The following is a 71,509-nucleotide window of genomic DNA, read 5'->3' as shown; positions in this document are numbered from 1 at the left end:
ACACAGCAAAGAAGACTGCTCAGATAGGAAGGGGTGGGGACTGAGGGATGAATTACTGCCACTGCTGTTAATGTGTGTCATTGCCACAGTGTGTCGCTATTGACCACTAGTCAGCTTCCATGTGCCGCTGCTGGCCTATCTGGCCACCTTTCCTACTATACATTCCTCAAAGATGGTACTTGTTTCGTGGCTCTGAGTTCAGACAGAGGTGGGGTTTGTCCATCATAAATTCCTATTTTTCCCTTTCCCCATGATACACTCCTAGAGTTGAGGGGCATTCTCTTTCAAATCCTGAAATTCCTCTTCTTGGGGAAAAGAATTTGGTTCCCTCCTAGAAGAGTTCATTCTGGATGCATAACAGATTTCTGTTATTCCTGCTGTTTTTAATTCTTCATTAAAAAAAATCTTCCAAACCTCATTCCCCCAAAGAAAACTCAGACTCTAGTGGACATTTATGTGGCATTTGGTCACTCAGCATTCATTAACTATTCTTTTGATAACAGAATCATGTTGGGGTTAAATTTAGTTTTTTTTTTTTTTTGGTTCTTTTTTTTCGGAGTTGGGGACCGAACCCAGGGCCTTGCGCTTCCTAGGCAAGCGCTCTAACCACTGAGCTAAATCCCCAACCCCAAATTTAGTTTTTTTAAGAGTAGATTCTACTGTCTACCAAGGCTGGCCTGGAATCATAGGTCCTCCAGACACTACCTCCTTGAGTTCTTGGATTGTGTATGCAAATCCCGATCTCTGTTGGAAGATCATTTTATTCCTTGGTGCTGAGGATGGACCCCAGGGTTTTGTGCATGATAGGCAGGTGCTCTACCACTGATCTACACCCAGACCTTATTTGGGATATAGAAATGACAATGTTTTCCCATTGGATATGATTTGCTGGGACTGTCAGCTGAGGTATTTGCCCTCTAGTCAAAACAAACAAACAACAACAAAACCAAAACCAAAACAACAAAAAAGCAGACCCCAAAGTAGTGCATTCCCAAATTCTGATGACCATGCAAATCCCCTTGAGGTCTTATTACAAGCTAGTTCCAAGTCAGTAGGGCTTGAGAGCCTTTGTTCCTACAAAGCCCCTGGCTGATACTAATGCCGCTGGTTAACAGATCATCCTTTGAATAAAATGGGAGTGAACAATAGCTAGTGTACCTTCATCTAACCACAGCACCCTGAACACCACATTCTGCAGTCTTCCCTTTCATTCTGCATTCTGGGAGAAAAGGGAAGGAGAGATGGTTTCCCTTCAACACACACACACACACACACACACACACACACACACACGCGCGCGCGCGCGCACACGCACAAGCACAAACTCTATGCTGGGCATCGCCCCTCCCTTTTCTCCTAAGCTCTTTATTTCTTTTGGTAGCCAGAAACATAAAATAATTTGTCAGTTTGAATAAAAGACCATGTACTATAATATGGGTGGCTGAGGGGCATAGCTCCATGGTAAAGCACTTGCCTATTGTACCTGAGGGTCAATGTCCAGCATGGTGTGTGTACATGTGTGTTTAGGATTGTGCACCTGTAGGTGCATCTGTATGTGTTTACACCCTTGTGTACAGACATCTGGGTGTCTCTCTGTCCCCAAACAGCAAATAGCCATATCTAGAGGCTCACACTTGTAATTCAACCACTTGGGAGATGGCGGCAGGGTTTCTGGGAATTCAAGGCCTACCTGGTCTAGTAATCAGTTACAGACCAACCTGGACTACAGGGTAAGACCCTGTCTTGGGAAGCAGAAACCATGTCTCAAAACAAAAAAACAAAAACAAAACAAAGTAACAACAATAAAAGAAAGCCTCCTTGATAACTTGACAGCACATGCCTCCCAATAATCAACAGGAGATTATGAACTCAAAGTTTTCCTTGGCTACATAGCAAATGGGCTACATAAGACCCTGCCTTAAAAATGAACAAACAGGGTTGGAGAGATGGCTCAGCGGTTAAGAGCACTGACTGTTCCTCCAGAGGTCCTGAGTTCAATTCCCAGCAACCACATGGTGGCTCACAACCATCTGTAATGGGATCTGGTGCCTTCTTCTTGTGTGTCTGAAGACAGCTACAGTGTACTCATATAAATAAAAATAAATCTTAAAAAAAGAACAAGCAACAGTATTCCCATTATTGTTTAAGTTACTGAAAGGTGGTGTTCAAAATATTTAACATTAAAAATACAGTAGTTTATTAAAGGCTTGAGAGAGAGAGAGAGAGAGAGAGAGAGAGAGAGAGAGAGAGAGAGAGAGAGATTGATTTAAAAGATAATAAGAGTTTTTGTCCCAAACTCTTGTCATAAAGTAGATCTTCCAACTTCAAAGTATCAGGCGGTGGCAGATTGCTACCACTAATATGACTATTTCAGAAAGTTCTTGTTTCAATGAATAGAAATGAAACACACTTATCTCCATAAGGATTAATCTTTGATTAAAACCCTCATCTGAAGTTCTCAGATACCATTATAGATAAGAACCAACAATTAGAAATTCCAGGAACTTTTAAGCTTTGGCTTCTCCGAGGCAAGAGGTATTATTTTTTGGGGTTTCCATCTAGGTCAATTTCGAGAGGAAGGAAGCATATACCTTCCAAAAATGAGCTTTGTACAGCTCCATTGTTCATAGAGTGTCCAACCTTTTATTTACATGGCTTTGTCTCCAAGCCTCGATATATTTCCTGATATCAAATAGTATGAAAAAATATGTTCCCTCAAATGTTAGTTTACAATAGGCTTTTATTCCATATCCTGTCATAACTTAATAGGGCCCAACTATAAATTTAAAAGGTATGGGGGTTGAATTGCTGATATTTTTCATTCTTTAATTTCAAATGTTAATCTGAGAAAGTGTCCCCTCAAAATCACTCTGTCAAGATTGACAGTTTAGCCCAGCCTCAATACCATACTTATAACTATTGCTTTTAATGGAATTCCTTGGATAATCCTCATAGCAACCTTGTGGTATTTGCATGAATGTGCCCTGATTGTCCACTGAGAAAGCTGGGGCTCATAGAAAGGGAGATATTGGTCCCTAGAAATTATTTGGCTGGGAGATGGCAGAGATTTTTCTCCTAGTGTTCATTTATATAATGTATGTTGTCATGGATGTTGTGTGTGGCTGTATGGTTTATGCATAAGGGTGCCCAAACCAGAGGATGTGTATGCTCTAGGCAGAACCTAGGATACACCCAGAAGAAAAGTGCCCTGGTTTTTGAAATAGTGTCTCACTATAATTCTGTCTGCTCTCAAGGTAGTGTGATGGAAGCCCCAGGCAGGTACTACGCTCATGAATTTTTAATAAGGAAAACAACTCTGGGGCTGGAAAGCTGGCTCAGGGGTTAAGGGCACAGACTGCTCTTCCAGAGGTCCTGAGTTCAATTCCCAGAAACCAGATGGGTTACTTGAAGTGGGAAGACCCTATTCCATGGACTGGGGTCCCAGACCAAATGAAAAATGAGAGACAAGCTGAGTACCAGCTTTCATCCATCTTCTTCCTGTGTGTGGTTACCATATGACCAACCACCTCTTCCTCTTGTCACCGTGACTTCCCTTCCATGATAGATTGTACCTTCAAAATGTGAGCTCCCCCCACCAAAAAGCTTTCCTTCTTGAAGTTGCTTTTATCAAGTATTTTGTCATAGCAATAAAAAGTGACTAATATAGAAAACTGTTACCAATATGGAGGAGGGGACGTGGCTGTGAAAAACCTGACTGAACTTATTAAATTGTTGTCAACTTAATAAAACACTACAGTCTGCTAGGAAGAGAGGTTCTCAGTTGAGAAAATTCCTTCATCAGGTTGTCCTGTAGGCAATTTTAAAAATGAATTTTCTTGACTAACCATCAATGTGAGAGGAGGGTCCAGCCCATGGGCAATACCACTCCTTCACTAATGGCTTTGGATGCTAAAATAAATGAACCTGAGCAACCACGAAAGGAATCAAGTACAACAGTGGTCCTCTTTGGCAGCACTTCTCAACCCGTGAGTTGTGACCCGTTTGTGGATCAAAGGACCCCTTCACAGGGGTCTTGCCTAAGGCCACCTGCATATCAGATATTTACGTTATGATTCATAATGATAGAAAAATAAGTTATGAAGTAGCACCAAAAATAATGTTATGGTTAGGGTTCGCCACAACATGAGGAACTGTATCAGGGATCGCAGCATTAGGAAGGTTGAGGACCACTGCTCTATGGCTCTTGCTTCAGGTCCTGCCTTCAGGTTCTCGCCTTGAGTTCCCACCCTATCCTCAAGATGTACTGTGATATGGAATTATAAACCAAATAAATCCTTTCTTTGCAAAGTTGCTTTTGGTCATGGTCTTCATCACAACTATGGAAAAATAAACTTGGACAGTGACTTTATAGTTCTGAGACCTCTGGAACTGATTTGTGAATAAAAGATGAAAGACTTGGGATTTGGGGCTGGAAAAGCCAGGGAGCGCTCTAAGAAGAGTCAATGATGTATGCTTAGGGAAGTTTGAAAACAAGAATGCTGAGAAAAAGACAGTACAGGCCCAGCTCATGATGCTTCAAAAGGGAATAAGAACTCTACCACAGCCAGGCTGGAGATGATTTGAGTTGTATTTGAGCAAAGATTCTGGTTTTCTGCTACAAGCATCCTGAGAAGTGGAGTTAAGCTGAGTTCAAAAGTAATAGTGTAATTTGTCTAGAGGAGAAGATCTGCAGAGGAGTATTGGAGCTGTGACATTGTCACTGCCTAGCCAGTCCTACAGTCAGAGAGACAGGAGGAGCAAAAAGTTAGAAAAATGGGATGCTCGGTGAAGAAAAGAGAACATTTAAAGCTGCAGACAAGATGGGTCCTGAGAAAGTGCCTTGTAACTGCTAAAGAGATTAGCAAATGGTCAGTCCTGAAAATATACATACAAGTAACATTATCTGGACTGAACGGGATAGATAGATAGATAGATAGATAGATAGATAGATAGATAGATAGATAGATAGATAGATATTACATCCATACAAAAATCTATGTATGCAATAACAATTAATGAAAAAAAGGCCATGAATTTGAAGAAGAGTAGGGAGGTATGGGAGAGTTTGGCAGGAGAATGAGAAGAGATAAATGTAATTTACTATAACCTCAAAAAAATTAAATTTAAAACAAAACAAAAAACTGAAGAAAAATGAGAATCTGAGAGAGAGAGAGAGAGAGAGAGAGAGAGAGAGAGAGCTCCATCTTGTGAAATATGAATAGCAAATGCTGTCAAAAAGGTTCCCTGCTAGAAAACAACCACATAGGAAAATATTGCCCACCATCAGCCTAGAGGCTGGTATAACTGTGATTAGATCGCCTTCAAGGAGGCCCTCAGCAGCCATTGTGTAAGGTTCTGAAGGCAAAGCCTTGGTTTCCATGGAGACCACTGAATATTGGAAAATCTGCTGAGAAAACCTGCAGGCACACGTTAGAGCTGGCTCAGGGAGAGGCTGCAGGCTGCAGGGCTGAATTATGCAATGTTCCCAAAGACCTTAAGTAGACCAGATACATCCAGCACTGGCACAAGATGCCCAACACGGAGCTGCAGGACTTAGTGTCTTCTCTGCTGGGTTTTTGTCTTACCATGGTTATATATTCCCTAAATATACCCTAATTTCTTCTTTTTGGAATGGTAATATTTACTCTGTGTCATTATATGTTGAAAATATGTAACTTGGTGTGTGTGAACCTGCGAATGCACGTGTGTGTGTGTGTGTGTGTGTGTGTGTGTGTGTGTCTGTGTGTGTATGCTTGTGCTCAGAGGTCAGCCTTGGTGTCCTTCCTTTGAAGCTACCTGCTTTTCTTGAAACAAGGCTTCATACTGGTCTGAAACTCTCTGTCTTGGTAGTTTTACTGCTGTGAACAGACACCATGACCAAGGCAATTCTTATAAAGGACAACATTTAACTGGGGCTGGGTTACAGGTTCAGAGGTTCAGTCCTTATCATCAAGTTAGGAGTATGGCAGCATCTAGGCGCATCCAGGCAGGCATGGTGCAGGCAGAGCTGAGAGTTCTACATCTTCATCTGAAGGCTGCTAGTGGAAGACTCAATTCCAGGCAGCTAGGGTAGGGTCTTAAAGCCCACATCCACAGTGGCACACGTATTCCAACAAGTCCATACGTCCACATAGTGCCACTCCCTGGACCAAGCATATTCAAGCTATGACTGGCTAACTAGAAAGCCCCAAGGATCTTCCTCTCCAGAGCCAGGAGTGCAAGCATAAACACCTGGGTTTGGGTTTTGGTTGGTTGTTTTTTATTATGGGCTCTTGAGACCAAACTAAGGTCTTCTTGCTTGCAAGACAAAGACTCCACTAAATAATCCACCTCTCTTGTTCATGGAAATCGTTAATGTTGTAGGGCCTTACAGTAAAGAGGCTGCACGAGTCTTAAAAGAAACCCACACTTGCACTTGTGAATAATGCTAAAACTGTTAATGAATGTAGACTTCTGAGGTTAGATTGAATACATTTTGCACAAGAGATGGCCATGAGTATATAGGGAAAAAAAGGATGGGAGGTTGAAGGCTAAAAACAATATGTTTGAGCATCAAAATTGACAAGTGGTTGTGATAATTAATATTGTCAGCTTGGCAGTGTATAGAATCATTTGGAGACAGACCTTCTGATGGGTCTATGAGGAATTTTATAGATCGGGTTAGTTGAGGTAAAAAGACATACCTTAAATGTGGAGAGCATCGGGGTTGGGGATTTAGCTCAGTGGTAGAGCGCTTGCCTAGGAAGCGCAAGGCCCTGGGTTTGGTCCCCAGCTCCGAAAAAAAAAAAAGAACCAAAAAAAATGTGGAGAGCATCATTCCATGGGCTTGTGTCCAGAATGAATTTTAAGAAAGAGAGAGAGAGGGTTGGGGATTTAGCTCGGTGGTAGAGCTCTTGCCTAGCAAGCGCAAGACCCTGGGTTCGGTCCCCAGCTCCGAAAAAAAGAAAAGGAGAGAGAGAGAGAGAGAGAGAGAGAGAGAGAGAGAGAGAGAGAGAGAGAGAGAGAGAGAGGAAATACTCGGGCATGGTCTGCCAGAATCCCCATGGCATATCTAGGAAGGCTGAAAATACTAGCTGTCATGAGAGTAACAGATCCTCTGCAGCTGGACAAATGGCCATTCCCAGGACAGCAACAGCATTATCACAAGGAGACTCTGGGTAGAAGGACTGCTTCCCTTGGCACTGAGTGTCTGGCACTAAGCAACCGATAGAGAGACAAAAGATGCCATTTCAAAAAGACATCTGCCATGATGGTAGCTCAGCAGCCCAAGACCTTCTGTGAACCATGCTCCAGGGAAATTCAGACCACAGTCATAAGGCTGTGGAAAAAAAGTCAGATCCACATAGCATTCAGTGAGCTGCAAACTTGGTGGAAACTAAAGACTACAACAGAACTGTTGCACAGAGTCCAATGAGTTCATGGGACATTGGAAAAACTGCATGGGGTAGTTCCAGCATTTGCCACCAGGACCAAGGTGGAACTTGCAGAGGTGTCACCATCCTGTAAAATTTTGCTTACAGATCACTGCTCACAGCTGAGACAGCATTGATAATCCAATCATTGAAACCAAGGTTCAGAGAGGAAAATTGAACTGCCCATTGTAAAGGAGCTCAGAATAGTAAGACAGGATTCTAGGAACAATGAAAGAAACACAAGAGAACACAAACAAAACCCAGTAATCAGGCCAGACTGTTGTTGTTGTTGTTGTTGTTGTGGTGGTGGTGGTGGTGGTGGTGGTGGTGGTGGTGGTGGTGGTGGTGGTGGTGGTGGTGGTGGTGGGTTTGGTTGGTTGGTTGGTTGGTTTTGTTTTTTTCGAGACAGGGATTCTGTTTCTCTGTGTAGCCTTGGCTGTCCTGGAACTCACTATGTGGACCAGGCTGGTTTTGGACTTAGAGATCCACCTGCTTCTGCTTCCTAAATGCTCGGATTAAAGGTGTGCACTACCACTGCCTAGCAGGCCAGTCAGATTTTATGTCCTATACATCCATGTAGCTCTCCCTAACCTTTACACATATTCTTACCTTATTTAACTCCGTGTCAAATCAACACACCAGCATAGTCCGGCTTTGTTCTTGCCCAATGTTTCTTCTTTTCCCCCTCTTAATAGTTCCCTCTCATCTTTCCTCTCCCAAATGAAGATTGGCCTGGTTTGCAGGATCTTTGTGGTTAGCCTCGTCAGAGATGGTACAGTACTACATTGTCTGATAACATATCTTTAGCTGTCTTTTATCAGTCTACCTTTAGGCAAACCATCCTTATCCCTTCTCCCCTTTTCTGCTGTAATTCTCCCTTCAACATTCCTTTCTACTTTTATCATCTCAATACTAATCACTTGTCATATTGTCTTCTTGTTATATATATTTTTGAATCTTACCCACAATAAGCACTATGTTAGTACACACAGTGCCGCCAGTGACTCTTAGTTTCTAAGATGAATAACACTTAAAGGGTGTCTGTTATATAGTTGACTATTCCTCTTTTTGTAGTGGGTCTATTCCTGAATAGTAACTGTTGTCAGAGACAGTATTCCACTCGTGGATAGGGGGAGAGAAGAGCTAAACAACACCAGCATAAGAAGGAAAATACACCTTAACCCTACTACAACCCAGTCCTCCCTGAATAGCAAAAACACTTCTACTGAACTATGAAATTTGACTTAATAAGAAAAACTAAACAGGGCTGGAGATATGGCTCAATGTTTAGGAACACTTGGCGCTTTTGCAGCAGACCCAGATTCAGTTCCCAGAACCCAAAGGTGTCTCATAACAGTCATAACTCCAGTTCTAAGAGATTGGACAATTTCCTATGCCCTCTGTAGGCAGTATACATATGCATACATTTAGGGAAGCACCCATCCACATAAGGTAAAATTAAATCTTTTTAAAAAATAAATACCAGGGCTGGAGAGATGGCTCAGTGGTTAAGAGAACTGACTGCTCTTCCAAAGGTCCTGAGTTCAAATCCCAGCAACCACATGGTGGCTCACAACCATCTGTAATGAGATCTGATGCCCTCTTCTGGTGTGTCTGAACAGCTACAGTGTACTTATATATAATAAATAATAAATCTTTAAAAAATAAAAAAATAAATACTGATGAAAATGTAAACATAAAATGTTTTCAATACAATCTTAACAGAAAATTTTCAAATATGGGGAAAGAAGTTGAGTTTGGTGGGTGTCTTAGTTAGGGTTTTACTGTTGTGAACAGACACCATGACCGAGGAAACTCTTATAAGGACAACATTGAATTGGGGCTGGCTTACAGGTTCAGAGGTTCAGTCAATTATCATCAAGGAGGGAGCATGGCAGCATCCAGGCAGGCATGGTACAGGCAGAGCTGAGAGTTCTACATCTTCATGTGAAGGCTATGAGTGGAAGACTGGCTTCCAGGCAGCTAGGGTAAGGGTCATAAAGCCCATAAACACTGTGACACACCCACTCCAACAAGGCCATACCTCCAAATAGTACTGAGCCGAGCATATATCAACCATCACAGTGAGTCATATGTATAACTTCAACACTTGGGGAGGGCAGTGTCTAAGGGCAGGAGAATCACTGTGAGGTCAAAGATAGGTTAAGCTACAGAATGTCATTCTAGATTAAAGTGAGTCCCTGCCTTAAACAAACAAATAAACAAATCTAGGTAAAGAGATGTCTGTCCAGAACACACTAAATAGACAAACAAGACTAGAAAAGAAACTCCCATCATCATATTATAATTTAAACACTATCTGTACAAAACAAACACAGTACATTGGTTGAAAGCTGCAAGAGAGAAAGACCAAGTTCTACAGAGACAGACTCGTCTGAACAACAGCTGGTTTCTCAATAGACATGTAAAAGCCAGTAGGACTTGGGATGGTGTGCTTCAAGTTCCGAAGGACCACAATTGCCAATCCCTGTGACTATTCTCAGCAAAACTAACTGATAGAGTTGAAATTGGGGGCGGGGGTCTTTCCATGATAAAAAATAAAAAACAGGCTTAAGAGTTTATGTCCATGGGGTTGAGGATTTAGCTCAATGGTAGAGCGCTTGCCTAGCAAGCACAAAGCCCTGGGTTTGGTTCCCAGCTCCAAAAAAAAAGAAAAGGAAAAAAAAGAGTTTATGTCCATTAAGCCAACTTTCCAGAAGATAGTGGAAACAGTTCTTTAGACTGAGAAGAATGATTAATCCAATAGTCTATAGGGGGGAGGGGGGGCTGGTGAGGCGGCTCAACAAGCGAAGGCACATGCTAAGCCTGATGACGTGAGTTTGATCTTGAGAACCCACAGGGTCAAAGGAGATAACAAGACAACAGACTCCACCCCCTCAATCCTCAGACACACACATCCACAACATGCATACAAAAAGAAATAAGTGAATTTAATTTTTTAAAAATAAAAAAAGAGGAGCTACAGAGATGACTCAGTGGTTAAAAGCACTTGCTACTCTTCCAGAGAACCCAAGTTCCCAGCATTCCCATTGAGTGGTTCATAATCACCAGAGAGCAGAGAGAGTGTGGGGTAGAGATAAGGGAGAGGGAGAGACAGAGAGAGAGAGAGAGAGAGAGAGAGAGAGAGAGAGAGAGAGAGAGAGAGAGAGAGAGAGAACAATAATAAAAAAATATTTTAAAAAATGTGTAGCCCAAGCTGGCCTCAAACTCGTGATCCTCCTGCCTCTGCCTCCTTCAGCAAATCCTACCGGTGTGCGCCACCACAACCGGCAAAAAAAATATTTAAAAATAACTAAAAGAAGCTGGAAGGTGTGTGAAGTGAGGAGCTTTCTGTAGACTGAGACAGACTGAAGTAACAGGGAAGGAATAGTGGGAAACAGGTAAACCACAGAGCACACGCAGCACTTATACAAGAGTGTACTGCTGCGCCAGGCTTCCGCGTCTATTTCATAATCATTGAAGGATGTAGCTCCCTCAGTACTCTAATAACCTCTGCCCCACCAGTTTCTCTTTTTGGGGGCCACCAGCACATGCTCCAGTACCTTCCACAACTAAGACTCTAGCTGGCCACAGTGGTACAGAGCTGTAATCCCAGTGCTTGGGAGATAGAGACAGGAAGATCAGGAGTTCAAAGTCATCCTCCGCTATTTATCATGTTTGAGACCAGCCTGGGCAACATGAGACCCTGCCTCAAGAAAAATAAAATAAAATGAAGAACCTATTCAGAATCGTGCCAAACTCTTCCAACTACAACTTATGTCTTATTGCTTCTTCACCCCCCCCCCATTTCCTCTTCAATTGACTCAGTCTCCTTTTGCATCATTCCACAGAACCTGCCCTTGTCAAAGTCAGAAATGAACTATTATCAAATATGACACGTGCTTTACTCTGCTCACCCTATCAGCAGTGGAGACTGTAACTTAGTATCAGCTGTGTAGCCTAACATGCTTGCTCAGAGCTGAAATCTGTGGGTTTTTAAACTTTGTTTATTTTTATTTTATGCATGTGAGTGTTCTGTCCATTTGTATGTATGTGCACTGAATACATGCCTGGTGCCTGTGGAGACCAGAAGACTGCACAGGTTCCTCGGGAACTGGAGTTACAGACAGTTGTGAAGTGTCATGGAGGTGTTGGGATGTGTACGTGGGTCCTTTGCAAGAGAAGCAAGTGCTGAGCCATCTCTGCAATCCTTGTGTTCGTTTGTTTTGAGACAGGATTCAGATAACCCTTGTCCTGGAATTCACCATGCAAACCAGGCTGGCCTCAAACTCTTGGACATCCACCTGCCTCTGCTTCCCAGGTGCTGAAGCAAACACCAACACACCTTGCCCCATCTTCTTTACTTTAAAAATGTATATTTTCTTTTTATTAACTTTGCATTATTAGCTTTCTTTTTCTTTCCTTTTTTTTCTTCCTTCCTTTCTTTGTGACATGTGGATCAGGTTGACCTCAAACTCACTCACTATACAGCTATGTAGCTGGGAGTGGCCTTAATCCTCTTGCCTCTGCACCCTGACTGCTGAGATCCCATGCATGTATCTCAGACCTCAGTTCGATACTTCATTTTTATTTATTTAGCAGTGTGTGTATCTGTACATGTACACACAGATATATGGCATAGCATGGAGGTGAGAAGGAAATTGGTAGTAAATGTTTTCTCCCTCTGTTGTATGGAACCCCAGGATCAAACTCAGGTAGTTGGGATTGGTGGCAAGTGTCTTTACTCACTGAACTATCTGGTCAGGAATTTACATGTAATTTCCCCTCCCCCAGCTCCACCCAGATAATCCCTCTTTCTTTAGACTACCCATCTCTATGTCCTTTCTTTGTCTCCATTTAGAAAACAAACTGGCAAAAAAAACCAGAATTAGAAAATAAAAATAAAGGAAAAGTGCAAGTGCCTCTTCATCCACATCCTAGCCAGCATCTGCTGTCACCTGAGCTAAATTTTTAAGATTTATTTATTTATTATATACAAGTACACTGTAGCTGTCTTCAGACACACCAGAAGAGGGCATCAGATCCCATTACAGATGGTTGTGAGCCACCATGTGGTTGCTGAGATTTGAACTCAGGACCTCTGGAAGAGCAGTCGGTGCTCTTAACCACTAAGCAGTCTCTCTAACCCTGTCACCTGAGTATTTGATTTTAGCCATTCTGACTGGTGTGAGGTGGAATCTCAGGTTTGTTTTGATTTGCATTTCCCTTATGACTAAAGATGTTGAACATTCTTTAGGTACTTCTCAGCCATTCAGAATTCCTCAGTAGAGAATTATTTTTTTAGCTCCGTACCCCATTTTTTAATAGGTTCTCTGAAGTCTGACTTCTAGAGTTCTTTGTATATTTTGGATATTAGCCCTCTATGGGATGTAGGATTAGTAAAGATTTGTCCTAATGACAGTGTCCTTTGTCTTACAAAGCTTTGCAGTTTATGAGGTACCATTTGTCAATTGTTGATCTTAGAGCATGAGCTGTTTGTGTTCTGTTCAGGAAATTTTCCCCTGTGCCTATGTGTTTGAAGTTCTTTCCCATGTTCTCTTCTATTAGATTTAGCATTTCTGGTTTTATGTGGAAGTCCTTGATCTACTTAGACTTGAGCTTTGTACAAGGAGATAAGAATGGATCTATTTGCATTCTTCTACATGCCTACTGCCAGTTGAAACAGCACCATTTGTTGAAAATGCTTTTTTCCACTGGATGGTTTTGGCTTCTTTGTCAAATATCAGGTGAACATAAGTGTGGGGGTTCATTTCTGGGTCTTCAATTCTATTCTATTGATCTACCTGCCTGTCTTTGTACCAATACCATGGGGTTTTTATCACTATTGCTCTGTAGTACAGCTTGAGGTCAGAGATGGTAATTCCCCCAGGAGTGAGACTGCAAGCTGGCAAAACCACTTTGGAAATCAATCTGGCAGTACCTTGGAAAAATGGAAGTAGTTCTACCTGAGGACCCAGCTATACTACTCCTGAGCATATACCCAAAAGATGCTCCAACATATAACAAGGAAACATGCTCCACTGTGTTCATAGCAGCCTTATTTATAATAGCCAGAAGCTGGAAAGAACCCAGATGCCCTTCAACAGAGGAATGGATACAGAAAATGTGGTACATCTACACAATGGAATATTACTCAGCTATCAAAAACAACGGCTTTATGAAATTCATAGGCAAATGGTTGGACCTGGAAAAGATCATCCTGAGTGAGCTAACCCAATCACAGAAAGACATACATGGTATGCACTCATTGATAAGTGGATATTAGCCCAAAAGCTCGGAATACCCAAGATACAATTCACAAACCACAGGAAACTCAAGAAGGAAGACCAAAGTGTGGATGTTTCAATCCTGCATAGAACAGGGAACAATGTAATCACAGGAGGTAGTAGGAGTGAGGGACCTGGGACAGAGAGAGGAGGGGGAGGGGGGAAAAAGAGTGAGACAGATATTGGAAGGGATAGGAGAGAAGTACAGAGGGTCAGGAAATTGAATAGAAACATGTAGCAGAGTGGGGTGGGGAACTGGGGGCAACCACTAGAAAGTCCCAGACTCCAGGGAAATGAGAATCTCCCAGTAGCCAATGGAGATAACTTTAGCCAAAATACCCAATAAAGGGGAGATAGAAACTGTAGAGACCACTTCCAATAGAAAGGCACAGCCCCCAGTTGCGGAATAGGACAACCCACTCATCTCGAAATTTTTAACCCAGAAATGTTCCCATTCAAAGGGAAGACAGGGACAAAAATGGAGTAGAGACTGAAGGACAGGGACTGTCCCACCTAGAGATTTATCCCATCCGGAGACACCAAATCTAGACATTATTGCTGATGTCAGGAAGCACTTGCTGACAGGAGCCTGACATGGCTGTCCCCTGAGAGGTTCTGCCAGTACCTGACCAATACAGATGCAGATACTCACAGCCAACTATAGGATTGAGCCTATGGACCCCAATGGAAGAGCTAGGGGAAGGACTGAAGGAGCTGAAGGGGATTTCAACCCCATAGGAAGAACAACATCACCTACCTGGACTACTCCGAGCTTCTATCTACCTTGCCTAGCATACCGTCCTCCTCCAGGTAAAGCTAGGCCCTTGATTACACAGCAGGAAAGAGTTTCAGGATGAGCCAGCATTATGATATGATCATCCCGTGTTATTATTTGATTGTTATGGTCATTATGATCTATGATAAGCAAAGTTAATGAGATTTAACTACAAGCATTTAGAGAACACGTTAAGCTCTATAAGCATTTAGAGAAAGGAACACTTAGGAAAGGAAGCATTTGTTCTGCTAAAGGAACACACAGCAATAAAATGACACCTAATGGCATTCTGCAATTCCTGTAGATTACCTGAAGGAGGACAGAACTCCTCAGGCCACTGAGAGCAGTGGTGGGCTAAATCTCCCCAAGAGGTTCTTTCTAAATATTTACAGCTCAAATGTTTTTGTTTCGATCTAAAATGTGTCCCCTACATACTTCAGCTGCATCGCATAAGTTTTTAGTATGCTATATTTTTAAGATTCATCTCAGAGTGTTTTTCAATTTCCCTTTGGTTGTTGGTTCCTTTGATCCATTTCCACAAAATAGAGTGCATAAGCTTACACAAATTTATGGATGTCACATGTTTCTTTTTCTTACTAATTTCTAATTTTGCTTTGCATTCTTTCATTTTTTTTTCTTCTTTTGAGGTCTGAGGATGAAACTCTAGGACCCCAGTATGCCAGGCAAGGTAGATAGAAGCACGATCAGCCCTCAGTCCTTAAAAACCTACTAAGCTCTGTTGTGTGGAATACTACATGATATTTCTTGGAGAATGTTCTTGGGAACTTCAGAAAAAGTATATTCTGTGCTAAGTGTGGTGGTGTGTGGTTAGTCCTAGGATTTAGGCAAGTGTGGTAATAATGTAATACCAGCCATGACTACACAGTGGAAACTAGTTCCTAGAAAAAAGAACAGCTACATCTCTATGGAAGGGTCTACAAGACCAAATGAGTGAATTTGTGGTTGGGGTGAGTAAAAATGTTACCAGTGAGAAACAAATGACCTTGAGCAACTTTAAATCCCTTTGAAAATAATTCTTTGCCTTCCCTTGAGTCTAAACTAAAAAGCTCATGAATTATCAAAACCTTTCAAATATGAGCTGGAGAGATGGCTCAGTGGTTAAGAGCACTGACTGTTCTTCCAGAGGTCCTGAGTTCAAATCCAAGCAACCACATAGTGGCTCACAACCATCTGTAATGAGATCTGATGCCCTCTTCTGGTGTGTCTGACGACAGTTACAGTATACTTTATAAAAAAATAAATTATTTCAAAAAAACTTTCAAATACATACTTAGCAGTGATCATCCATGAATCCAAAAGCTAAGAATGTCATCAGATACTATCTGAAACCTAAGCAGAAATTTCCTCATCTCACTATCTGTAGTCCCAATCAATAGATTTCGTAAATGCTTTCACAAATGACTTTTTTTGTTCTGTAACTTCTAAATTGTCATTTGGCCACTTCCACAAAAGAAAATATCTTTCTGGACAACCTGAATCCTGGACATGTTCACTCATATTTGATTCAAGAATGAATTGTTGGAGTAAGAGAGATGGCTCAGTAGTTAAGAACCTCTGCTCTTCCAGAGGTCCTGAGTTCAATTCCTAGCAACTTCATGGTGGCTCACAACCATCTTGTAATGAGATCTGATGCCTTCCTCTGGTGTGTCTGAAGACAGCTACCATGACTCACATACACTAAAAACAATCTTCAAAAAAATGAATTCTCTTTATGCCTCTCAGTTGAGAGAAGCGGTTTTGTGCTGACCACTTCCAGAGCAAGCCTCTGAAAAGGAAGAGGAGGAAGAGGAAAAGGAGGGGGAAGAAGGAGGTCAGGGTTAGCACACACCTTTAATTCCAGAATTTGGGAGGTAGACGAAGGTGGCTCTCTGTGAGTTTAAGGCTAACATGGTCTACAGCGTGAGTTCCAGAACAGCCAGGGCCACAAAAAGAAAGAAAGGAAGAGAGACAGAGACAGAGACAGAGACAGAGAAAGAGACAGAGACAGAGAGAGAGAGAGAGAGAGAGAGAGAGAGAGAGAGAGAGAGACTCATTGAGTATAGCCAGCTATCACAAGCCTAAGACCAGACCAAGATTCATTGTGGAACCCAAACCCATTTTGGTGAAAGGAGAGAAAAATACACGTGTGCACGCACACATAAATAAATGGAAAACATGTTTATTTTATGTGGCGCTGTTAAAACATGCATTCTATTCTAGTTCTCTGCCTCAGAACAGCTCTCTTGCCTAGGCCCCTCACCTCTGAAAACAAATGCCTGCTCCAAGTTCTTCTCCACCGGTTTTGGTGAAGAGCACCTCTCAGCTACTGAACCCAAGCTTCCAAACCAGGGCCATTTCAATGGAGAGTCATAAGACAGCCAAATCCAATGGGGGCTGGAACACCAGCAATTGGAATGGCTGGCTCTGGAACTGGAATGGCATCTGTGTTTTGAGAGCTTCATCATGGGCTCTGTTTTTCTAACACAACAGCTATTTTGTTATGGGTCTTGATCGGGTTTGTTTTCTCTGACACTTAAAGAATTGAAAAGCAGGAAAAAAATTCTCAAGCTCAATAAGAAACAGCCAGGAAATTCTCAAACGCAGCAGATCAAACAAGCCTGGTGAAGCAAAGCTTTTGTTAGAGGTGAGGAAACAGGCTTACAACAAGCACATGGAGGAAACCAGATGGGGAAACAGAAGCCGGCTTCTCCTTGATGGCTTATTGATGTTGATGTTGATGTTGATGTTGTTGTTGTTGTTGTTGTTGTTGTTGTTGTTGTTGTTTTGAAGTCTCTGAAGAGTTTTCCTCCCCTAATTTAGAGTTGGTCAGTTTGAAGAAATACAAGATGGCTGATCGGGCCACAACTCTTGAGCAACATGCCCTTATTTGGCCTTGAACTTGTTAAGCCAGTCCATCAACAGGCACCCTACTGACAGGAGGAAACCAGCCCATCACCAGGTCTTTCAGCTGTCAGGTATTTGTCTCAGGTTAGGTAACCTGCCATGAAGGTGAAGAAGCAAGCTTCTGTCTTGGAAGTTCATCATCTTTATTACCTTGTCATTGAATCTCTTCCTACTTGTCTGCCTGTCAGAAATCTGTCTAACTTCTAGTCACTCAATTCTCTTCTATTCTGGGCTTTGTCCTCTCAGAAGCTACGGGATTTTTTGCCCTTTGGTACCCTTTCTAATTCTCTTTGCCTTGCAAAACAAAGATATCCTCTTCTACTTCTCCTAGTTCAACCTTGCATTTCTCCTCTATTCTATATGTTCAGATGAACCATCCTGCCTCCATCTTTTTTTAAAGATTTACTTATTTATTATATATAAGTACACACTGTCACTGTCTTCAGACACACCAGAAGAGGGCATCAGATCCCATTACAGATGGTTGTGAGCCACCACGTGGTTGCTAGGAATTGAACTCAGGACCTCTGGAAGAGCAGCTAGTGCTCTTAACCACTGAGCCATCTCTCCAGCCCCCTGCCTCCACCTTAAACTTAAAGGCCATCTATATAGTAAAGGCAAACTAGGGTCATTCCTGTTAATAATTAAACCTCCGTTTCTCAAGGATTAGACTATGCCCCACCTGCAACCTTAACTACAAATGGCTCTGTACTGCCTGTTCCAGGAATGGCAATCATTCCTTTGTTTTGAAAGTTATTTATAACCATCTTGCAAACCTACCTTTGTTTCCAAACCATTGTTCTGAGCACCTGTTGTTCTGAGACCCTGTTATTATAATTGCCTTGACTACCTTGCAATCATATCTTTGTTCCAGGAGGTTGTTATGACTAACTTGTTATACTTATGTATGTTGTGCTCCTGTAACACCCCCACCCCTGAACTATAAACACCTTATTTTTAACATAAAATTCTGATTTCTTGAACCCCACTTTAGGGGCAGGCAGACTGTTTACAGGAATTTAGAAACTTGTTTTCATTAATTGCTTGCTTTAATTAATGTGGCCATGATGATTTGGGTCAGTGGCCTTTCTCCTCCCAACTGAGGAATTAATAGTTTTCCTTTACCTGTACCTCCCCAGGAAGTCTGGGGAAAGTAGATGTTTCAGGTGTGAGAGAGAAGACAAATACTGTATTAATGACAAATATGTACTCTGCTGCAGTTGGCTGTAGTGTTCTATATAGCTGTTGTAATGCTGTTTAAAATGTATTTTTAAATCGTCTTCATCTACCTCCTCCTCCTTCTTCTTATTTGTCTTTTGAGAAAGGGTTTTTCTGTAGTAACTGGCCTGGCTGTCATCATCATCCTCCTTTTAGTCTTCCTCGTCCTCCTCCCCTCCTCCTCCTTGTTGGTCTTGGAAACAGGGTTTTTCTCAAGTAGCTGTCCTGGCTGTCCTAGAACTCATTATAGACCAAGCTGGTCTCAAACTCACAGAGATCCCCCTGCCTCTGCCTCCCAAATTTGTTTTGTTTTGTTTTTTAAAAGATTTTCTTGGGGTTGGGGATTTGGCTCAGTGGTAGAGCGCTTGCCTAGCAAACGCAAGGCCCTGGGTTCTATCCCCAGCTCGTGTGTGTGTGTGTGTGTGTGTGTGTGTGTGTGTGTGTGTGTGCACTGTCGCTCCCTTCAGACACACCAGAAGAGGGCATCAGATCCCATTACAGATGGTTGTGAGCCACCGCGATGTGGTTGCTGGGGACTGGACTCAGGACCTCTGGAAGAGCAGCCAGTACTTTTAACCAAGGAGCCATCTCTCCAGCCCCTGAAATGTAGTTTTAAAATTGTAAAATTACATTTATTTATTGTGTGTGCGCATATGTGCCTATGCATGCCATGACACCTGTGGAAGTGAGGGAAAATTGCAGACGTCGGTTCTCTATTTCTATCCTGTGGGGCTCAGGGATTGAACTCAGTTCTTCAGGACTGGCGGGAATTGCCTTTAACTGCTGAGCCTCGCAAATGTAGGTTCTTTCGCCCCTCTATTCTTTTCCCCTTTCCTTTTTATTTCAGCTATGCTTCCTAAGTTCTCCTTTCATTATTAGGATTTACTGTGGTAAGTGATAGCATCTACCAGTGACAGTACTTTCCACTGTTCTGGTCTTGCTGCCAGATCATCAGAAAACTAAACTGCGTTTTGAGAATCGGCTTTCGGCTCCTTTTCCCTGGAGAGGTCGGCCGTGCGATTGGGCTTCCTGGGAGCCACGTGACCTAAACGGATGATGGCGGGCGCCGCGGAAGACGTGCGATTGCTCTTCGGAGCTGGCGTCCGCGCCGCGCTGGAGGCTTGGCCTGCTTTACAGGTAAGTGAGGTTATGCAGGGGGTAACGATTAGGGCTGGGACAAAATAGAAGCTGGCCAGGCAAGGCGCCAGAGCCATTGCTGGGCGGTGTAAACGGCAGACTCCCAGGGCAGGCCACGCCACGCCACTCTGGTTTCCATGCTGTCATGGTTGCCTTGGGCCTGTGTTCGCAGATCGCTGTGGAGAATGGCTTCGGGGGCGTGCACAGCCAGGAGAAGGCCGAGTGGCTGGGGGGTGCAGTGGAGGATTACTTCATCGCCAATGGTGAGTGAGTGTGAGATGTTGCTGTCTGTCGCAGTGTTGAGTGGGGGAACCTCGACCTAGAGAGCCCGCGTTTGATGAATGAATCGTGACTTTGGGATCAGAATTGTGTCTTTAGAGTGTTTTGGAGGCAATGACACTCAATAATTCTATTAAGCTGGAGAACATATTTTGCCTTCCAGAGAGTCATTTTCCTAGTTATGGAAAGATCCGACGAAAAGAACTATTCGAGTCGTATCTTGTAACTTAAAATTGCTGGATTGGGGGCGGGGTGCGGGGGAGGGGACAGTTCTGTGGACAAAGGCTGACAAGAATAACAGCCGAGTTTGATAGCTGGCACCACGTGGATGGAGAAAACTGACCACTTAAGGTGTCCTCTAATTCTCCCTACACAAGTAAATATAATTTAAAAATTGTTGGGTGAGGAGTGTAGCCCAGTGGTAGAGCACTTTCCTAGTCTGCTCATGTCCCTAGGCTCCAACCCTAGTGCCACCAAAACTAAAAGCAGTACCTCCGATAAAATAAAAGGCATCCAGGCCCTGTGGTGAAGGCCTGTAATCTCAGTTATTCCTGAGGCAAAAGGACCTCAAGTTCAAAACTAGCCTGAACAATCTCACCATGACCTTGTCTCATAACACAAAAATAAAATACTTGGAGATATAGTGCATGCTTACTACATGTGAGGCTATACACTACCACAAATGAATAAATGAATGAAAGAAGCAAATATTATAGTTATTAAATTTGTATCCAAAGTCTAGCATATGGGCCATGTTTGTAATTCTAGAACCAGGGAGACTGAGATAGAGGAATTGCTCTGAGTTTCAAGCTCCATCCTGATGATAAAGGGTTGGAGAGATGTTCAGCTGCTAAAAGTTCCTTCTGCTCTTCCAGAGGATGTGAGTTGGTTTCCCATGTCTGACAGCTCACAACCACCTGTAACTCCAGCTCCAGAGGATCTAAAAAGTGTTCCTTATCTGCCCACATGTGCATATGCAGGTAATTAACAAATAAGTAAAACAGGGCTGGAACGATGGCTCAGCACTTAAGAGCATTTGTTCTTGCCGAGATCCTGGGTTCAGTTCCCAGCACCTACATGGTGTTTCACAGCTATCTAGGACTCCAGTTCCAGGGGATTTGATACGATCTGCTGTCCTCTCTGGGCACCAGACACATGCATAGTGCACAGGCATCCGTGCAAGCAAAACAAAACAACATTCACATGAAATAAATAGAACAAAAATCCTCTTCCAAAAGATTTTAGGGTGCCATAAGAATTAAGCAGTTTTCACAATCTGGAATTCTAAAAGTCTTAGCATGTCTTAATTGTGGCCAGCCACATTCTAAGTGCCTATGCTTGGTTAACCACATATGGCCACTTCTACAGCAAAGGTCTACACCTCCATTTTGTCTTTGTGGGGTATAAGAGAATAAGAGGACTTGGAGTATTGCATGCTGGATTTTTTTAAACTCTTCATTAATATCTTAGTTTTGAGGATGGTATTAAGCAGAGTCACAGCTCAACATTTACAGTCTAGTAAGTGATTTCAGGTAAGTAAATGAGTAATTAAAATACTGGGCGGAATGTGTTATGATAAAGAGGAGCTCAGAGCCTGAGGAGAAGCTTTTTTTTTTTTTTTTGAGGCAGGGTTTCTCTGTGTAGCTCTGATTGTTTTTGAACTCTTTTGTTGACTAGGCTGGCCTCAGACTCAAAGACATCTACCTGTCTCTGCCTCCCAAGTGCTGGGATTAAAGTTGTGCACAGGTGAAGATGAGGGGTGTGTGTGTGTCTGTGTACAGAGACATCTTGATAGTAAAGAGTAAGAGATAGAAGGCCTTCTGTGACTTTGCTTATAGAGATATAAGGCCAGAGTCTGTAAAATTCAAGCTATAGACTTGTCTCATTAGATGTTCAATGAAGAAAAAGTTTCTCCAGTCAAATTACATAAGCTCTTTTTCCTCTAGCTGCTATTATTCTTAGTTACTACTAAGAATAATACTAAGTAGTAGTAGTAGTAGTAGTAGTAGTAGTAGTAGTAGTAATTGGAGACAGTCTTTCCTTCTATAGGCCAGACTGCCATAGATTTATATTCTTCGTGCCTCATTTTACTGAGTACAGGGTTACAGGTGTGTGCCATCAGTCCTGACTGTTTTCCATTTGCTTTTTATGGAGATTCTCCTGTCAAACTCAGCAAAATTGAGCTAGGAATGTAACGCAATTGGTAGAGTATTTATCTAACATAAGAAGCCCTGGGTTCAACCCCTAGAGCCACATTAAGCAGGCATGGTGATTCATGCCTATAATTTTAGCACTGGGGAGGTTAAAGCAGGAGGATCACCAGAAGGAATTCCAAGCTAACCTTGTACTATACAGGGCATTTGATGCTAGCCTGGGCACTCTTGAAACTCAAAATATTTCCCAAAGGCAAACTTCACAATAGGTGATAAAATTCATGAGCAGATTCTAAGGTAAGTAATATGATGGTGTTTGCTAGCTTGAAAATTCAGAAGGTAGTTGGTATAGAAATTAAGGTCTAACAGGACAGTGGCAATGGCCAGGGAAAGGAGAGTATTTGTCCATAGAGGGGGAGTTGGAAAAGAAAGATTTATGATGAATGGCAGGGTAGATTAGAAGCCTCTCATTGGATAGAGGAACCCTGGAGGATGAGATGCTGGTTTGGAAGACAGGATAATAAACCTGGCTTTGGATATGGGGATTTGAAGCACCTGTCTAACATCTGAGTAGATCAATTAGTCTGAGTAGAAGAGAAATTTTGAGGCTGTAAGATTTGAAGGGCAGGTAAAAGTAGAAATGTGGAAGAGTTATGTCTGGGACAAGGCATATAAGGTAAAGAAAGCTAGTTTTTCATTTAGGAAAGAAAGACCATGGACCCGTAAGATAACTGAGGTACAGAGTCTGAAGGCAGTATTGGGGTTATGATTTCATTTTTGGAAGTAGTGCATCCAGCTGAGGGTGTAGTTCAGTGGTAGTTTGCCCAGCATGTGCTTGACCCTGGGGCTGATCCCCAGCACCAAAAAGCAATGAAGTCCCATGTCCATTTCTTCTTACTCATTGCCCTTGAGTCTCTGGACTCCTTTTTTAGTGGAGCCACAGTTGTGAAGGGTCTCAACATTTCAGCACTTCAGCTGTGAAGTGATGCAAATTAATAGTAGGAATCTCATCTCCCTTGTGCCAAGCATTGTGGCCAACAAGTCCCCCCCCCCCCAATAGACCCTCCTGGAGGTTCTATTAGCCTTTCTTTACAAATGAGAAAATTGGAGGCTCTGAGAGAACCAGCTTGCTCAAGATTGCCTTGAACTGAGGTCAGGTAGAATAAACAAGTAAAAGAGGGTGTTTTAGTGAATAAAGGGTCACTGGATCTTTACCTACCAACCAGATATAGCAGGCAGGTATTTAAGAATGGTCAGGGCTGATGAAGTTGGTCTTTGGTTAAAGGGTTCTGTCCTTTCCTATTTAGCTGACTTGGAGCTGGAAGAGATAGAAGATTTTCTTGGGGAGCTGATGACCACTGAGTTTGATACCGTTGTGGAAGATGGGAGTCTGCCCCAGGTGAGCTTATGGAGACAGCTGCTAGCCCCCTGCCTGCTCTTTCTCCCTATTTCCTGTTAGGGACAAGGTTCTTGGTCGTCATTCTTTTCTTGAGGTGTAGACAACATTCCCTATAGCCTTTTCAAACATTACCTTTATTTCTTTCCTTATATAATTTTCAACCATGTATTTTCCCCACACCCCACCAGCTGGGTTGGATCAAATTCCATCCCTATTCTAATAAACACTGCTCATCCTAGTGAGATGTCTTTCATTTTGCATCTTTAGTCCCTTTTTTCCTTTTTTTTTTTGACAGTGTTTTACTCTCTAGCATGGGTAGCCTAAACTGTACTGTGTAGCCCAGTCAACCTCAAATTCATAGCAGTCAGCATGCTTCAGTCTCCCAAGTAGTGGGATTACAGCCGTGTACCACTTAGTCAATTCTAGTACCTTCCCTTCTAGGAGGCCCTCATTGAAGGCTTCACACCCTCACCCAAGCCCTTCAGTTGTTGTTGCTTCATTGAACTTTGTTGGGTTTTTTTTGAGACAGGATCTTACTATGTAATCCTGGCTGTCCTAGAACTTGCCATGTAGACCAGGCTGGCCTTGATCTCAGAGATCTGCTTGCCTCTGCCTACTGAGTGCTAGGATACAGATGTGTTTTATTGACAGTGTGTTACTGTGAAGCCAGGCTGATCTCAATCTCAAAATTCTCCTGCCTCAGAGGTCTCTCATTTATATGCATCCACCACTGTGCCTCTTCTTAGGGAGAAAAGAGCCCTGAAAATTCAAACCCTCCCCCTCTACTCTGCTCTAAACAGGCTGGCTTTATAGTAGATTGATAAATCTAAGTTTTGGGGTATTTTCTTGATAGGTGAGCCAGCAACTACAGACCATGTTCCACCACTTCCAGAAGGGTGATGGGGCTGCTCTTCAGGAGATGACCTCTCATATCAACCAAAAAAAGTGCAAAGTCACAGCTACCCCACTTAAGACGGCCAAAGAAACTGATGTGGCAGAAGATGATGTGGACAGCGTGGAAGAAATGGAGGTGAAAGAAGTCCTGTACTTGGGGCGGGGGTTATCCCCAAATGTTTTCTGGAAGAGTGCCTAGATTCACAGGGAAGTGGTGGCAGTTTGAGGGAGTGGTGTTATTTCCAAGGATAGCTCACATAGTCATGGAAAACTTGGGAGTAGAGCCTGGGTAATGTACTTAGTTATTTTTCTTTCATTTTCCTTCCAGGTGACAGCTACTAATGATGGGGCCACAACGGATGGGGTCTGCCCCCAGTCTCAACCTTCTGATCCAGACTCCCAGACTATTAAGGAAGAGGATATAGTTGAAGATGGCTGGACCATTGTCCGGAGAAAGAAATGAGCAGGGCAGTACATGTTTGGGGCCCTTGTTTGTTGGGTGTTATGAGAGACTTATAGGAGCTGTTTTTGGGGGAACTATACACCTCTGTTCTGGAAACCGTATCCCTTCTTTGTTCCCATCCTTCCCTTCAGGGGAAGAAAAGCCCTAAAGTCCTTGGTTGTGGGGTTGATGAGACCTATTCCAGCCCCTTGAATCTTAAGGTACCATATGAGAGATGAGACCAGGTTTCCCAGCATAGTGCCTCCTAGGTGCAGTGAATTGGAAGATGGGTGATAGGTGTGGATGTGGTTATAGAAGCCAGGCTTGTGGAAAGTAGGCAGGTACATTTATGGAAAGGACCGGAATTCCACAGTGGGAGGCTGGCTGGCTTGGCAATTGTGAGAAAAGCATACAGCTGGAAGAGAGATGTAGAAGTCTACATTCCCCAATGTCCCCACCCTAGCCTCCCACAGAGCATTCCCCAACCGACCAGAATTTTCATCCTCCTGGGAATTCTCCCCCTTGAATACCCTTGAGAGTTTGAAGGACTTAACTAAAAGTGGTGAACTTGGGAAAGTTGGGCTGTTTTAAGTCCAGGGATGAGGCTTAAGATCTTAATAACATAACACTTTCTTGTTTAATTCATGATTTAACCTTGGAATCAGCTTTCTGAGAGCTGAGCTTCAAAATTCATCAAGAGAGTAGTTTCTGCACCCTCCCCTCTCCCTTAGTAGCCTGGGACTTCGGACAAACGGACGGACCATAGCAGTGCTCTGAAAGTTACTGTACGCCTGAAATAAACTGTATTTTTCTTTAAAAAACAGTATCCATTGTCCTCCCCTCCCGCCCCCCCATTCCCGTCCTGCCCAGTGGCCCTGCCATGGATCTGGACGATAAAATACTGGATTGCTTTGGGGCTAGGTAGAAGCTATAAGCCATGGGAAAGGCAAGAAGGGTCTAGTCACCACCCCATGTAAAGTCATACATGTGAAGACACTGGCTGAGGAGGAAAGGGTGGATTGGGGTCCTAGGGTCAGTAGCAGAGCTGGCACTTGAATCCAGGTCTCCTGCCTCTGGTACTTTTGTGGGGAACTAGATGAAAGTAGGATCTGTGGGGTACTGGGAGGAAACAGACTAATTCAAGTGAGTCTAGCAATTAGCTCCTGCCCTCCCTGGGGACAGGGATTTAAAAAATTAACATCAATGTAGGAATAGTTTGTCTTTCTTTTTTAAAAAGCCCACATTTTGTGAAAAGATGAATTAAAAAACCCAAGACCCAGCATTCGGGATTGAAAGTGCCCTTGATGGGAATTCAAGTATTGACTGCATTGGGAGTGGGCTAGAGCCCCCAATTGAACATGGGCAGCTGGAGTGTGGGGCAGGAACTCCCAGTTCCCCCCCCAAACCCTCTAGGTCTTGTCTCGGGTCTGGGAGGCTTCAGGAGGTTCAGCAGTGGCTCCTGAAGCTGCCACTGTTGTCTCCTCCATCTCCTTGTCCTCAGACAGTGTGGGCCCTGGGCAGAATGTGTCCCCACGGCCCGCCCTGCCAAGCACAGCCATCCAGCGCCGCTGGAGTTCTTCTGTCTCTGGGCTGAAGTACCAGCTTAGGTGGCTCTGGGTGATCTTGAAGACATGCCTCCTGTCTGGCCGCTCCCCTGCCTCAGGAGGCCCCACCTCAAAGCCAATGAGGGGCAGGCTGCGTTGGGCTTTCACATCCTGGAGAGGAAGGACAGAGAGCTAGTGTCACTTAGGGCCAGACAGTATCCTCTGCCCAGTGAAACAACTTTGCACTGTTCTGCTGTTTCCCTCTGTGAAAAACACTGCCTTCACTGTAATGAACATAAAGATGTCTGAACTGGGACTAGAAGGCAGGCTGGTTACATGTCTATCTCCTCCCATGCCCAAATCAACTGCTAATCTTTACTATTACAGATGCAGTTCTTTCGCTAGTTCCTCTATCTGCCTATTCTGTTCTAGTGTCACACCTAGAGGCTCCTGTCTCTGCTCCTGTTTTCTCCAGAAAGCCAGACTTCCCACCTCACCCTCATTTTCCCCGTATCTTGGCCTCCAAACACTTCTACCTACCTGCTCTGTCATGTAAGGATAGGGGTTTTTATTTTTCCCTTTGCTAGGCTTACCCTGTCCCTGCAGGACAAGGCATACAGGAGAAGGGCAGCCCAGCTTTGTCAGATAGCTGGAAAAACCTGAAGGAGTAGGATGCACACCTGAGGGGCTCCATAGATGTACAGCACCAAGGGTTCATTCTCGGGAACCACAAACCATGCCTTGTGCCATCCTTTCCCACCCTTCTCCATGTAGTGCAGGAAGCTGCAGATGACGCTGTTCTCAGCAGCCACTGAGGCCTGTTTCTGTGATCAGAGACACAGTACAGGGTACATCAATGTTGATGGAAAGCTTTGCTCTTGGCTTAAACAGCCCCATAGTGTATGGACTATGTCTCAGACAGAGGTAGCAAAACTGTGCAAGTCATAGCTAAAATGATTTGGCCTTTGTCACTGAAATAAGCAGAGTGAGGCTTGGCTGCTGACTCTAACAACAATAAGGGGTGTGCAGATTTCAGTGGGGACAGTGAAATAAATGCTGGCCAGATACTCTTCAAGCTAAGGGACATTCACAGCTAACTCTTTTCATCTTTCATTATATACTTACTGCCTGCTCTGAGAAAGTCCTTCTAATGTGATTAATGGGATGAGTGGGTGCCTAACACCATCTGTCTTAGAGTCCTAACAATAGATGAAAATGCAGGACTTCTGAGAAGAGCACAGAGGGTGTTTATGGGATTGAAATTAGCATAAACAAGGCATTTAAAATAGTTATGGTACAGAGGAAGCTCCCTTACATTTGGGATACCTTGATTTTACTTTTAAAAAAAAACAATCACCCCACATATGTGTATATTCATGGTCCTAAAAGATAGGATCAGTATTAACAGTGGCAACTTCTGGGTAAAGCACTATGTCTTATTTTGTGTTCTTATCCTATTTCACAATTTAAAAATGTACTTAGTTCATTTTTAAATAATCCTATAGGCTAGCCTAGGTTATGCAGTGAGACTCTGTCTGAAATAAAACGATACCTAGAAGCATTTTTCTGGTTGTACAACTTAGCCAAATATACTCTCTGTGTTTCAGTTTCCTCATATGTAAATGAAGGATACGGGTATAGGTTGTTCAGTTACTGTAAGAGTTAAGTGTTTAACATTCTTTAATAAAAATCCTTTTAACCCTTACACTCATTCTCCTTGTCTCAAGCCTGATCACCTGATTAATGAGTGCTTCCCCTGGCTCAGTAACTAGGGCACACTTTCCTCTTACCTCTAGGATGGACCTCCTGCGCTGGGGTGTATGTTGGCTACAGGCTGGACTGCTCCCGGGTGCTCCATGCAAGGCCACATAGCAATCAGTGCACACACGGTTGGAACGATTGTTGTCATAGATGAGTCGTGCTCGGAACTCAGAGCATTTCCCACAAACCACCTGGGGCAGCAAGTGGGCAGGAACAGCTTGATTGCCTTTGGCTTTTCTCTTCAAGTGTATCAACCACCATAGCCAACTTGCAGCCTCCTCCTTCTTGGAGGGTACCCCATCAGAAGTGGGCCTTTAAGCTGTCAGCCTGACCCCACCTTAGCTCTGCCCCTGCCTCCCAACACTCACATGCCCACAGGCCTTGCAGTGGTGCCTGCGTTTGGTGATGGAATTGAAGGGCTCCTGGCAGCGCATGCACATGGTGACTTCCTTTTCCCGGATAGGCGTAGGTGCCCTCTTCCCAAGATCCACGTTCTAGGGGAGGGTTAGGGCCCAGGTCAGAGACAGCTCCTCAGCCCAGCCCAGCCAGCCCACCTAGCCCACCTTGCCTCTGCTCTGAGGCTTAAATCATCATGGGGTTGGGGAGTGCATATACAGGTCTGGTTCCACCCCTACCATACTATTATTGGAGGCAAGTCCTTCACTTTCTGGAGTGCAATCTGCAGCCCTACTAGCAGAAGACGGCTTTTGAGGGCCTGCCTGCACTGCCTCTCTACTCCCTATTTTCTGGGGAAAGGAAAATATCTCAAGAAAAAGGTGGGAACGTGGAGCTTCAAGGGGATCCCAGTACTGAAGAAGAGTAGGACTCTTACTGGAGAGTTAGGGGGAGTATCTTCATCATCCCTGTTTGTTGAGTTCAACAGTTTGAAAGTCTCCAGGGTCTGTTCATGCTTCAGGAGGGTAGAATTGATGGCCTGGCAAAGAGGTGTGAGAAATGAGAGGTCAGATCACTCCATCGTAACGGCCTATCTCTGCCCTCACCACACCGTCCTATGCCTTAGCTTAGACTTCTAGGCCCAGCTCTGTCCTCACCACATATGACTGAGAAAATCCCTCCTTAAATCCAGGTCTATGACTAGTAATTATCAAATGTGGGAAGGGGAGTGGTGGCTGAAAAAACTCTGAAGGCCTTCCTGGCTGCTGGCTAGGTGCAAGCTTTTACAAAGCTTGGTTCAGAGGAGCTGACTTTCTAAAAGAATGATTCTATCTGCCCTCATGACTTCAGCTTGCTTATCTGTAAGAGTGTGATAATAGCATCTGTGGAAGGCTGGTGTCCAAACCTATTCCATTTATTTTTAACTATATCAGTCCCTAAGAGATCTGTTAATAAATACCCTTCCAGACCCCTACCACAAAGCCTTGGGTGTTACCTGGACCCAGTCTTTCTTCTCCTCCTCAGTCCTTGCAGGGGAGAAAAGAAAGGAGTTGAGTTAGGCAGGTCAATAAAACGCAATCTGAATGGTATTTTAAGTTATAGGACCTAGGCTTCACTACACTTCTTCACTTTATGTAACCTTGAACAAGTCACATAACCTGTGATTATTCAACAATGTCTTCTAGATCAAGGAGCTCATGGTACACTATAGGAGACAGACAGGGACAATACAAGGGGAATCAGTGTGGACTCTAGAGGACATGAATGAAGACTGAGGAGTCCAGAGAAGGGGACATACCTCATGTTGGAATGGGACTTTTAAGAAAGGTTTCCAAAGGGAGGTGCTAGGCCTCAGAGGGAAAAAGGTGAAGTGTATGTAAGAGTATGGAACATACATGAAACTATATCTGCTAACATGTCAACTTTGCAAAGGGAGGCAGGGTTTTTAAAGATTTATTTTATGTATGTGAGTGCACTGTTGCAAAGTAGGACCCCTTACTTTGCTATCTCTGGATTCCTACTTTCCTTCCACATTTACATTCTACGCTTCAAATGTATTTTTCTAATAGGAAATCTTGACTATATCATTAGGACCACTGTATGAAAAAGTAAAGAAGTGAAACAAGTTATGATGTTGAGCCACTATTTAGGGATGTAGGATGCAAGTTAGTGGCTGAGTGCTTACCTAGCATGCAAGGTCCTTCCCCAGAACTTGCAACATACATGCACATGCACATGAACTGATGAATTGTAATCAAATGTTTAATTCCCATCTGTAGTATACTTAAGACCTATGCATTTCAATACAGAATCTGCCAAGAAAAGAGTATGGCAGTGATACTGAAACAAGCTGTAAACTCTAGTTAATGATTTTCTACTAATGCCAGACTTTAGAGGAGGGTTATGTATGGTAAGGCTTGCAACTTGTTTTGAAATGTATTTAAAATTAAAAGGGCTCAGTAGTAAAGGGCATGTAATCTTGCAGAGTTCAGTTCCTAACACCCACACTGTGTACCTCATACCACCTGTACCTCTAATTCCAAGGTGATCCAATGCCTGGGATTTCTGTGGGAAATGGCACTTGCATGTACAAACCCATACACAGATACACACAGATACACACACACACATACACAGAGAGAGAGAGAGAGAGTCATTGGATATTCAGTTTTGCCAGCACCATCTGCTGAAGAAGCTGTCTTTTCTACAATGTATGATTTTAGCATCTTTGTCAAAACTCAAGTGGCTAAGTCAAGCATGGTGATATATCTGTCAACCTGGCAGATATATGTGTCAAGTGGACACAGGACCAGGAGGAGTTCAAGGATGTCCAGTGCTCCGTAAGGCTGTCTCAAAAAACCAAAAACTAAACAAATTAGTTGACTATGGCTCTGTGTGTGTGTGTGTGTGTGTGTGTGTGTGTGTGTGTGTGTGTGTGTGTGAGAGAGAGAGAGAGAGAGAGAGAGAGTGTGTTTATTTCTAGGTCCTATATCTCATCAATCTAAATGTCTATTTTTGTGCCAGCACCATGTTATTTAATTATGGCTCTGTAATATACGCTGAAATCAGGCATGACAGTATATCAAATATTGACTCAGCTCCTAGGTATATATATGAAAGATTAGCATACCACAGAAATTACATGCCCATCTATGTTTATACTATTCACAATAGCCATTATGTAATTAGCCCTGAGTTGTCAACTGACAATTAGATAAAAGTGTATGTGTGTGAGTATGTATGTGTGTATTAGGGAATTTTCATGAATCCATAAAGAATAAAATGTTATTTGCCAGAAAATGGATGCAACTACAGATCATTATATTAAGTGAAATAAGCCAGATGCAGAAAAACACATATCATGTGTTTTATCTCATTTGTGGAGTCTAGATTTTACATATATATACAAAATCATTTTATATATGACATTGAAGTAGAAGCAAGACTGTTAGGGGGAAGAGTGGGGAAGAAGCACAGGGAGGGTTTGGATATAAAGTATGGTCAAAGTACAGGATATACATACATACTTGTATGAAAAATGTCTTGCCAGGTGTGGTGGCACACGCCTTTAATCCCAGGACTCAGGAGGCAGAGGCAGGCAGATCACTGAGTTCAGGGCCAGCATAGTCTACAAAGTGAGTTCCAGGCCAGCCAGGGCTACTCAGAGAAACCCTATCATGAAAAACAAAAACAAACAGCCTATCATGCACAATGGTCAGATATCAAGAAGAAGCATCAAGCATTGGATTGGTGGATAGCTAAAAATATAGATCTATGATATGCTAAATATAACACCATGTTAATCCTTGTAGACTCTAAATGATGTATTAGTGCTCACTGTAATTCTTTCTAGTTTTCTGTACTTTGGGAAAGGTTCATAATAAAAAATGTGGCTGCAGGTACTGGGAAACAGCACAGTTATTAAAGCACTTGCTATGCAAGCATGAAGACCTGAGATCAGATCCTAATAGCTACACAAAAGCTAGAAATTGTGGCAAATATCTATAAGCCCAGCACCGAGAGGGGAGTTGGTCTGACTATATATTCATAAAAAATAATTACTTCTTTATATTTTTCAACTTTAATTTCTTGGCAGTGAACAAGTGTTGCTCTTACTTTTTAAGAATTATGGTAGAATTTGTGACCATTCATAAGGTATATAAGGATGAAGTTCATATTTGTTAGTCCTACTTACTCAGGAAAATAAGTCAGGAGAACCATTTGAACTGAAGAGTTCCAAGGATGGCCTGGGACCAAACCAAAGCAAAATATGCCAATGTCTTGTGTATGAAAGAAGAGAAGTTCTGGCAATGGGACCCAGGTCCTTATGGAGGGTAGGCAAGTTCTCTCCTTCTATCCATAGTTATTGGTTCTTAAATCAATGGCTCTAAGTCCTGGTGTTCATCAAATCACCTGAGGAGCTTTGTTGAGAATACTTGAAGGCCAATTAAATTGGAATCTTTGGGGATGGAGCCCAGGCATCAGTACTTTAAAAAGTCCTCAGCTGATTCCACAAATTGCCAAGATAAGAACCAGCTAAGCTATATTTAAGATTATGGGTGCTGAGGGCACCCGGCACATATATGCATGTAGGCAAAACACCCCACACACACAGACACACACACACACACAAATTGTAAAGAAGTAAACCCTTCTTTTTTAAGTAAAAAAAAAAAAAGATTATGGGTGCTTATACTGTTTGGGTTTTTTTTTATTTTGTTTTGTTTTTGTATATTTAAAACTAATCCGTCCCTCTTGTTTTTTTGTTTTTGTTTTTGTTTTTTCAGACAAGGTCTCACAGTCTATCTCAGTCTTGCCTTGAATTTCCCAGCAATCTCCCTGCCCCAGCCTTTCAAACAGTGGGATTACAGGCAGAAACCACCACACCAGACAGAAAGTTTTCATTAAAAAATTTTTTAAGGGGCTAGAGAGCTAGCTCGGCAGTTAAGAGGACTTGGTATTCTTCTAGACGACCCTGCCGGATTCAATTCCCTGCACCCACTTCACAACCATTTCCAACTCTGGTTCCAGGGTATCTGACACCATCTTCTGACCTCCTCAGACACCTTGTAAGTACATACTGCCAGACATACATGCAAGGAAGGCACCCATAAACATTATAAAGTTTTTTAATAAATAATTTAAAAAATGACTAGTGGAGTCAGGTGTGATGGTGTGTGCCTTTAATCCCAGCACTCTGGAGGCAAAAGCAAGTAGGTCTCTGTGAGTTTGAGGCCAGCCTATTCTACATTAGCAAGTTCTAGACCTGCCAGGGCTGCATAGTAAGACCCTGACTCGAGGAGAAAATGTAATTGGCTGGAGATGGCTCATGTAGAGGACCCAAGTTCAGTTCTCACAGTTCATGTCCTGCAGTTGACAACTGCTTATAATTCTAGCTCCAATGGACCTGTTGCTCCTCACAGACTCCAAAGTCACCTGTACTCATATGCACATACCAGACACATGGCATACACATAATTTTTAAATAATCAAAATAAATCTTTAAAAAAAGTGAACACTAGAGATACTAAGCCAAGAGAATTATTTTGAATTCAAGGCCAACCTGAGCAATTTCCAGACAATAAATATCATTACAAAGTCATTTCTCCATGCCATTCTGTTGCGGCTAGGAGGAAATCACTGTTTGGAGGCCCCTCTGTACCCAGAACTCTTCAGAAGATCCCTAACTCTAGGCAGATGCCATGCCTTTGTGGCTTGTCTCTTCCCTAGATGGTCCTGTTTTTTGTTTTGCCAGGCCTATTATTCCTTCCTGATTCTTGTACAACTACAGGCCTCAGGGAGGTTCTCTTGGTCTCCCAGAACGTCAAGGTCCAACCACTAAGCTTGGTTGTTTTGTTTTGTTTTCTTGAGGCAGGGTTTCTTTTTGTAGCTTTAGCTATCCTGGAACTCACTCTGCAGACCAGGCTAGCCTCAAACTCAAAAGATTTTCCTGCTTCTGCCTCCCAAGTGCCAGGATTAAAGGTATGTGCCACCACTGCCTGGCCCAACTACTAGGTTGCCTTAACTCTTCTCCCTTCTGCCTCCATGCACTCCTCATCTGTCACCTCTTACTTCCAAGCAGCCTACCAGTAAAGGCCACGTACTGATGTGCACTCACTTTGCAGCCCTGATCAGGACCTTGTTAGACACTTTTACCTGGACTCTCAGAAAGTAGACAGTGGTTAGGAACCCATGTGCCAAGCTGATGAGGCCTAAGCTCCAATTTCAGCTCTGATCCTGCTAGCTGGATCTAGGAAAGGTACCTCAATTTATACAGCTTTAAAATGGACTGATGGTAGCTATATGTGGTGGTGATAGCCATTTGTGAGGCTATTCATGACAGGGTTAAGTAATCCACTCTTCCCTAGGTTCTGGAGTTTGTTCATTCTCCAAAATGCTTTCCTGACCAACATAAGACCTTTTCCCACACCATGTACATAAATGTGTCATCTTCAAAATCACCCACACACACATAGCTGAGGAGCAAGGCCATCTCTTTTGGGGTAAAGGTGTTCACTCTTTCTCTGGAAAGATCTCTAGGCCTGGAGTGCCTCAGCATATCTGAAGTAAAGAGTGAGTTGGAGGGAAGGCATAGACAAGGACAGGTACCTGGCCTGGAGTTCAAGAGAGCGCTGTTTTCCTGACACCAAGAAGGTCCGAGGCATGTTGAGGTTGGAGCTTTCCTTTAGCTAAAAGGAGGAGGGAAGAATCATAGTGAGGCCTACAGAGCTCCACAGGGGCCTGCACATATGCACACTACACTGGGATCAATGCCCCACCCCACATTTCCAGTTCTCATGGTGCTCACCTCCATGCCATCTACATCAATGCGTGCCCGCACGCTAAACTTCTGGCCAAGGAGCCGCAGCCTGGGCACGCAGTAAAGAAGGCGGTCGTTGAACTAGGAGGAAGAGGAAGATTTGAGATGCATGTACAGGGGCTTAGTGTAGATGGTTAAGTTTCCTCACCCTCATACTACTACTAAGGGTGTAAGGCAATAAATGGAGGAAAGTTACAACAAATTGTCAGGCAGTGGTAGCACAAGGTTTTGATCCCAGCACTCGGGAGGCAGAGGAAGACATACATCTGAGTTCAAGGTCAGTCTGGTCTACAGAGTGAGTGGAGTTCCAGGATAGCCACCATACAGAGAAACTCTGTCTCATACATACACACATAAAAAGCTAATTCAAATCTAATACAACGGTGATGAGGAAAGAGAAGGAAATGACAAGGAAATGTCATGGGAGTTACTTCCTAGTTGGCCAATTCATATCTAAATTGTAGTTACATAATCTACAAAAATATTTCTAGCTTACATAGTGAAAATACAATGACTGCCCCAAGGAAAGGACAGCTGGCTAGAGGTCTATTCTTGAATAACTACCAGGTTATCTATGTACCAAGGACATAGCCACCCACAAGCCCACCCCTGGCACTTACTAATATGAGGTATCGATCTTGAGTGGTCCCATTCTTTGCTGACAGCTTAAGGATATGACCTTCTTTTATGAGCTCTTTGGTGGGACTGACAATGTCCTCCTCACCCCCTAGCAGCTCATAGACCTTCAGCAGCTTGTGCATTCGTTCCTGGCAGGAAGTAAAAGATAAAGCTTGGGGTGGGCAACACCTCCCCTTAAATGTCCTCAAATCAAGCCTACCTCCACCAGGCCCAGGACAGAGCTACCACAGAGGGATGGCTAAGAAAGGACAGGGCTTGAAGGGCCACTTACCATTTTACGGATGGCAGCATTAGAGTGTTCTGCTGCTGTGGCTATCAGCTCCAAAGACTCTACAGCACAGAAAAGTAAGATCAGGTGGGAGTCCAACGAGAGGAAGCTCTGCAGGACAGCTCTACTCCATGAATATCTCCTTCTGGCTAACTACACTCTCCCCCTCCCGGCAAATGCCAGCCTCAAAAGATGTTCATGACTACATCGTTTCAAATCAGAAACTGCCCACATTAACAACACAGTAGCAGAAATATGGGATAGCTGTCAGCCAATAAAATGTAAGCTTGGTAAAATGATTATGACCATTAACTGGCAGGAAACAAGGTCATGTTGGACACTTGTTTCTGGCGAGTGGGACTATGGATAGTTCTTGGGTTTACTTTTGTTGTTATTGTTTGTTTTGTTTTATTTTTGAGACAGAATCTTTCTATATTCCCCTGGGTGACCTTTAAATCCTAGGCTCAAACCAAATCGAAAGAACAGCAGCAGCAACGACAAAAGACTATAAAGAGGACTGGGGATGCTCAGTTGGAGAGTCCCTCTAACACATGTAAGGCCCTGGGGTCCATCATACCTAGCACCATATAAACTGGGTGTGGTGTTGGTGATGCATGCCCATAACCCCAGCACTCAGGAGGTAGAGATGGTAGGATTAGAAAGTCAAGGTCATCCTCAGGCACACAGCCAGTTTGAGGTCAGCCTATGATATGTAAGACCCTATCTCGAATGCACACACATGCACACACAAGCACACACAAGAAAATGTAGATGACGATAAAGATAAGGCAGCAGTAGCTGCAGTAGCAAAACAAAGTGGAGTTGGGGGAATGTGGCTTGTGGTAGAGCATTTGCTTTGAATGTTAGAGGAAGGGAAGAAGGGAGGGAAGAAGGGAGAGACACTGTTGTTTGTCTTCCCAGTTCTGACTATAGGCACATGTTCTATGCAAAAATACTCTTGCATTGCAATGGGTTTTTTTTATATCACTGTCAAACCTAAAACAAAATGTTCAACCATAGGAGCTTAGTTATAGAATTTACAGCACAGGCAAATAGTAGAAAATCAATCATTAACAATGATATTTATGTAGGGTTTTTGACAATATGGGAAATGTTCAGAGTGTCTTAGGAAAAGGATACAAGTTCGAATATATAAAATAATCTAAGTTTTGCTAACACATATCTAAAAAATGTATGCTTAAACATTTATCATGGGGCCCAGGTCACAGGAGGTTTCTTGGTCCCCCACTTTTGTCATCTTTTCGGTTATTTCCATACTTCCTATGGGGACATTGTCATTATGAAAAAAAATGAAACAAGTCTTCATAAATCTCCACATGTTATATATACCTACCCTGCCTCTGCCTCTGCCTCCAGTCTGGCTGCAGCTTTAGGGTTCCCACTCTACACAGTTGATTCCCACCTCAGAACTCATGCCTGCACTAGAGAAACACATCCACATGGATGGCAAAGCAAGCCCTGTTTCCTAAGACGAGCACATTCTGGTACTAAAGAGGATCCTTTGGCCACTTCTCCAGCTCAGGTCTCCATATGCCTTTCAGGTGCTGGGCCTTCCTCCAACTCCCCTTCAACCCTGGCAGCCAGAAGGAGCTTTCTTGTACGCAGCTTACTGTTTCCCCTCCGCTTAAATCTGTCAATGTTTCACTATGCCAGCACAGCAAAGACCCAGCTCTTTTGTCTAGCATTGAAAGCCCTTGGTGATTGGCTTCAATTGACCGCTGTGGCTTCCTCCATATGCACCTCCCTAAACAAGCCCTGTCTTGCTTCATTTGGCCAACTGCCATCCAGCCTTCTGGATTTGGCTTACCACGTCTAGCAGCCTTCCCTAAGCTCCAAGGATGAGTTAGGACACTGTCCTTGCTTCTTCTGCCTCACTAGTCACACTGCATGCTCAACACTCACTGCATCTGAGTCCCTCAGTATACAAGAAGTCGCTGAGGAAAGGGCTCACTTCCCACTACCTTTCTCAGGGATCCCCAACGGATGCTTAGTATAAATCAGCCCCTCGAATAAACAGAACCTCAGAAGACTAGTTTAACAGAGTTAAAAGCCAAGACTTGCCGAGTGGTGGTAACATGTCTTTAATCCCAGCACTAAGGAGGCAGAGACAGGCAGATCTCTGTGAGTTCAAGGGCAGCCTGCTCTACAGAGCTAGTTTAGGACAGCCAGGGATAGAGAGAGAAATCCTGTCTTGAAAAAAAACATAAGCCAAAGACTCAGGTGGTTATCTACTTAGAAGGTGGCAGCTGCTTTTTTTCCTATGGATGCTGCATCTTTCACACCCCAGGAGAGCCCAAAGGGACAAGAAGATTGGCGAGTTGGGGGCACAGAAACTTAGGCCTGTATACATGGTTAGGCTCAGACTAGAAGCTGTGTTTGCTGTCAGGACCTGTCTAGTGATGTACCATGCAGGAAACAAATTAACACTTCTGGGAATCCCAGGCTCTGTTTGGGAGTTTTTTCTGAGGATGTTAGCCTAAAGTTAGAAGCTTTAGTGGGGCCTAGGCTGGGCTTGCCAGTCTGGGGTCTCATTCTAGAGTTCACTCTTGGGCTCTGGAGTTTAGTCTGGGAGCAAAAGGGAGGTGAGTCAGTCAACAGAACCAGAAAGATGATTCAGTGGGGCTCAGCTTAAGGATTTTACTTTGAGTCATAAAATATAGAGAGCTCAGCATAGGATCTTGAGCTGGGTAGCTCAGTGGGCAGATCTTAGCCAGCTCTCATTCAGGGTAGGAAACCATCCTTCGAAGTTTATTTGTGTGGTTGACAGAGTTCCCTTTTGGAGTCAATATAGGGAATTCGAAGATCTGTTCTAGAGATTCAGATATGGTTGAAGCTAGTACAAAACAGGAAACTGAAGTTAATAAACTCACCTGATAGCTAACTCAGTATGGACCTTACCCAGAACATTTAGTTATCAAAAATAGCTAATGTTTATTGAGTCTTTGTCATGTGCCAGGTACTCTGCTAAATATTTTAACTAGATTATCTCATTTAGCCTCAAAACAATTCTGTAAAATAGACATTATCATTTCCTAGTAAGCTTATAAGAAAAGCAAGCTTGAAGTTAGGCAGTCACTACGCCCAACTGGGTTTGGGGTTGTTTTATGTGAAGCCCTGGAGAGTTAACCTGGGGCTTCACATGTGCTAGGCAAGTGCTCTCCTGCTAACATGCCTACCCTACCTTTTCCTTATTAATTTGCCCAGGTCGGCCTTGGATTTGACTTTTAGCCCAGGTAGCCAGTCCTCCTGCCGTGGCCTGCAGAGTAGTTAAGATTAATAGGCATGGTACCTGGCCTAGAAGGCGCTTTCTTCAGATTTTGGTTTTACGCCTTACATTGGCCCCTCAGTGGAGCTCTCATTTGAGAGAGGAATGTGGTACTTAATATGCAGCTGTCTGTTGGCAGAGCTTAGTTACCAAATTTTCTCAAAGTCTAGTTTATTTCAGAGGTCCAGGTTGGGGAACAAAGTGCCCTCACCTGGTTAGGTGAAGGGTTTGGGGAGTATGCACAGAACAGGACACAACTGTCTGCTCCCCGTTCCTGTGGTCTGTACACTTTCTCTGCTCCTCCCTACGTTTGGGCTACTTCTTCATTTTTTATTTCTGATCCCACCTTCCTGAGCCTTTACTGGGTCCTCCCGTTTTCCCTTTCATTTAGATTCACTCCCTTTGGTAAATGTCACTTGCTCCATGGCATTGGATACTAAGCTGTGCACCACTGGCACCTTAAATTCCCCCCAGGAATTCTAGACTCATCTAAGTATCTAAACTGGCAGCTCCCTTGTGTGCATGTGTAAGTACCCATGGAGCCCAGAAGAGGGCATCTGTTCCCTCTGGAGCACAACAGGTAGTTGTGAGCTGTCTAAATACGAGTGCTAGCAGCTGAACTTGGCTTCTCTGAAAAAGTACTATGTGCTCTTTTAATCACAGAGTTCTCTCTCTAGCCCCAAGAACCATCATTCTTGACTCTACCAGTCTCAGCATCTGTGGTATCCTGAGGTCTTCAGTGCTACTTCTAAATAGACTATATCTGGAATGGAACCGTTTCTCATCACCACTGCTACTACAAAAGCCCGTGCCCCTTCTCCTTCTCTTACTCTCCAGCCAATCCTAATCCTGGCCTTCCTGTGAGTATCCACTGCACTCAGAATAAACTAATCACCTCATCTGAGCTTCCAAAGCTTTCTCCTCCAACCTCTTTCTAACTATCATTCTGCCCTCCCTTGTCACCCTCAGGTCATAGAGCCCTCTTTGTTGTCACAGATATACAACCACCTCTATCAGCTTGCCCATCTCCCCCTGCTTTGGAGCCTCCACATTTACTACTGAAGCAGCCTAGAACATTCCCCTCCCATTAGCCTGTGGCAACTTTCTTGTTATTCGGGTTTTGGTTTAGCCATCTTCCCTGCATAGAAGTCACCGGGTAAAAGTAGACTGTCTGGTCGCCCTTACATCACTCCCCTACGTCTGCAAGTCACACTTAGCACCGACAGATATGTTCCTGTGGATTTGTCACACTTGGTTATTGGCTCTCTCCAACTAAAACACATACTCCCTGAGTCAAGGACCTCATTGATTTTGCTCAGTTCCTGATTCCCCGCGCCTAGAACAATGCACAAACACTGAGTTGTTATGTTAGTGATGAATAAATGAAAATATGAGTTCAAGGAAGAGCAAGTGGGCTAGATTCAAGAGCTCCATCTGAGGCCTGACCTGACACAGATGGGGGAAATATGGAAGGAATCTAAACCAACTACTTTTCTAGAGATTCAGTAAACGAAGAATTACTCTCTGAAGAGGAGGTATCTCAGCCTATAGATCCAAACCTGAGAGGCGTAAAATATAGGAACACGTCTGATCGCGCTTGAAATTCTTTGGGGAGGTTCATTCTTGGGAGTAGCCAGTGGGCCTGGAGTAGAGCTCTAAATGAACTCTGGAGGGTGAAAATCTAGAAGTCTGACTATATGGGGCTTTTACTTGGGAGCTCATCCATAGAGAATTAATAAAATGGGCTTGGCCTGAAGCATTCAAGCTAGGCTCTGAGCCTGGAGGCTCAGGCTCCAGAGGGTTAGGCTCCCTTTCATTCTCAGCTTCATTGAGAGATGAATCTTGGGTTCAGCCTAAGAAAAGCATGGTCTCCTAAAGATGATCAGACTAAGCATACCCCTTAGACCGTACAGTTCCAGTCACAAGTTCCTAACTGGGCTCTTTCTGGGTAAGGAAGGCAGAGTAATGAACCTGGAGATTCATCCTAAAGTCTCACCACAGAGCCTCAATATAGGCCCTTCAGTTTAGATCCCATCTGGAGATGTGAATCATTCAACATTGGCGGACCAACCCTGTGAATGAAATCTAGAGTCCTGACTCAGAAGTCTGGTTAGACCTACCCGTGTGGGGAAGTAGGGAGGGCCTAGGGGCACAGACTCACTCTGGGCATCCTTGCTGTCCGGGGAGCCATGAGGCAGCTTTAACAGATAGTCCTTAAGAAGAAGCTCATAGCGGGGGATACGCTGCACGGGCTCCAGCATGTGGTGCTGCAGGGTCAGGTTGCCACAGGCTTCCTCCTTCTATGACAGAAGCAGAAAAGCTCAGGTCTAGCTAAAGGCCTCCCCCAGGTCCTTGTAGACCTTTCCTCCCGTAGCATGTTTTATCCAGTTTCAATTCTTACCTGTACTTCATGGATGATGACTTTAAACTGGGTAGAACGCTCTGTCCATGTGTTGACCAGCTCTACAGCCCGGTCAAAGTTTTTCACATACTCGCCATACATCTTGAGGAAGGGTGCCAACTTCTGAAGGATGTCACCAATGCGTGGGTAGCGGTCCCTAGAGTAGAAGCAGGGGCTGACTTGGTCTCCAGCCTCAGGAAGAAAGCCATTTTTCAACTGGCTTCCTTTTTAAGAAATGCTGCTTATAGTACAGGCCAATTAGGCTCAGGGACTCAGTTTGAGCTGAGGCTGTAGACTAACTCTGTCCTGCTTCAGTCCCAAGAGCTATCATCCTGGACCACCCACTCTTGCCATATTGTAAGGGCCATTCATACACTAATTATTGCTTATTGCCCAGTCTTATGCTGGGTAGTGCCAGAGACACAGTGCTGAGCCATACTCAAGTCAATACCCGAGAGCTTTACCTTCTTGTAAGGTAGGAAAAGTAACCAAGTCTTGCTGAACTCTCATTGGTTACAGTGTGATGTGAGAGACAAAGCAGACTTAAGGCCACAGGATGGTAAAGGAGATATAGGAACTAGGCTTTATGCTAGCCCGCTGTAGTCACAGTTTTCTAGAAGAAGCATAGTTTAGCCTGTGAGTGTAGGGAACATGGAGGCAATTTTAAGCAGGTAATGCCATGGCCTGGTTGTTGTTTGGGTAGACTATTCAAACAGGTGGTGTAGATGCTCTAGGTTATATTAGAAGAGGAGAATCCAGGGGTTGGGGATTTAGCTCAGTGGTAGAGCGCTTGCCTAGGAAGCGCAAGGCCCTGGGTTCGGTCCCCAGCTCCGAAAAAAAGAACAAAAAAAAAAAAAAAAAAAAAGAAGAGGAGAATCTGAAGGCCAGAGTCAGCTCCTAAGCCCTGCCCTCCTACCTCGGGCATTTGCTTCTCCTCAAATCACTCTTCTTAATTCCTAGGCTACCCTTAATCCATTTGTCTGCATCCCAGTCTTCCATTCTCACCTCTACCACATCTATTGTGCATGCCTTTAAGCACTTAGGAGACAGAGGCAGGTGGATCTTTGTGAGATCTATGCCAGCCTGGTCTATAGAACGACACTGTCTCAAAACAAAACAACTCATAAGCTTATAAGCTTCAAATTCTTATATGCTAGAAACTGTTTTAAGCTCTGAACATGTACTAACACATTTAATTATTAGAATAATCTATAAGGTAGGCCCTTATTATTGTCCTCATTTTAAAGACAAGGAAGATTTGAGTATATAGCTTAGGGGTAATGCATTTACCTAGCTTGTGCAAGGCCTTAAGCTTAATCCAAACATGGCAACAAACAAACAAAACTATACAAATGAATAAATAAAGCCAAGGTACATACAGCAAGGTAAGACATTTCCTTAAATTTAGATAAGTAGCAGAGGCAGAATTTGAACCTAACCATTTTAGCTCTTTTGTTTGTTTGTTTGTTTGTTTGTTTGTTTGAGGCAGGATTTCTCTGTGTAGTTCTGGCTGTCCTAGAACTCACTCTACAGACCAGGCTGGCCTTGAACTCCGAGATCTACCTGCCTCTGCCTCCCAAGTGCTAGAACTAGAGGCACGTGCCATCACATCTGGCTCATTTTAGCTCTTAAACTTATTCTTTTTAATTATCTTGGGGGGAACAGTTTTTCAACACAGAGTCTCTCTATGTAGCTCTGGCTGTCCTGGAACTTACTCTGTAGACCAGGCTGGCCTCAAACTCAGAGATCCTCTTGTCTCTGCTTCTCAAGTAGTGGGATTAAAGGCCTGAGCCACCACCACCCAGCTTTTTTTTAAGACAGTCTCACTATGTGTAGGTCTAGGCTGGTCTCAAATTCATTGGTTTGCCAGAGTTCCAAGTGATAGGATTATAGGCATACAACAGCTAAATCTCAACACTTTCTTGTTTTAAGTTTGATGATAATGGTGGTGGGGTGGGGCAGCGGGGGTGAGGTGAGGGGAGGGTGGTGAGAAGCACACAGCCATGTGGATGTCAAAGGACAACTTTGTAGAGCCATTTCTTTTTTTTTTTTTCCTTTTTTTTTCTCAGAACTAGGGACCAAACCCAGGGTTAAATCCACTGAGCTAAATCCCCAACCCCTGTAGAGCCATTTCTTTTCTTCCATTGTTAATGGGTTCCAGGGCTTGAACTCGGGTTGCCAGCAGCAAGCATGTCTACCAACTGAGCCATCTCTTGAGCTTTCTTACGCTCTCAAGGGTTCTGCTACTCTGCTATAGCGTTCTAGGCCCTCATTTGTGTTCCACAATAAATTGAGAGGGCCAAGAAGGCAGAGGTTGGGTGGCTTTGTTTCTTGGGTTTTTTGTTTGGTTTTGTTATTCAGAAGAGAAGAGGTAGGTAAGAATCAACTTATTTTTATGATGCTGGGGATGTCTGTCACTGAGCTACATCTCCAACATCTCCAGCCCAGGAATGAAATTCTCTGAGTGCATCTGGGCTTAGCATGTTAACTGATGCCGGAAGGAGCAGACTGGCTCTGAGGCCCCTCACCATTCCTCCATGCGCTTCTCCAGCTCAGGCAGCAGGAACTGCTGATGGAAGCAGTAGATGGAGCAGATGTTAGAGAAGATGCCATGGACAACATCTGCAGGGAAGGAACTGCGGTTCCGAGCTTCTTCCAGCAGCCGGGCACAGAATACCTAGTGGAGCAAGGGACAAGTGCTCAGCCCAAGTGAAACCAGAGCTTAGATGGGGGAAAGGGCAGCTTGCAGGTAAGGGTGGTTATCTGTGGGCTGCTCTGTGGACCTGTGAGATTCTAACTGGTCTTGAGACCATGGAGAGTGGGAATTGAGAGAATTGTCAGTCACCAAGATTAGGACCCGGAGTTAGGAACTGGGATGATGCTAAGTTAGGACCTGGAGCAAGGTCAGAAGCAGATTTGGGTCCAGAGAGAAGACTGGAATTAGATCCCTTTACTGTAACAAATATTTATGCGTGTGTCTAGTGTATAAAGCACTGTTTTGGAGGCTAGGATGGAGCAATGACAAGACAAATAAAGATCCCTACCCTCGGGGATTCTAATGGATGCGGAGTGAAGAGTCAAGGTTAGAAGAGGTCCATGAAGAAAGGTACAGTCAAGATGAGGGGGAGGAGTCAGAAGTGTCAAGAGTCACAATCTCACGGCTGTTTCATGTCTGTTTAAGAGTTAGGTGTGGGGGGCTGGAGAGATGGCTCAGCGGTTAAGAGCGTCCGACCGCTCTTCCAGAGGTCATGAGTTCAATTCCCAGCAACCACATGGTGGCTCACAACCATCTGTAAAGAGATCTGATGCCCTCTTCTGGTGTATCTGAAGACAGCTACAGTGTACTTATATATAATAAATAAATAAATCTTTAAAAAAAAAAAGAGTTAGGTGTGAGGATCGAACTTGTGAACATTATCACAACTGGCTTCAAGGTCAGCCAGAGAGACCTTACCACTTCTGGATTCTGGTCCTAATGGTGGAGTTAGGCTTAGGACCTATCATGTCCTCTATGGAACCTACCTACCATATCCTAGGGTCCTGGGACCCCAGAGGGGCCATTCACCTGATCCAGGAGATGAAGCCTGGAAACATAGGCCTTCTCAGTTTGCAGGAGTTCATTGGCAATATGGAATACCTTCTGCTGCACGGTCAGCTGCAAAGAAGAAGTGACCCTTGATACGTCATCTCCACCTTAACCCCAGCTCCTTTGATCCATTTTCTTCTCTCCCTCCCCACTTCACTCATTTATCAGATGTTACTGTTTCTCAGCGTGCCCTCAAACACACAGAAGTGATCCTCCTCCATCAGTTTCCCCAGTGGCTAGACTACAGGCAATGTCTCCATGCCTGGCTCCCCTAAGTGCACATGAGGCTCTAACCTTAGTTCCACCCTGAGATTACTCTGATCTGATTCATAAAGCTTCCTGTAGCTGGATCCCTTATAAAGTTTGTCCCCTCAGTTCTGAAGATAAGAACTCCTTCATACAGACAGTCATATACCCATTGGTGTGCTTTCTCATTGAGTGTGGTTTGGTGGCTAAACATGGGGACCAGGAAGTCCAACTTCATGGATTCAAATCCTAGTCTACCTATCATGTATTAGCATGTACAAGTTGCCTAATTATTTCTGATTTTAAGAGTCCCCATTATAAAGACAAATAATAGGGTCCATGTCCATTTGTGATGGAGACAATTTCATATATTTTACTTTCATTTATAAATTTAACTTTTGCAATGTTGGGGATTAAACTTGGGGCCTCATGCATACTAGGAGAATGCTCTACATTTGCCTACACTCCCAACCCTAAAAGACTTCCTATAAATAAAAACAGAACAGACTGCAGATTACAGTCTCTAAATATCATATTTAGTCACTCATTCAGCTTGCTGTCAGCAAAGGCTTGCTGAGTACGTGGGGTGTGAGAAAGGCACAGAAGTATAAAAATGTCTAAGATTATGCCCGCCGGCTCACTTTCTTGTTTGCAGGCTACATACTTGCTGAGTGTCATCTCGGTACTCCCTAGCCCCAGGCCCCACAGCCGTGCTTAGTTCTGGCAAGGCAGGTATTCTGGCTGAGACCTTACGTGAGTGCAAGGATTCCTTCTGACGAAACATTAGGTAGACAAAGCATGGAAAGAGTCCCCAACCACCAAGAGCTTCAGGCCCCATGGGGGCTCTGGCTCTGTGCCCCTTCTCCAGTTGCTGAGAAGTCTCTCTGGTATGGGAGAGTTTCTGTCACACAAACAAGGAAACTGAGACTTATAGTGAGGAGTAGAATGGGAAGAGACATCCTCAGTGTCACACAGCTACTGGGTCATGAAAAGACTGAGGTCCATTAGTGGTTCTCTGAAGAAAGTTGAGCCACTTTACTAATGGGCATTTAGAATGAGGCATGGCCATTTTAGTGTTCACAGTCATTTGGGAGAGGAGCAGGGGTTTGCTACTTGTGCTCCATACTAGGTGCTAAGTAGACTAAGTAGAAGCAATGGCCCGTTTTGAGAAACACCAACCTAGGGAAAGAATCAAGTACAAAAGCCAAGCTCCTGCTTTCTCTGCATGGCCCTGAATCTTGGGTAATACATAGGTCAGTACCTCCACAGACTCCTGTCTCTCCATCGGGGGCACTGGAATTTCTCTTTCCTTTTCCTCCTCTTCTTCCTCCTCCTCCTCTTCCTCTTCCAGGTCACTGTCAACCTCCTGGGAGCCAGGCCGGTGGGGGTCGGCCAAAGCCACTGGCATACTAGCCAGGGCAGGGGGCCCAGGACAGAGGCTGTGGCTGGGGGGCCCGTCATCACTGACGAAGCAGGTCTCTTCACTGTTGGATGGCGAGCTGATGCTGTCAATGCCGCTGTCCCGGTTAGGCACCTTCTCACCATCCCGGGGCCCAGGAGCCAGCAGGAACAGGCAGCGAGAAGCCTCACCCTCAGGGAGCTGGGACCCTGTTGGCTGCGGGGGTGGCTGTGGCAACATGGCTGGCTCTGGGGGAACTGGGCAGGGGCCAGGGGCTGGCCTATCCGAAGCGACAATCACAGGCTCTCTGAGGTGGGTGATGGACACACATGGAGGCAAGGTATGAGCTTGACCAAGAGGCCTCTCCTAGAACTATCCCTTCCTGTCCCAGCTCCACCCTTCACTCATAGAGTCCTAAAGGGACGAGACTCACCTTTCAAACTTCTCGATCAATGATGATACTGCTGCAGAACTAGTGCTGGCCTCAGCTCTGGGGGCAAGACCCTTGGCCACTCTAGGGTCTGCAGGCAGAGGGCGTGATGGTGGCGGAGGAATGGGCTCAGGAGGAGGAAGCACCCGGGGCATCTGCAGGTAGCTGGGCTTTGGGGGGACTGGAGTGATGGATAGAGAAGAGAGGAGAGATACCACAGAATTGGATTTCAAGGTGGTTATGACCAGGTTATAGCTAATTTCACAATTCCATAGGCCTGACTGACCTTAACATCACAGCAGTCACCCTGTCTCAACCTCCAGAGTTCCTGAGTGCTGGCAGTAGAGGCATGCACTGCCATGCTTTTTTTTTTTTTTTTTTTTTTTTTTTTTTGGCTTGAGGTAGGCACAGAGCAGGACTGACATGAAATCCCAGTAGAATCTATTAGCCATAGGCAACACCTTTCTGCCCATTAGATAGGTATCACTCGCTGCCCCTTGAGATAAGGGCACTTCCCTATTCTTCTGCCATGCACTCTCTGGTCCATTTCTCTGCTCTTAATGGAAGCACTTACCCTGTGGCTTTGGGCCTGGTGCCCGCTTTAGTGGTGAAGGACGTGGGCCAGGGATTTCAGTGGGAGGGCCTGGATCTGAGCGAAGCCGTTGGGGACCTTCTGGATGAGGCTCAAGGCTCTGGCCAGGGTCAAGGGACAAACTTTTAACCAGGATCCGGTTTCCCTGGTGCAGTCCTGTAGAGAGGGAGACTGGACGTGAAGTGACTGACTGATTTTCTCCAAGGGAGAATAGGAAGTAGCATATCTTAGCAGGTATCTAGAGCTAGGCTCTGCTGAGTCCTGTGCTAGCCACATGGCTTTGCCAGGAAGCCTTTCTCCTAGGCCTTATACAGAGAACCCGCCCCACCAAGGTAGAGACTGGCTATTTTCATCAAGAAGTCATAATTCTCTGTGATTAGCATATTGATTCCATACCTGTCAATAGATAATTAAGGACTTAAAGCAAACTCTGGAATTTAACTAGGTTGAGGATAGGCATGAATACCCTAAAGTTCATAGTACAGCTGTTGTTTATACAACCATTCTTCATTCTATTAATTGTCCTATTTTTGTTTGTTTTTGAGACAAGATCTCACTGGCTAGACTCAAATTCATAACAGTTTTGCTTTAGCCTCTCCAATGCCAGGATTATAAGCATAAACTACCCTTTCTGTCATCCTTATCCATCCCATTTCTTTTTTTTAAGATTTATTTATTTGTTTTATGTAAGTACACCCTATTTACACTGTATGTAAGTACACTGTTGCTGTCTTCAGACACACCAGAAGAGGGCATCAGATCTCATTACAGATGGTTGTGAGCTACCATGTGATTGCTGGGAATTGAACTCAGGACCTCTGGAAGAGCAGTCAGTGCTCTTACTTAACCACTGAGCCACCTCTCCAGCCCCTATGCCGTTTCTTAAATACCTAAGAGTATCTGAACATTCTTGGCTACAATTTTATACAGCTCAGTGTCTTTAAGACGATGAAACTGGGAACTAGAGAGTTAGCTGGTGATGCGGCACTTGTTTAGCATTTGGAAGGCCTACATTCCAGTCCCGCTATATGTACACATGCACACACTGGCGAAACTATATTTTATAAGCAAACATTTTTCTTTTTAAAATCCCAGTACCTTACCAATTTGTTTGCCTTCTTCTATTTCAACATCCACTTCACACCTCCCCACCCCCACCAGCAGTATCCAGAATGCAGGTAAAAGAACAGCTTTAAATAAGCAAGTAGCAAAATCAGAAAAAGGGAATGCTTTTTGAATGTTCTCTTTCCTTACCATAAGACCCCTAGGCTCACTTGATTGGGGCACTAGAGGATATGACGGTTACACTTACAAAGAAAGATTTAAGCTGGGGAAGCAATGATTGGCCACCCCCAAAATCAACATGTCCCAAGTGAAAGAGCACAGGATTTATGTGGCTGGGTAGGAGGCTGTGGGACATGCCTCGGAGATAATAGGGAAGTCAGGTAGGGCCAGAGAAAGTCTTGCATGCCAAAATGAAGAGCTGCTCAACTTTTCTGTGGTAAAGGAGGTTATGAAAAGCACTGTGTAGGGAGAGATGCATGTAATAAGGTGTGAGGACAAGGGGTGAGCACTAATCATGAACTCCATGAGCACCAGACACAGTAGCACATGCCTGAGCCCAGCACTTGGGAAGCTGAAGCAGGATACTGAGTTCAAGGCCAGCCTGGACTACATACTAAAAACCCAATTGAACACAAATAAACAAATAAGAGGTCCCACAGCTACAACTAGCACACAGTGTGTTACACTGTGCCACAGCCACATGGCATCTCTTCTCAAGGCTTTTACTTTATGTCACAGTCTCATAAGTGGACAGTCACAAATGGGTCCCCTAAGTCACAAAAGCACATGGAATTGATAGTGCTGCACACAACCGCCAGGTCACACAAATTCAAACATCCAAGCACATCTTCCTCCTCCTGAAAGCCTGGGCACAAACAAGTTCACAGATCAGCAGCTACAATTCAATTACAGCATTGAAATAATCTATAAATAAGGTCAAGCACCAAAGGCATGGGCCAATGGTGGCACATGCCTTTAATTGGAAGGCAGAGGCTGGCAGATCTCTGTGAGTCTGAGGCCAGCCTGGTCTACAGAGTGAGTTCCAGGACAGCCAGAGTTGTTACACAGAGAAACCCTGTCTCAAAAAAAAAAAAAAAAAAGAATGAATGAATGAATGAAAAGGAAAAGAGAAGAAAAGAAAGAGAAAAAGAAAAGATAAGGTGAAGCACCATGAAGACATAAAACAACACAAATGGGGGTTGGGGATTTAGCTCAGTGGTAGAGCACTTGCCTAGCAAGTGCAAGGCCCTGGGTTCGATCCCCAGCTCCGGAAAAAAAAAAAAGAAAAAAAAAGAAAAAACAACACAAATGGCAGTTCTATCAAGTTACACAAAATCACTTAACCACATACCACCATATAATTTTATACACCACTATATATTACTTAAGCACACAAAGTTACAAAGGTATCTTTCCATTTACATTACAGAATCATGAACTTTCATATATATCATTAACATGCCTTTAAATGCCTACAAGTTACAAATAAAGATCACAGCCACATAGGATTATACCAGGTTATGAAAACAAAACACATACAACAGCATAAAGCCATAAGCTACTACATACCCAAAACATGGATTCCAATCAGACACATTTCTTAATTTTATTTTATTCTTTTTTCTTTTTTTCAGAGCTGGGGACTGAACCCAGGGCCTTGTGCTTGCTAGGCAAGTGCTCTACCGCTGAGCTAAATCCCCAGCCCCACATTTCTTAATTTATTATGTCAACAAACATGCCCATGGTATCTGAGGGTCTTAGCTCAAGGATACAGACAAATGCAGATACAAAACACAGGACACGTCTCTTCCTGCTCTAAACAACGTTGTCATATGATGTCTTTACATATAGAGACATCCACACCCCTGCTCACCAGATGACACAAGGAGAAAGACTTGCAGGAGACTTGGGCTCTCCTAGTATTAGAGGGAACCCAAGGGTTCTATAGCAGCTTCCCTGAACTCCTGACCTTATTCTGGATACAGACCCTCCCAGCCTGAGGAAACATGTGCTCTAGATCCTGGTCCCAGTGGGTTTCTTCCACCTTGTACCTGTCTTTGGATGAAGTTTCCTCCTGTGGTTCCTACCCAGCAGGCAGAGCCCAGCCTGCACAGCAAGAGTATTCTTCTCCTCACCTCTGGCCTAGTAGAGCTACTTATCCTGCCCAGCTCAGCACATCTTGGCTGGCTCTGCCCTGTCCTCTCTCTGGGCCCAGGATTGAAGAGGATGAATCACCTAGAGGGTGGTACAGGTGCAGACATGGTTGCAAGGACACATGGCCAGAGAAAGTAATAATGATGGCTAAACAAAGCCAAACACACGGCCATGCACCCTGCATAGACATACTCAGGTACCATGGTCCCAGAGGCTCTCTATCTGCTTTCCAGCCGTTAACACCTCAAAGCAGATGAGCTGTCCTGAGCAAGTCCTCACCACCAGGCCAGCAGCTAGGCATCAGGGCTCTTAGGGGGTGGGGGAGGGGGAGTGGGCGGGGGGAGGGGGGAAGACTTCTGCCCTTCTATCCCTCTGCTTCTCAGACTGGTGTGGCCTACCATTCTCCATGGCTCTGCCCTGGCCCATTCCCTCTTCTTACCCACCTAACCCTCCCATGGGAGCTACATAGGCTACCTCTCCATTCTCTGTCTCCTTGTAAGCCGCCCTGTAATACAGGCTAGCTGAGTGAAGTTGAGACTCAGAGATACCCTGGAGTCCCAGATGAGGTGGGCAGGAATTTTCTGTCCATTTTCTTGTGAAGAGATGAAGACAAAGAAAGACTTGGTGAGTAGCCAACAGTCACAGAAGGAAATAGCTGACTCTCAGGTAGACTAAACCTAACCCTGCTTTCCAAAGGAAAGCCACAAGGGACAGGAGAGGACCCTAGTGTCATAGAAAAACTGTAAGTAGTAAAAAGGATACCCCCCAACCCTGCCCATAGGATAGCAGGGGTTCAGTTCAGGAGTCTGAAGATGGCCAAGATGAGGTCCCACTGAGGGGAAGAAGACCCGAGACTCCAGCCTTATACTTCTGTAGACCGCTCTTTTCCCAATGTCTCCTGTTTTCTTCAGTGACCCCCTTTGCTCCAGGGCTTGCTCTTTCTTGGTGGAATCTTCTTTTTTCTTTTTTTTTTTGGTTCTTTTTTCCGGAGCTGGGGACCGAACCCAGGGCCTTGCGCTTCCTAGGCAAGCGCTCTACCACTGAGCTAAATCCCCAGCCCCGGAATCTTCTACTAGACAGATCACACAGCCTACCAACATAGGAACTTTCCATAACTCCCTTCTACCCATGGGAAATTATAAACATCTTCACTAGATCTCAGTGGCCCACTGAACTTTTGGGTTTCCCTCAGTTGAGTTTAGTAAGTGAACTATATTTTGCAGCTGCTAGACTCTGTGCAGAGACAGAAAAATCTCATTCCTGCCCTCAAGGGAGCTACTAAAGTAGGGCCCACTTCCTCCTTTCTAAAAACCACAGTACTTCCTATTTCCCCATCCATCCCACCCACCTAGATCCTAAATTGGTTTGTTCAAGACTATTTTTCGTCTGGTTGATAATTAATTTAAAACATTTGCTGACAAACATATACCCACACCCCCATGAAGGCTCTCTATCAGCACCGCTCCTTCCGCCTCTGGGTCTACCAGAGTCCCTACTGTTACTCCCACACATAGTCATCATAAATCTAACACCCCACACCACATGCCAACTGTGCACAGCCCTCAAAGACCCAGAGAGAACCACAGAGCCATTCCATGTATAGAATCAGTATGCAGTGTGCTTAGCACAACATGCATGACCCAGTGACTACTGTACTCCACAGCTTGTTGCAATGACAGGAAGCACACCCTGAGCATCCTAGGAGTTCCCAGATACTCCCAAGCTCAGATGTGAAAGTGAGATATACACTCTTTTACTTTACCTCTACAACCTCTAAGCCCTAAGCTGGCTATAAGGGCAATGGGTTTTTGGTTGGTTGGTTTGTGGGGGAGGGAGAGATTGATTGTACTTGAGCTATAGTGCTGTAACCAGCACATACCAGGCATGAACTTTTACTACTGAGCTCCAGCTCAAGAAACAGCAATATACTACAAAAGTAGAGTAATGAAAACAGCATGGTACTGGTATAAAAACAGACAAACTAATCAATGGAATAGAATCGAGAACCTACATATAAACCTACATCCCTATAGCTACCTGGCTTTTTTATAAAGAGGCCAACAACCCTGGAGAAAAGATAGAATAGTCAAAATGGACAGATACATGCAGAAAAATGAAACTGCATCTTTATTTGCTGACATAGATGTGGGGAAAGGAGAACACTTTTTCACTCCTTTACTTTACCTCTGTGGTGGGAGAGCACACTGGTGAGGCCACTATGGAAATCAGTGTGGAGGTTCCTTAAAAACCTAGAAACAGATCAACTACATGATGCAGCTACTTCACTCTCAGACATATACACATACCCAAAGGATTCTATATCTTCTTATAGAGGTGCCCACTGCCTCATACTCATTGCTGCTCTATTCACAGTGGATGCAGCCTAAATGCCCATCAACTGATGAATGGATAAAGACCATGTGGTACTTTTAACTTTCACACAGTGAAATATTATTCAGCTGTTAGTAAAAATGAAATTGGAGCTTGGGTAGTGGTGGCACATGCTTTTCATCCCAGCACTGGGGAGGCAGAAGCAGGTGAATCTCTGTGTGTTTGAGGCCAGACAGGTCTACACAGTGATTTCTAGACCAGCTAACGCTATACAAAGAAACTGTCTTAAAAAATGAAAAAAGAAAAATTGAAATTCATAGGTAACTGAGTAGAGCTAGAAACAAATCATTCTGAGTAAGATAACCCCTTACTCTCACTTCTGAGTATTACCTTTGAATCTTCGGGTATGTGAATTCCATTTGGAATACCCATAGTGGTCCATAAATTAGTAAGAAGCCATAGAGGGGGATTTCAATGGGAGACAGAACTAAGTGACATAAAGGATTAAAGGGGACTAATGGAAGGTGGAGGGTTAAATTAGGATTGGGCATGGGACATCAAGGCATAGGAGATAATAACCTGACCTGGTATTAAACTGACTCCCGATGCATTGTGAATGTGCCCGAAGATTACCGCACCTATTGACGATGCTCAAAAGAAGCTTCTACGTTTCAGTAGATGATGATTAACACAGAGACCCATAACTGGTCAAGGTGCAGAAAATAATAACAGTGTAGAATGCTCAGGAAGGGAGGGATGACTGGGTATGACACACATACATCACAGCCCTTCCTCCCAGGGCTCAGGGATCATTGTAACAGAAAGGGCAGAAATATTTTTAGAGCCAGAGATAGTGGGTAGTGATAAGGAAACATTGTCTGTCTTGAGACAGAAGGAAAGTTATACATATGAAGTCATAGTAGTTGTGACAGCACACACAAGACCAGCACAAGGTCAAGTCAGACAAAATCCCATTATGAAGAGAGGAGGTGGGCACCATGTCCCAAGTCCCATTCCTAGATGAATAGCTATTGGCAATTTGGTAGCTGCTAAGAGAGGGAAAGTCAGTTTTGTTTGAGTATAGTCACTGGTAGACCAGCCATGCTCCGGTGAAAGACCATGTATCTAAGAATGTATGGGTAGCACAAACTGCACTTGATGGGGTTAAAAGAAAAAGGACAAGGGCTGGAGAGATGGCTCAGTGGTTAAGAGCACTGGCTGCTCTTCCAGAGGTCCTGAGTTCAAATCCCAGCAACCACATGGTGGCTCACAACCATCTGTAAAGAGATCTGATGCCCTCTTCTGATGTATCTGAAGACAGCTACAGTGTACTTATATATAATAAATGAATAAATTTTTAAAAAAAAAGAAAAGAAAAAGGACACAAAGTTGGGTTGGTAGGGAAGGGGGTGGGTCTAGGAGAAGTCAAGGGAAGAGGGATGAATACGATCAAAATATATTGTATGAAATTCACAAAGAACAGGAAAAATAGTAAAATTATTCAAAATATTGTTTCTGATTTCGGTATGTGCCTGTTTGGCAGATGCCTGGACGACAGGTTTCTGGGTTTATATGGCAGAGCAGGTTCCACTTCTAGCTGTATTTGAGCACAGAAACTCCTCCTCTGGCCCATTCTTACTGGAACCTGACCCTGCTTCTCCTGCATCTCTTTCTGGAAAGTTCAGCTGCCAGCTCTCCCTCCTTCCCTGGCCAGCAGCATCCTGTCTCCCTTCTCCCAGCTGTAGCCTTGGCTTAATCTCAAGACAACTATTAGAGCTGCAGATGGGCCTTGGCTGTTAACTCTCTGATAACCCGGGACCAATAGCTCCATAGCTCTGGACTCATTTTCCCATTCGCAAACTGGGGGCAATACATGTGTGCTGTTCATTGTGAGAAACTAGTGAGAAGTGGGGGGAGCAAGCCATAATCCCAGCAGTCAGCTCTCCTCCAGGATGATGCAGACTTAAGAGGGGACTACCTGGGGACGGCTGGAATTTCTGAGGTTGCAGTTGGGTGGCAACAGAGAACAGAGGAAGTGGAGAAGGAGACAAAAGAACAGCAAAAAGGAAAGCACTTTTGGGAAACCAGGTCTGCGGGGGAAGGAGGACGGTCTCTGACTTGGGGGAAAAGGGAAGGGCTGCAGGCACAGCTGCCCTCACTCTTCCCACCTGCCTTCTGAGCATGAAGGAACTTCGGTTCCACTGTTCCAGTCCACCTTCAGGACAAGACTGTGTCCAGGCCTGAATCCAAGCACAAAGCTTTGTGAAATGTGTTCTTTACAGGAACCCCAAGGGGAGCCCAACAATTCTGTCTCTCAAGTCTATTCATCTTCTGACTATAAGGGTCTGACAAAAAATGGGGGTAATTTGAGCAGTGCAAAGGCACTTTTAGAAAGTGGGAGGCAGCTGGTTAGCAAGGAGCTTCCAAGGACTGTGTCCTCCTGCAAAACAGGTTTCTGTAAAGGGTCTCTTTGATTTTATTTTTGCTTTGTATTTATGAGACGGGCTAATTATATAGCCCAGGCTTGTTTAGAACTCACTCTGTAGTCCAGGCTGACCACAAACTCTTGGTAATTCCCCTGCCTCAGCCTTCCAAGCACTGTGTCTAGAGGTGTGTTCTAAAGCCCTCCTTTAACTTTTTTTTTAAAAGATCTCAGTAGCCCAGGCTGGCCTCAAACTTAGCAGACAACTTGAACTCCTGATCTTTCCTGTTTCCACCTCCTTGGGGTTTGCTTATTTGTTTGGTTTTATTGTTTGTTTGTTTTGTTTTAAGGTTCCTGTGAAAAAAGAAGAATTTCTATAAAATAGAAGCAATTTCTTCACAGTGGAGGGATATTCTGTAAGTGAGGTGAACTCTGCAGAAACCCACTGTAAAGCAGATGGCCTGCCAGTAAATGAAGGTTTCATAAAAGAGAAAGCTTGTCCATTAAACAGAGGAATTTTTTCTAGTAAAGGAATGGCCCTTTGTGTAAAGTGTACATCCCCGTGTGAAGTGAGGAGCTTTCTGTAGACTGAGACAGACTGAAGTAACAGGGAAGGAATAGTGGGAAGCAGGTAAACCACAGAGCACACGCAGCACTTACACTACAGACAAAAGCCATCTAGCTGTTAGCTCGCAGGAGTAGTGCCTGATTTCAAATCTTCCCATAATCAAGGGTTTCAGGTGGAATCCCCTGATTTTAAGAGTGAGCAGATCATGCCAGGCGGTGTTGGTATACACCCTTTAATCCCAGCACTGGGGAGGTAGAGGCAGGTAGATCTCTGAGTTCAAGGCCAACCTGGTCTACAGAGGAGTTTCTGAACAGAGAAACCCTGTCTATAAACTCTGCCTATTCAGAGAAACCCTGTCTCAAACAAACAAACAAAAAAAAAAAAAAAAGACTGAGCAGACCAATTGAATCAAAATAAAACTCCAGAGGCCAACTTTGTGGGCTCTCATGTTAACTAGTTATTTGTGTCTCTTATACCTTTGCTGTTGACTTTTTTTTAAGTTTGTTAATTTGTTATTATGGTGGTGGTGCTGGTGGTGCTGGTGGTGCTGGTGCGGGTGGTGGTGGTGGTGGTGGTGGTGGTGGTGGTGATAGACAAAGACTGAGAGACTGGGACCTGGGTGGGTAGGAAGTGCCAAGGAGAACTTAGTAAAGTCAGGTTCACAGGCTTTTGTGACAAGTGTCTTTACCTACTAAAACACCTTGTAAGTCCTGCTGTTTACCCTATGTTCATAATGTTCTGGCACTTGGGCAGCAGCCTTGAAGGTCCCTTGTCCCACTCCTTGAAAGGGCTCTGGCTCTTTCATGGCGAGGAAGTTATTTCATATAATATTTGTCAGGCAGTCCCTGAATTCAAATCTGCCTTTGAAGACTGAAGAATATGTAGAAATCTCTAGAACTTAAGTTGTTTTGTTTAAGACAGGGGTCTCTAGCCTAGACTGACCTCAAACTCCCTATGTAGTCCAGGATCACCTTGAACTTATCTCTGTGTTTCCATATATAGAGTACATGCCTGGCTGAGCAGCAGTCTCCTCTTCCTCCTCCTCCTCCTCCCCGCCTCCTCCTCTTCTTCCTGTTCTTCTGGCAAGGTTACACTTTGTAGCCTAGGTTAGCCTGGAACTCACTGTGTAATTCAGGCTAGTCTTAGAATGGTAGTGATTCTCTTGCCTCTAGCTGCAGAGTACTGAGATTACAGATATGCACCAGTGTATGTGGCTTATGCAGTGCTAGGGGCTTTGTGCATGCTAATCAAGCATACCAAGCAAACACACTACCAATGAAGCCACACAGACCCTGACACACTAAGCTGTTACTTTTTAATAGATGATATGATATAGAAATTCAACTGCATATTAAACATCTCTTCTAGGTCAGGCATTGTGTTGACACTTTCCTGTGGCATGCTCTGTGAGTTATTAGTGCCATTTTATACATAAAGAAATAGGTACAGGTGTGGTGGCACAGGCCTTTGATCGGAGCACTAAGAGAGGCAGAGGCTGGTGGCTCTCTGTATGTTGGAAGCCAGCTTGGTCTCCAACTCTAACTAATTCCAAGCCAGCCAGGTTTAAACAGTAAAACTGTGTCTCATTAAAAAAAGGGGGGGGGGAGAAGAACAAGGGAAGGAGGAAAGAAAGGAAATGAAAGTGAGCATAAAGCAGCAAAATACCTGACTTCAGTCTACACAACTAGAATAGCTGAGCAGCAGCTGGGTCCAAGGTGTGTCTATGAGTAGTCACAGAGTTTCTGTGAATTTGCTGAGTTGGGGAAGAAATCATATTTGGAAGGAAGGATAAAGCAACTTTCTGAGGGATGTGGTTTTAAGTTGAGCTGTCCAGAATAGAGTGTGTTTTTATTTCATACATAGGTGGTCAGGATGGTCCTACAGATGAGGGAAGAAAGGTTGACAAAAGTATGGATACCTGAAAATGTGTGCACATGAAGCATGTAATTAAAGCAGAGAGTGTGCTGGCTTTGTAAGAAAGTTCCAGAATAGGAAGATCTGGCAGAAAATACCAAAAGATGCCAATAGGCCCCCCAGCCACCACTATTAGAACACTGACTTATAGGGGACATAGTACCAGACACAGAAACAGATAAAACAGGCAGATCCACAAAGAGAAGCAGCTAGAAACTTCCAGGACTAAAACTGAGCCAAAATGATATAATCTACAACACACAAAGTGATGCAAAGACCCATGTGGATATATACAGATACTCATGGATACATGCAGACTACAATAAATGCAGATCTACATCGATTAATGCAGACACGCAGGCAAATTAACACACACTCACAAGAAAGACTAGTAAAACACAAAATAATCCATGGGTACAAAGACTGCCAAGAGGACAGGCACGTGCACACACACACACACACACTCTCTCTCTCTCTCTCTCTCTCTCTCTCTCTCTCTCTCTCTCTGCCTAAAAGCACAAGCAACCCATCCCGCTTCCATCTGCTTGATTGCTGTGAAGGCCTGGCCACTTTGGTTGGTCTTCTCTGGACCAGAGTCTAGAAAAGGACAGGGGGTGGTAGCTCCACCCCTGGGAGGAGCTGGGGACTTCAGAGGACAGGAAGGGAAGGGAGTGGAGCTGCAGCTGGGAGCACTGGGGACAGTAATTACCCAGTGCTAGGGCTGCCACGCTGGCTAGAATTACCCTCCCAAGGAAGACAAAGCCACTAGAGGGATGATCTGTCTGACCTCTGTCTTGACCCTAGGGTTGTCCCCCTAAACCCATGTATCAACCCTCCTACCCACTAGAAGCCTGGTCAAATCGGAAAACTGCATACACACAGGAATTAGGAGAGGAAAGACCTTTTATAGAAAGCTAGACATAGTGGTACATGGCAGTAATCGTAGCACTTGGGAAACAGAAGCAGAAGGACCAAGGGTTCAAGGCCAGCCTCAACTACATAGTGAGTTTAAGGCCAGCGGGGACTACATGAAACCCTGTCTAAAAAAGAAACAAACAATCCTTAATAAAGAAAGATTTGGGGGGCTGGGGATTTAGCTCAGTGGTAGAGCGCTTACCTAGGAAGCGCAAGGCCCTGGGTTCGGTCCCCAGCTCCGAAAAAAAGAACCAAAAAAAAAAAAAAAAAAAGAAAGATTTGGGGACAAAGACAAGGAATCAGAAAGCAGGAAACCTTCAAAAATCCAGATAGATATGAAAGACAAAACAGAAAGTGGCACAACTCTGAATAGAGACAAAGACAAGGTGGTCGGCCTGAGGCATGAAGTCACAGAGGGATGCAGGCCACGAGGCAAATGTCAGGCCAGGGACACCTGTTGAGCATGGCTACAATGAGCCTTTGGGGTTTACCTGTGACATTTAATTCTTTCAGCAGTCCTAAAAGGTGGGAATTACATTTTCTAGATAAGAAAACTGAGGCCTGAATAGCAAGACCACATAAAACTTTTCAAGGTGGCAATCAGGGGTCTGGGAGGAGGCCTCTCCCCATCATTGCCAGAGACATGGCTTAAAGATCCCTGAAGGAAATCTTCAGAGAGCAACAGTCCTAGAGATTACAAAACTCGGCCGAAAAGACACACAGCAAAAGAGACTTCCACCTTCCCTAACCCCCTCTCCCCTGCTGCCCTGCTGTGTGAGAGGGGCTGCACCTACACCTGGAATGTATTAGGTAGAGAGGCCCAGACTGGGGGAGCCAGGAAGAAGCTGGAAGGGAAACAGGGAAGGTGAAGGCAAAGCAAAGGAGGCAGCGTGGGCGGCTGCAGCAGCAGTGCTGGCCTTACTGGCTAGCGGAAGGGCTTCTATGCCAGCTGCAGCTCCCAAGGGCCAGCCCTGCCAGTCCCGCCTTTCCCACTTTCCAGAGAAGACTTTTGCTCAGGGATTTAACCCTTTCCCTTTCAGGGCCACTGTGAAACATAACACAGGAAGTGGAGCAGACAACAGAGAGGGAAAAGGCAACAGGAGAGCCTGCTGTGGCCGGGCAGCTCTGGCCACACACCTGTGACCTCACCATCCTGTTCTTACTCTGGGGCCCAGGAAAACACAGCTGGTGCCTGTTGTGCACTATTCTAGATGTCTTATGTTGGGGCTCCTCAGACTTAGTGTATCCTAAAAATAACAAGCATCCCTACGCAAGCCAGCCTTTAGTTGACTCCTCCTCTTGCTTTCCCCACCCCAGGAACAGCAAGGACCTCCAATCATCCAAGCTGTCCAAGTCAGACTGGCCTTTCTCCACCAGTCCTCTTAAGCTTAACTCACACAATCTACTAACTCCCAAGCCCTCTCCACAGTCCAGCCAGGCTTACCCTAGCCTTGGGGTGAACTCCGAATAGGAACAAGAAAGCCCTAAGCTCATGAACACTGCCCCACACCCATCCTCGAGCCACAATGGCCTCTTGTCTATTCCTCGAAAGTGCTTTCTTCTGCCTGAGGCTTTGGCATATGTCCTTCCTGCAACATGAACTGCTTTTCCACACTCCTCACCTCTGGACATCTATATATGCTTCAGGTCTGAACATTAATGTCTGATCTGCCCCCTCTCCATTGTACCTACCCCTGCAACAGCTGTGCTGGTAATGACTTTTGGTGTATCTTTCCTGCTAGATGAGCTCCATGAAGACAAGGTCATATCTCGGCATGTATCACAGAGCTGAGCACCCTGGAGGCACTCAGTAGGCATGCTAAGAAAACAGCCTCCTTTCCCTACCATACAGGTTCACAAAGGATTTATGGTTGTCATATTATATGCCACGCAAATGGGATAAGAATATTAGAAGTGGAGAAACTGAAGCCCTGAGATGGGAATGAGGCTTAGGGACACAATGAATCCATAGCAGATCCAGGAGTGCTGAGGCCCTTCACTGGATATCCTATAACCTTGTCTCCAAGTGTTCTGGAGGTACAATACCTTCCAGGGTCAAGCTACTGGACACTAGATTCCTGAAGGGTTGGATCTGCGACTCCAAGGGTATCTGTTCTCTTTGCATTAAGGAACTTAACTCTAAGTAGCTAGCCAATGACAGGCTATGCTTTCTGCCCTCATTCCAGACAGGTCCTAGCCCCACCCATCCAGCGTCTGGCCAGCACCACATCTGCCTAAGGCATTTAGCTAACTGGCTGCAGAAAGCCACTGGTTATGTCTGTGTAGGGTACTGTTAACTGTCAGTCACTGTTGAGGAAGGAGGGAGCCCGAGCTGGGCCCTCCTTGAACAGGACATCTGACAGGGCTGAGTGGAGGTGCCAAGCATCTGCATTTGAATCTTTTGATTCCTTTAATCTGAAGAAGTCCCTTTGCCCACCTACCCACCTCACCACTGAGCTCCCACCTACCCAGTCTTTACATTGTGTTGTGTCTGAATGGTTCCAGCTGACTAGACACTAAATCTTCCCAAACCTACCAAGCTCACCTGAAATCCTGCAAACCTCACCACCTGGCTCACAACTATTCCTATCCCAGAAACCCTTCTTGGGGAAAAAAAACCCTTGGGGGCCTCTCAAATACCCTCACCTTGAAAAACAAGGAAGGGGCCACACAAATCCTTGGTAATGTTTGATTTGCCTTTTAAGACTTCTTGGCGAAAGCCAGCTATCCTCAATGTATGTAGAATAGGCCTCAGCCCCCTGCAAACGTTTAAAGCTGACACACACACAAAGAGACTTATCAGAATGTGGCTCTGCTAACCTCAGGGATGCAACTACTCCTCAGAAGCACACATACTCTGCATAAGAGCCACCCTGTGGTCTATGGTACATGTTGGTGGTGAACACTTCCAAGCATCTCTCACACATAAATCTTGCTGGAGATTTATCATCCTAAGCCCAAGTGTCTGGTGACCGTTACTATCTTGATATCCTCCTGGACCTCTTAAACTCAGCAAGCCTCAAACACAACTCATCACCTTCCCCTAAAGAAGCAGGTCTCCTTCTCTTGTGTAGATGGCTCCACTAGCATCCACTAGGTCACTGTAGTTAATTGGTTTCAGAAAACCACCCAGAACCATCCTGGACTTTCCCTCCTTCCTTGGCCTCTATAGCCATTATTACTAAGGCTTGCCACGTTGACAATGAAATGTTCTTCCAACCCACCTGCTGCAACTTTAACCTGACGTACCATCACCTCTCCCAAAATATGACACCCCCGTTTGTCCCTCCACTCACCTCCACTATCAAACCCCTTCCATCCATTCTCCATATGCATCTATGAGATCTCTGAAACTCTAGCACTTAAGTTCATCATTCCCCTGTGAATGAGCCCTTGATGGCTCCTGTTTGCCTTCAGGACAAAGTCTATTTACTAGCCTTATTTTTCCACCCTTCCCAATACCAGGCCCCTAATCAGTGTTTGCCCATCTTTGCTGACACCAGACCTTCTAACTCAACTGACCTCCATGTTCTCTAAGTCATAAGTCTTAGTTGACGTACTTCTGAGTCCCATCAGTTGGAATGGGATGGGGCCTTGTATTGAGAAATGCTGATAGCAAACTTCCTTCCTATGCCTGGAGTTCTGGAATTGCAACTGACTTCCAACGTAAAACAGTCCAATAATAGCCATTCACAAAAGCAAGGGAGAAAGGTAAACTGAGGCATCCAGTGTTGGGGTAGGGGCAAGGGATTAACTTGCTTTCTTACATCCCATGCTTCTCTTCTAGGCTAAAAGGGAGTTGAGGGAGATTCATATATGATTCTGAGAAGACAACTTCTGAGAGGGCTACCAATTTTCTCTCACTATAGAAATGTGGTGGAATCACTATCTCTGGGTCTCTATTAACTCAATTGGAAAACAACAGGCCTGGCTTCTACCCTAGGCTATGCATCAAAATCATCTGGGAATCTTTGATGATGAGAAAGGCTTTGACTATATAGCCCTGGCTGGTCTGCAACTCAAGACATCCTCTTGCCTCTGCCTGGCATTAAAGGTGTGCACCACTACACCTATCCCTTGTCTGCGAATCATGTTTTGAAACCAGATTCCTGGATTGTAACTCCAATACTCTGGAGCTCTGAGTCTGAGACTGACATTTATTCTTCAAGGTCAACAAAGGATTCTGATGCATACTGAGGCTAGAAAACCCAGAAGCAGCCAGTGTCTAGGGACTTTTGTAGCTTAAGTCTTTTGAGTCTCTGAAGATGTAACCAAGTAAGGAAGAACCAGCCCCTTCTACTACTTTCATTGGCTGTCTTCTCTCATTCCCCCACAAAATGGCTCTAGCATCAAGTCCAATTCCTTTGGCTAAGCTAAGGTCAGGTCAAGCTTTCTCCAACTCAACAGCATGTGAGAAAGCATTCTAGGACTCAGCCTTGAGAACTACACTAGGAGTCTCCCAAATCCCTATGCATAAACCTACACTTGGATGCCCTCTGCTAACCCTCTCCAAGTGTTGGGGACAGAGGTATCTCACTGGGTTATCCCAGTGACCCAAGGAAGCCTTGGCCTTTATCAGCCTAGAACAAGAGCATAACACTCTCCACCAGGAACTTGAAAGAATAACAAAAAGAAAGGGCCCGGAGGTAATTCAGAGCTCTTCACATGGATAAGATATAATTATTATTTTCACACCACCCACCCCCTGCTGCTCTGGGATGCAGCCACTGGGACTTAAAGCTGATTCAATACAAGTCTCAGTAGTCTGATGGAGAAAGTCAGCAGACGCACGAATAGCTTAGCATGTGGACTAAAATGTTTCTAACCCTTTAACTGAAGCTCAGGTTTCTATCTCTCCCTTTCTTACTCTTCCTCTTAGACACACATCCTCCATCCACCACCCCTGCCCATTCTAAGCCAATTATAGGCAAGTCCTATGAAGAGAGGCAAGTCACTTGTGCGCACCTCTGAGCTGGCTGTGCAGAGCGGGAGGCGGACCTCTCACAGCCCATGCTACTGTGAATCACATGGCCCAGTGCCCGCCTTGTCAGGACTTGAGAAATTCCTCCGCCTCTTCTTCAGGAGGGTTTTCTCTCCTCATATTTGATTTTTAAGTCCTTAGTTGCTAAGAACATTGCAAAAAAAGGAATCTGACAGATTCCTAGATATCACTGTCTAGATGAGGGGAACTGAGGCACAGAGAACTGAAGCCATTCATCCAAGGACACACAGTAAGTAAGGAATGGCTAGACGGGAGACCAAGTCTTTCCCTTTCTGTCCCCAGTCTTTATTTTTGATTAAAAGACTCCTGCTGGGGCAGTGCTGGAACAAGCCTTTAATTCCAGCACTCAGGAGGCAGAGGCAGGTGGATTTCTGAGTCCCAGAACCACCAGGGCTACACAAAGAATCCCTGTTTTGAAAAACAAAAGGGGGGAGGGGTGAAAAAGAAAAGACACCACTCAGCGCCAGAGGCAAGGACTTAATGGCAAGGACTTAACTGCGGGGCAGGATCCTGAAAACAACACAATTGATTTTGGGAGAAGAGGGGGATGGTCTGGGAAGGGTCCTCTGCTTGGAATTTGGAAGAACCGGTGGAGTACAAAAGCACACTCACTCATTATCAACCCCATGTTGACCAGAGAGGGCAGAGACCAAGGGTCAAGACCTTCCTAGCTTTGACTCCCAGACCAAGAGTATTTGCTGGGTGGGAACTCAGTGTCCTCTTAGGCAATAGTTACAGAGGGCCTACTGTGTGTTCCCTTACCATCTAGTCAGACACTGAGTACCTGCCATGTGTAAGGCACTGCATTAGTCCCTTAGGTGTACGACATAAAACAATAGAGACGCAACCCCCTTGCCCTCAAGGAGCTCACTCACATTCTGATGGCACAGGAGCGGCAACAAACAAGTGGACACACACAAGAGGGTCCTTTCAGACTGTATTAAATGTAAGGATAGACACACACTGGCAGCTGTGATGGAGAGTCACAAGAGGCCCTACTTAAAAGTGGTCAGGGAAGGTCTCTCAGAGGGGGACATTTGAGCTGAGACCAGAAAGATGAGGAGCAAGCCAGGTGGGGGGCTGAGGGAAGAGCTACCAGGCAGAAGGCAAAGCAAATGCAAAGGCTCTGCAGTAGGAGAGCTCTGGCTGTTTGGGGATTTGAAGGGCGGAGCTAAGATCAAGTAAGTCTGTATGAGTAGCCCCTCTACACAGCGTGTGTCCAGGGGAGTTTGGGAAGCCAGCAGAAGCAACAAGCAGGGCAGAGCATTAAAGAGTGTCAGCTGCCTATCTCCAGTTCACAGTGGGGGTGAGGAGGCAGCACCTGAAATCTCCCAGAGGTTCCATAACTATCCAAAGAATAGACAGCAGTGAGAGACATATTCAGCCTGTGTTTTATGCTTCACCAACTCTTACTACTACCTGGTGCTGAGCCGCAGTCCTAGTGATCTGTGGAAGGTGAGATATGAGTCCTGGAAGCAGCTAGCAGCTCACCACATCTTTCAGACCCAGTGAAGACAGAGCACATATACAACTGTTCTCCCTTCAAGGCTCCCAGACTCTGGCCCATGTGAGAATGTCCTAGAGGCTCTGCTAGGCTGCTCAGCTAGATACTCAGGGCTATGAAAAGGCCCATCTGGGTCTGTGGCCCCAGCCTGACCTAGAGTTGTTCTACCACTGCAAACCCAAGCAACCATCCTGATGATCTTTCCAAACACTCTCCTGGCCAGGCAGCTCACCCTTCTGACCTCTCTTTTCTCTTCCTCCCTACCAGCACCTTCAGCCCATCCCTCCGGGTTCATCTCCACCTTTCTCTCTCATCAATACCTCCTACCTCTTTCTCTCCTTGTACTGTGGCCACACACACCTAGCAGAAGCACAATCTAGGACCAGTCCACCATCTCCCTCTGTTTTACTCATACTTTAGGGCTACTAAGTGGTATAAGGGGAAATCACATAAGTAGAAAGCTTGGCATTATTCTCCAGCTTCACTTGAGGAAGCGGGAAGACCACAGATTTTGGACTCTGATCTGGTTTTCAACCCAGGCACCATAATGACAGTATGACCTTGGACAAGTTACTTCTCAGAGCCTCAGTCTGCACCCCTAAAAATGTGGTTGATGATATCCACTTCACAGATGGCTCCTGAAGCTGAAACAAGAATCCTTGTAAAAGTACCCAGTTCAGTGCCATGCACAAATGTAGGCACTTAGCTAATAGGAGACTTCTTTTCTCCTATTCCCCCAACCACATCCCCATTGCTGCCCTGAAATCCTGCCCCCTTTTCTTGGAGAGCTTCCTCTCCTGTTAGCTTCAGCAGTTAGAAGAGAAAGGAGTCTTAGGGCTTGAGGGCGCAAGGGACAGAGAAGAAGAGCAAGGGGCAAAGGCTGAAAGGACTGGACCGAGGGCTACGGAGGAGATTGGGGGATTAGGGGTTGAGGGGTCTCAAGGGGCTAGGGTAAGCATGTCGACCCCAAGTCCTAGAACAAGAACCCGTTCCCAGAACGAGGCCCGTGGCCCAGGTTCCCATGCTGTCTGGATCACTCACCAGGCCGAGGCTGCGAGCCCTCCAGGTGGTAGGAGAAGCGCAGGGCCCGGTGGTGCTGAGGGCTAGGGCCGCAGGGCAAGACCCGGGAGCTTGGAGGCGCTCCCAGGCTGGCGTCCGAGGGTCCAACAAACTGAGGATCCAAAGGGCCTCCAAGAGCCGAGCCTGAGCCCCTGCGCACCGGCAGTCCGGGTTCCAAGGCTCCAGGGTCCGAGTCGGCACAGGCCAGCGGAGCGGCGCCAGGGGTATTTGCCGCTGAGCGTTCGGGATCCGAAGGCCCAGGGCCCCCCGGGACTCGGTGGCCATGCATGGTCCGGGCCTGGGCGCGGGGCCCGGGCTCCCCGCTTGGCTCCAGTTCCTGGGGCGGAGGCGCGGGCGGAGAAGGCCCGGCGCCCGGCGGAGCAGCGGCCTCAGGCTCGGGGGGCGGGGCTGCGGGCTCAGCCCCACTGCGGAGACTCGAGCCCCCGACCCGGGCTCCGGCCAGCAGCCGTGGCGGCAGCAGCAGCAGCCGCGGCCACCGCCGTTGCCGCGCCAGGCATCGCCGGCCCTGGCCCCAAGCGGGGAGTGGGCTCGGCGGGGCCGGGGGCCCGCTGGGGAGCGCTGTCTATGCGGCTGCGGCTGGGTGAGGGTCGGGGGCTGCGCTAGAAGCGAGCTCTCCCAATAGACGACCAGTCACTTCCGTGGCCGGGGGGCGAGCGACCAGCCGGATCCCACCAAGAGGGTCTCTTTCTCCGGGAATGAGAATCGACCTGGGTTCTCTGGGCTAGTCGGGAAGGGTTCTTCCTCCCGCCGCAGCAGAGGTTGGGGGCGGAGGAGAGGGGAGGGGAGAGAGGAGAGGAAGGAGGGAAGAGAGGACGGCCGCGGCCGGGAGGCGCGCGTGTGCGCCGCGCTCTCCGGCTGCGAGGCTTGCCTTCGGGCAGTCCTCCGGAACGATGCTCCCGCCGCGCGGGCAGAGGAACGGGCTGGACCGGCCTTCCCCGCCTTCGGCCTGGGTCTCCACCGCGGCAGGCGGGAAGAGCTCTGGGAACTGGGGGATGGGGAGGCGCGAGCCGTTGCTGAGACAGCCGCAGCCACCGCGGCGCTGAGACCCAGTTATTGGAGTCCCGCCCCCTCGTCGGGATTTGAGCTTGGCCACGCCCCCTCGCTAGGGCCAGTTTCACCTCTAACTGCTAGGAGCTTAAGGCCCTCCTTCTGTTGGCCCTTCAGCTTTCCTTCCCATCCTTCCCTGGTCCCACAGAGGCAAGTCTCTGGGCCCAATTTCCGAAATCGACCCTTCCGTCACATCTCATGTCTTCTTCCGCGCTCCCATCACTCTCTTTCCCAGAGAAGCCTTTCCACATATTCCAGAGTTAAGCTAGGCTTGCACATAATGATCCTTTGCTACTTATTTTCTCAGACCAGATCTCATGGCCCTTTACTTTTCCACTCTTTTTGTCTCGGTCCCTTGTTTTGCCCGTTATCCAGCTGGCAGCAACCCAATCCTGAATCAGTCCAACTGTTTGCCTTTTTTTCCATGCTTGTGCCCAGGCAGCTGAACACTACTGGATAATACTACAATTTTCCACATTTGTATCATGATAAACCCTCATTTCCCAGCTTCTACAAGTCCCCCAGAACTGACCCGTCGCCATACTACTAGTCAACTTTCTTTTCAGTTTCCTCCCATTGCCTAGATAAGGCTCACCCACAGTGGCCATATCAAATCTAGTCTCCTGAACATCTTGATTTGCGTCGCACCCCCCCTCCCCCGGTACTTAGCAGATAAGCTCATGTCTTACTTACATGGAGTGAACAGAAGACACCAGAAGACAGGTCTGGAATTCTTAGCAACAGACCTCTGAGTTTGTTCCGTGTTCCTTTGCTTTGGGCTTTAAACAGTCAGGTATCTTCTCCCATCTAAAAAACAAGCACGAAAAGTTATCTCTCTTCTCTTTCTACAGATGACTCAAGACTTGCTCATAGTCAAGTGTCCCATTTCCTACCTCCTACTTATCATTAACCCTGCGACAACTCACCTCTACTACTTCTTCCAAACTGCTTTTCTTATCAAGGTCTCCCATAGCTTACATTACTAAACCCAAAAGAATCTTTGTATAGGTCATCCAACTTGGATTTGCTGGCATTTGATAGTACCAGTGACCTGTCGCTCCTCCTGAAATTACTTCCCTATGACATACCATGCTTATTTTTCTCCCTTTTCCTTTCCAGTTTCCTCCTCGTCTTAGTAGTGTTCTTGGGAGCTTTGGCCTGAGCTATCTTGTCTTCCCTTGCACTCTTTCTGGTCTTTCCTTCAATATCCCATGTGCTTCTATGGCTTCAATTACTGCTTCTTTGGTGGTTACTCTAAAATACTTCAAATCGAAACATTTTTCCTGGCCCAAATATTCAGCTGGTTAGAAGACAGCATTGCTGGAATATCCTAGAAAAATCTAGAATCTCCATTCTTCCCCAACTCAAGAAATTCTCCTTTCATGAGCTGGAGAGATGGCTCAGTGGTTAAGAGCACTGACTGCTGTTCCAGAGGTCCTGAGTTCAAGTCCCAATAATTACATAGTGGCTCCAACCATCTGTAATGGGATGTGATGCCCTCTTGTTTAAGACAGCTACAGTGTACTTTAAATAAACAAACAAACAAACAAACAAATAAATCTTTAAGAAAAGAAATTCTCTCAATGAGTTTGTACTTTTGTACCTTACCTAAGTGAAGGGTCTTGGCCAAAGTAGAGACCCAAGCTATACCCTGGCTCTTTTCTCTCTCTTCTACACCCCCATGTAATTGCCAAGTCCTCCTATCATCTAGAGGACCATATTCAACACCTCCATATAGTCTCTTCATTTCCACTGCCACTACCCTGCCCAGTAGGCCAGCACAGTTTCTAAGATGCAATACCTTCACAGCTCTCCTGTTTCAGCCTTATTCTCTGGAATCTATTCTTAATTACTTTTCATTGTCAGGTATCATAACCGAGGCCTCAGGCAAGATAGGCAAATGGTCACTGAGTCCTGCCTGGAATCTATTCTTTATACTAAAAGTGGTCTGTATTATTGATTTTGAGACAAGCTCCCACTGTGTAGCCCAGGCAGGCCTTGAACTTGTCATCCCTCTGTGGTTGCCTCCTGAGTGCGGAGATTAAGAGCATAAGCCACCACATCTGCCTAGTCTATGTCTTTCAAAATCAAATATCAGGGCTGGAGATATGGCTCAGCGGTTAAGAGCACCGACTGCTCTTCCCGAGGTCCTGAGTTCAATTCCCAGCAACCACATGGTGGTTCACAACCATCTGTAATGGGGTTGGGTGTGTCTGAAGACAGCTACAATGTGCTTATATACATTAAGTAAATAAATAAATCTTTAAAAAAAAGAAAAAAAACAAAATCAAATATCATTCACATGTTTAGAATCTTTCAAGTCCCCAAGAGTTCAAAAGAAAATTTATCTTCCTGAACACTGGAGGTTTAGGAGGGCTCTTTATGATCTGGTGAGAGCTCAATCAGCCTTTCTAAACCTAATGCTTGAGTCAAAGTTGAAAAATTCTAAGACTGTTCCTTGGTCTATCTAGCCTCTGAAGGTTTTTTTAAACCTTAATTTTTAAAATTCTTTGACAATTTCATACATGTATATAACCTCTGGAGGTTTTTGGTTGTTGTTCTCTTTTGCTTCTTTGTTTTGTTTTGTTTTTTATTTTTAGAGGCAGAGCCTCACTCTGGAATCTAGGCTGACCTTGGAATTGCAATGAGTCCTCTTGCTTCAGGCTCCTGAGTGTTGGGATGAAGGCTGAGTTTTTGCACGTTTGCTGCCATTACATGGAACTCTCTTCACTCTTCCCTCATTCCTCTTCACTTGCTTAAGTTTCAGCTGACTCTGTGAATGTCCCTTGAGCATGTAGTCTAGGCTCCGTGTGAGGCACAAGTCATGCAGCAAGAAGGATCACAACCAGGAAGGTGCTGAGCACGCTCCACTCTCACAACGCCCAGTGTGGTACTGGAGATGATGGGACATAAACGTGTAGATTACAACCCACTACCATGCACAATTATAAATGCCAGTAAGGCTATGAATGACAGGAGAAAAGAATTTGGGGGGTTGTAGTGTGTAGCTTTAGGGGTCTAGCAAAGCTTGAAAGAATGGGAATCAGCAAAAGAAGAATGCAGATGAAAGTATTCCAGGGAGTGCTGGAGGGATGGCTCAGCGGTTAAGAGCACTGACTGCTCTTCCAGAGGTCCTGAGTTCAAATCCCAGCAACCACATGGTGGCTCACAACCATCTGTAATGAGATCTGATGCCCTCTTCTGGTGTGTCTGAAGACAGCTACAGTGTACTCATATATAATAAATAAATAAATCTTTAAAATAAAAGAATGTACTCCAGGGAAAGGCTTCAGTAAGTAGGAAGACCTTGTAGAGAACTGGCATCCATGGATTCAACCAACCTCAAGTCAAAAAGAGTTGGGAAAAGGCTGGGTGTGGTGACACATGGCTTTAATCCTAGCACTGGGGAGTCAGAAACAAGCATAGATCTGAGTTCAAGGCCATCCTGGTCTACAGAGTGAGTTTCAGGACAGCCAGAGCTATACAGAGAAACACTGTCTCTCAAAAACAAAAACAAAAAGCACGGTAATGAATATGCATAGATTTTTTTTTCTTGTCATCATTCCCTAAACAACACACTATGACAAGTATTTGTAGAGCATTACATTGTATTGGCTCTTGTAAGTCCTCTAGAGATGGACTAGGATGGTGTGTATAGTTTAGCTGCAAATGTTATAGGATTTTTGCCTTTTGGAGATGGAGTCCTGCTATATTACACAAGCTATGGCATTTTATGTAGA

General features: G+C 44.9%; 2 protein-coding genes across 4 annotated transcripts; one reads left to right on the top strand and one right to left on the bottom strand.

Moving 5' to 3' along the window:
• Positions 1–19,632: 19,632 nt before the first annotated feature.
• On the top strand, positions 19,633–28,148 carry Tsr2 (TSR2, ribosome maturation factor). 2 transcript variants are annotated; one of them, XM_087600099.1, is made up of 6 exons: positions 19,644–19,733; positions 19,906–19,996; positions 20,888–20,992; positions 23,473–23,564; positions 24,418–24,594; positions 24,787–25,721. In XM_087600099.1, the coding sequence occupies exons 1-6, from the start codon at positions 19,650–19,652 to the stop codon at positions 24,919–24,921; spliced, it is 684 nt and encodes a 227-aa protein (XP_087456225.1). In that variant the 5' UTR covers positions 19,644–19,649; the 3' UTR covers positions 24,922–25,721.
• On the bottom strand, positions 25,515–68,513 carry Fgd1 (FYVE, RhoGEF and PH domain containing 1). 2 transcript variants are annotated; one of them, NM_001414732.1, is given in 18 exon segments: positions 25,515–26,615; positions 27,125–27,268; positions 28,235–28,396; positions 28,574–28,699; positions 29,038–29,139; positions 29,596–29,626; positions 34,710–34,789; positions 34,909–35,001; positions 35,541–35,687; positions 35,831–35,889; positions 41,275–41,413; positions 41,515–41,671; positions 44,043–44,191; positions 45,080–45,169; positions 46,608–47,052; positions 47,179–47,356; positions 47,750–47,923; positions 66,684–67,774. In NM_001414732.1, coding segments are annotated over 18 exon segments (2,889 nt in total). In that variant the 5' UTR covers positions 66,991–67,774; the 3' UTR covers positions 25,515–26,309.
• Positions 68,514–71,509: the final 2,996 nt, after the last annotated feature.

The sequence above is a fragment of the Rattus norvegicus genome, chromosome X, assembly GCF_021556685.1.
Source record: "Rattus norvegicus strain SHRSP/BbbUtx chromosome X, alternate assembly SHRSP_T2T, whole genome shotgun sequence".
Taxonomy (NCBI): domain Eukaryota; kingdom Metazoa; phylum Chordata; class Mammalia; order Rodentia; family Muridae; genus Rattus; species Rattus norvegicus.
This window is presented reverse-complemented; position numbering and strand designations above follow the sequence as displayed.

Bases quoted from the DNA above. Each gene is read 5' to 3' on its own strand.
- Tsr2 (XM_087600099.1), top strand. From the start codon at position 19,650: ATGATGGCGGGCGCCGCGGAAGACGTGCGATTGCTCTTCGGAGCTGGC. The intron at 19,997-20,887 runs GTGAGTGAGTGT...CTGCTCTTCCAG, and splicing joins GGATTACTTCATCGCCAATG to AGGATGTGAGTTGGTTTCCC. The intron at 24,595-24,786 runs GTGAAAGAAGTC...TTTTCCTTCCAG, and splicing joins ACAGCGTGGAAGAAATGGAG to GTGACAGCTACTAATGATGG.